This window comes from Cavia porcellus, unplaced genomic scaffold, assembly GCF_034190915.1.
Source record: "Cavia porcellus strain 051 isolate PalLab524CR breed Dunkin Hartley unplaced genomic scaffold, mCavPor4.1 scaffold_15, whole genome shotgun sequence".
Classification (NCBI taxonomy): Eukaryota; Metazoa; Chordata; class Mammalia; order Rodentia; family Caviidae; genus Cavia; species Cavia porcellus.
Genome location: NW_026947498.1, coordinates 16,323,203 through 16,395,291, shown reverse-complemented (window position 1 = coordinate 16,395,291; position 72,089 = coordinate 16,323,203).

Genomic DNA, 72,089 nt, shown 5'->3' with positions numbered 1-72,089 from the left:
AGCAATTGTGAACCTAATTTATAATCTTTGCACATTTACATATATGAGACAAAGATTTTTACTGAACACATGTTAACTTCTTAATTATAATTGAAGTTTTTCAGATACCTAATGTGGACCTGATAAGAGTATATTAAACTCCAGAGAAGGCAAACTGTAGTCTAAAAGACCATTTTCTTTCATATGGAAAGGACACTTGATCTTAATTTATAAAGATAAATTGAAAGCACTTAGTCAAAGTAAAGACGCTAGAACACTCTAAAAAGATTTCTATCCTCACATGAGCCTTTTTGGAAGAGGCTAAGTGGAAGTTCAGGGAGGGCTCTGGTTCAACAAAGGCAGACCGTAGACTTTAAAGAGGATATGGCATTTCTATTTGTTGCACCAAGATTTTTTTTAAATGCTAGAAAATAATATATGCAATGAAGATTATTCCCTTTGTGCAGCTTCAGAGGTTTCTTTTTGCCCTTCAAAAGGAAAAAGAAGAGAACCAGCTTTTTGTGAAAATACATTGCTGAATTGTAATCACTTTATAATTCTTTTTTGGCAGGATTATCTAAAGATCACATATGCTTTGAAATTACATTTTACAGGTCTGTCAGAGAGTGAGGCCCAAAAGCTACAAACAATGCTTTCTTAATTCAATTTTTCAACGTAGGTGAAATATGATTTTACAATTTCTGCACAAGCAGTTTAAAATCATAAATCTGAGTTTCTCACAACAGCTTGGATTAGGCAAGAGAGCAAGAACTCCCTTTGCAATATATGGACAAGAAATACAAAAATTAAACATGTCAGAATCAAAATACAGATTTCTAAAAAGAGATTTCCAGCACCTTAATCTATTCAGTATAAAGAGAGAAAAAGGAATCTGACTCATCCTCCAGCCTGAGTGATCAAGTCAAATGCAGTTGATTCAGAGCCAAAAAACTTGACAATGCTGAAGTACACAGTCTGAAAAAACACCTATCTAAAAGGAACGGAAAAGAAAAAGAAGAAATGGAAAGGAAAAACGAAAAATAATCACATTTTTACTACAAAAAGTTGAATGTGAACAACAGTTGAGTGTGTGGAATGTTATTAAAGCTATTATTTTATTAGATTTTCTCAGTCATTTGTTTCCATCTCTAGACTGATGAACATTTCACCGTGTTTAGGTTAACTATAGCTTAAAGTATTAGACTAACTCTATTAGCAATTTGTTTAACGCTTAGCACAAAGTTAACATTCAAAATGAAGGAAACGATTAAGGATTAAGAAAAGTTCCCCAAGTAATGGAGTGTTGGACGGATAAAAACCTGAAAATTTCTGCTAGGTTTTTGCTGATGGAGAATTTTCATTGAAATCTCAAGTCTACAAATCTTTCTGCAGAGTTTCTAGACCTTGTTGATTTATACCGCATACTATTTTTGTATATTAGATTTTAGTTAAATGTACTTAAGCCTTCCCTATCAAGTTACCTCATACTTAAATATGTGTCTGTAATACACATAGCATACAATATATCATAAAGGTAAAAATATAAGGAAATTCTCACTAAAAATGAGGATGATGTTAACTTCAAGGAGAAAGTTACTGTTTACACAAAAAGCAAATGGCAGTCTTCAGGTTCTGGCAATTTGCTTTTCATTTTATGTGCTCTTTGCTTTATAATAATTATATAAAACATGCATTTGTATTTTATGTATTTTTTATTTATAAACACTATATGATGATAGAAGTTTTTACAACAGAATTATACTCTGACTCTTAGATTATAGACAGATATAATTACATATTTTTTTAAATACTTTTGAAGATGAATGATTTTTATTTAATGGAGTTCCTAAATATGTTTACCCTTTCATAAATTCATGTCAATCAGTGTTCTGCATAGTATTCTGACAGAAATTACCTAGTCAGAATCCAGGAGTATATTTAACCAAGAAAACATTTTCTGAGACTATAAAAGGAAATTCTTATAATTACTGTGTAAATTTATTCCAAAATGAACACTTTAAAATGAAATTTCCATGAGATATAATGTTATAAGTAATATCATTTCTATGGCTGATTTTATTTTGGTATGAGTAAATTTTCCTATATACAATATCATTGCTGTTATACAGTTCATTAAAAAAACACTAAGAGGTTTGAAGGATTAATTTTAAAGTGCAAGTTCAACACATGGTCAATTTACTTTTGATCAAATTTAAGGCAATTCATCTTGAAATAAATGGGTATGTAGGAATTGTATCCAGGTATTAAAGGCTTGGGCAATGGACCTCAGTTTAACTGCTGGTTTGGAACACACTGAGGACACCTGCCTGTCTACAGCATTAGCCACAGCTGAAACTTTGCTGCTCTGGGTTCCAAGGCAAAGCATTTGTCTCTTTCCCGGGATACACAACAGTTTCTTATTTTACAGAGCAGGACTAGAGCCCCCAAAATGAAAATGAATTAAAAATATTAGATTGATTCATAAATTATTTAATAAAGTAGATTAAAAACATCTATAAAAGTGTTTTTTTTTCTATTTTTCAAGTAAACATTACATTTTCAAACATTTCCCTTGATATGTTTCTAATTATCAGAATTGAGATAAACTGATGAAACTTATATATCTTATTCTATTTGTTTTTGTAGAATTATTAGCATTTAAGAGTTTAGAAAAGATGGTTTATGAATCCATACTAATTCTAATGGTTGCATTAGAATATTGTATTGCCTTCTGGGTTTGTTTATTCCATAAAATCCTTAGCTTACAACAATACTGTACATGCACATAGAAAGAGAGTTATAAAATACTTTTGGAACAAAAAAAACTAAAATTCTATAATTTAGGCAGATTATAAATATAAATTTTATTACTAGGTTAAATATGAAAATCCAAAAAGGTTTATACCAGTAAAAAACATAAATATTGACTATTAATGTATCTTGAACTACTTCCATTGGAAATTTACTGTAGAAATAATGATACTAATTAGATGAATAATTCTAAAATTGTTTTAAAAACTTACTTTGGAATAATAAGTCTTACAACTAAAAGATGTTTTTTGAATACTTCAAATTAGAAAGTATCAGATAACATCTATAGCACTTCAATATTAGCTGATGCTATTACCAACATTGAAACATATCTTCAGTATAAAGAAAAGTAAATGATGAGTGAAAAAAGAGTATGTTTTGAGTATTTTCTTCTTATTTATAAAGCAATATGACTCTCTAAAATTAAATTTCACATGAGCCTTCAGGAATAATTATAATTCTAATTACATTTTAAAATTTTTGTTAACAAGGATTATATTTCTGACATTCCCTAACAAATACATACTTTCAATAATAATTCAATAAGCAAATATTAGTATATTTGTCTTTACATTTTAAAGCTGTTATTAAGCAGCATAATCAATAATTGTAGAAAAAGTTTGTACTTGGATGACAGTATGTATGTGCTTGGTTTATTACACATTGTTGTACTTCTATTATTATATTACATGATTTATACACTTTGGTTTTTAGAAGAGTATTTATCTAACAAAAAGTGGATCCAGCTGCTCAACAAGTTCCCAAAAATTCTGGTGTTTTGAAACTCACACCATAGAATTTTAAATTTCTGAAATGTTGTCTTTTACATTATCGTTCCTTATTGATCAAAGAACAATAAATGTATAAAATGTGTCTTCTCAGGATCCAAAAAATATTTTAATTTCTCAAAAAATCTATAGAACTTCTAATTTTTGTAAAATATCATAAGATATTCTGCACTTTCATGAAAATGGTTTGAATTGTTCTTATGTGCATTAAAGAACACATTTTTGAAAATCACTTTTAGAATATAAAAAACTAAATTTACAGAAGAATGTGATCCATAATTGTCCTACATTTTCAATAGGGAGACTTCAATGTTATTGTTTGATTTGCTATGATTTATGGGAACCCTTTGATTAATGCTGTGGTAGCAAGTTATGTCAAATTTTAAAAATGTAAAAAATTTTGAGATGTATTTGTGGTTTCTCTCCCATTACAATAACTTTCATTAAATTTTATTAACCAGTAAAATTTCATTTCAGTTATAGTCAATGGCAAATAAAAATATTATGACAAACTGTATAAATTCCTCATTTTTTGGTCATTTCTTGAGATATACTTTTGGGATTTTTGATTAACTTCAGTTTTAGCTTTTAAATGCTTCTTTTAGTAATTAAAAAACCTAACTAAAACTTAATTTTTTGTGTGTTTTTTTTCAAATTTGCTTACTTTTTGAAATTCTAGGATTCTGTGTCAAATACTTCCTTACAATTACCTAAATGTTTACATCTGCACAGACATTAATTGTTGAAATATCAGCCTCTACAGTGATGGAATTAGAAAGTGTCCTTTAGAAGGTAATTAAATCATGAGTGTGGACCACTCTAAATGGGAACCCTAAGGAGCTCTGTCATTCTTTACATGCTATATAAAGACACAACCCAGAAATAGCAACTTTCCAAAAGGGCCAGTGTCTTTACCAGAACCTAACCACATTAGCACCCTGATCTCAAACTTCTAGCCCTGGATGGCTAAGTATGGTGAACTGAGTACTGGAAAGTCAACTCTCATTCACCAGGACACTGCCATTCAGGCCACAGTATCTTGGCCTCTCCTCTTGAAGGAAAGATTTTCACCTTTGCATTTTTGAGGCAAACTGTTTCTGTTTCTTGTGAATCCATCTACTAGGCCATTAATGTAAATGCAGTCCTCTGTAATGTAGTCCTCTGTCTGCCCATGATCTAGGTAAGAAAGGCACTAAGACTGTGTCATATGTGGTAGTGTAAGTCCCTTTGCAAAACATTTAAGGACCACTCAAAAGTGATATGAAAATTACTCTTGGAGATATAGATAAAATTAAAAGACTTACTATACTTATGGGACCTAGAAGCGGCAGGCATATCACAAAAAGCAGCTTTCAGGAATCCGGTACAGCAGGTGGCAGAGAACTGACAGTGAAGATGAAAGCACATGAGAAAGTCATTCCATTGGTGTATTTAAGTGTCCCCACATTCCAGGTAATAGAGGGCCAGAAGATAAACTTGTGGCATGGGTCAGCCTTATGCCCCTTGTGCACCTGGACACTGATGATCAGATCACCTTTTCGCAGATTTTAATGAATTAGGAAAATGTAAAGTTCAAAATTTATGAGCCACAGATGCACTGTTAATGTTTCTGTCCCTTGAAAGATTTTCTTTCAAAACTCATCTCCAGGCCCACTAACTTCTGTTGTCGTAAGGCTGCCACAATTTGCTCACAGGTAGGTTAAGATATTGTACAAGGGGCTGGGGTTTTAGCTCAGCGGCATTATTGCCTGCCTTGCAAGCACATGGTTGTGAATTCGATCCCTAGTACCGGTAAAAAAAAAAAAAAAAAAAAAAAAAAAAAAAAGATATTGTGCAAAATATCTGCAAGTTTGTTCTGAATTTTTCTTGCAAATTTCATTTGCAAAAGGGAACTTCTGTTAAGGTGGTGCACATAGGTTGGGAAAGTGTTACATGTACAATAGAAGTTTGTGCCATAGGAAATAGAGGAAACGTTTCTTTGGCAAACATATTTGGGCCATCAGGAAATGCTCAAATCGAATGATAGGTTATTGTAGCTTTATTGTCACCAAGTTGGTAATAGACACCATAGTTTGCAAGTTAACTTGGTGGCATATGTGAAAACAACCAGTCTCATCTAAGGATAGACTGATGACTCTTTTAAAAAGAAAAATATTTTCATTCGAATAGTGGTATAAATTGGCCAAATTATTCTGTAATTCTCTCCTGCCATCCATACGGAGCGACCTGCCAAGGCCTCCATCAGCATGCTTAGCTCTCAGTGTTACTCAGGTTTTCTTCTGCCAAATAATATGTTCAGGAAACTGGACCAGAATGACAGCGTTATTCTGATTTGGACCAAAGTTAAAGCTAGCAACCACGAAGGTTGCTCATTCAATGAGTTGATGAGTGCTTCTTTAAAAACTGAAAGATGTTATCAGTGTTGTATTTCCTTTTCAGTTCTAGCACAGACTAGATGTGGCAACATTCATTTTATCTCAGATCGTGTACCAGATATTTTCTAGACTGTGTGATATTTCATGAGTTGTCAATTTCATAAATTTTGGTCAGTTTTATTTTCCAGCCTCCTAAAAATATGTTTCTATTCAAACTGCCAGGATTACTTGCTACATCATTTCCTTTACATTTCATTAGTACTTCTTATATACATAATGAACGAGCGTGAAGTCAACCGCCTTTATCTCACATGCCATTCACTACTCACAGAGAAACCACTGTACAGTATGCTCCAAGAAACGTACTGGCATGCGGTCCTGAATGGCCCCTATGAGCCAGATCACAGCAGAGGTGAAGAGAGAACCTGAGTTACAATCTTTAGCAGAGGACATAAATTACTACCCTGTGCAATTGAAAGCAAATGCCTTGGGTTAACCTTATTAGCAGAAATTAAGGAAAATGTTTTAAAATTTAATACTTATCCTTAAGTCAGTGATGCTTCTGTTAATTTTCTTCCAAAAATGAAAATAAAACAGTGGAACTATAACTGAAATTTATTTTCTTCTGTTTTTTTTTTTTCCAGTACATCTTGACCCTTCTTACTTTCCGTTCCCTCCTTCCCTTCTGTCTCCATACCTAGATTCTCTTTGTATTTTGTATTTAATACAATCCATAGTCAGTATGCAAGGCAATTCTCTCTTATGAGGGGTCCAAATTCTGTAAATAGTTGTCTTTGAGATGTTCGATGACCAGCAACAATTCCAGTGCTTTTTGGCGATATTAATTTCTAATGTTTTCAGAAAAGCAATGTGGAGAAAGCTCTCTGTATCCCCTCTGAAGTAAAGAGTTATTCTGGCAGTATCTTATTATATATATTCCAATTATACTTCTGGAATTGAGATGGTAAGTCTAGGTACATATTTAGCAACTCGTGGAATTTACTATGAAGTAGATTTGATTAATAATTTGATTTAATTAATAATTTGATATCTACAAGGTCCCAAGTTTCCTGAATGAATTGCTTGTTACCAATCAGAATAATTCATTTTGCCTCCAGTGTCCAGTAATATATTTGTGGTGTTTTCATTTTTCAAATTGTTTTGGTAACTGACTACACGTACCATTAAGAAGAACCAGAATTAATGCTCATAGTAACAATCTTAGGTACAGTAGTGTTCTCCCTCAGCTGGACCTAGTGTCTTCTTTGATTCAAGAGATTCTGAGTCATAGTCTTCACTCATTTGTGAGACTAGGATAGGAAACATGACTCTTGTCTGTGTTAAATTTGTTAGATTTAGGTATTTTTTTCCTACAAAAGTCATGTATACATTTACTAGCAAAAGAACTGCTTCTTTCCTGGGACATTATGATAAACTACCCATCACAAAAAATCTGTCTATATGTATTTCAATGATTTTGTATCATAGTGCTCTAGACTACCTGGCTATCCTCATCCTCTCTTTAGCAAGGAAATATTATTAATTCTCTATTATCATCACTATACTCACGACTCTCTCTGTATGCCAGTATCTCATAGTGACATTCTTAACCTAGAGAGAACATTTAGCACAAAGTACTTAAAAATGATGGTTCTCTGCTAAATGATACATTTCTAAAATTTTAATGAATTAGTGTTTTACAAAGCTACTTATTGGTAACAAACAAAAGTATATACGTCCTCTATACACATAGGACACTCTCCTCAAGATGTCTAAAAGGATACTTCTAAGTATTTGTATTGGTATCATAATTTTTTTTTCAAAAAATGGTATTTCCGCTATTGCTAGAATATTGAGTTTGTGAAATATCTCAAGTTAATAATCCTCACTGAGCAGCTAAATTAGAGACTGGCTTTGTCAGGTCTTCATATTCTTTATCGAGACTACATTTAGTCATAGTGATGTAAAGGATTTGTGCAAACATTGTGTTTTTCTTAGAAACACTGTGACTTGTGATTAATAAAGTTCTGATAGGTTTCACTGAATGTGCTTCATCACTGTTAGTTTTGTCTCATCCCTGTTACATTTAAGGGTTGTATCAAATCAATGGCCTTGGGGAACTATTTCAATACCAGAGATTTTTCTGTTTAAATAGTTTTAGTACATTTAACAGAGTCTGAATTTTTCTGTTACTTTGATAGTCAGTTACGTAAATAGATGTTTCCTTGGTCAAATAATACTGGGCCGATTATTCATATGAGAAAAATACAATGTGACATTATTAGCAATTTAAGCCTCAAAATTGGATCCATATACATATGGATTAAATTTTGTAGTTACTGTAAGAGTATATATTTGAGACAGGGTTACTACTATATTAAATTTCTCATTAACCAATAGAGGTTACTATTGACATTATCAATACTTAAAGCACTACATTCATCATTTAAGCACAATTGCAATTTAAGGTATGTGATTTAGAAGGAGTAGAAAAAAGGAAATTCAAGATTATTTTGGTAAAATGCAGTCAGCCAGGAGAAGGGAATATTTTTTGATAATGCATGTTTTTCAAGCGGTAACTTTAGTTTTTGTATGTCGACTTGGCTTTCTGTCTCTCATCATTGTGGGGGCACCAGAGTGAGTCTCTGAGGTCTTTCACAATTGAGATTTTCTGTGTCTTGCTTATTTAACTGAGTTTGCCATACTTGTACCACATTTTGTTTTAGGCAGTGTTTTATGTACCTTTCTCATTGAATGTAGCTGAAGGGAATTCAAAGAAACATCTCACGTAGCCCTATAGACAATAGATATATCTAACAACTTTGGCAATGATCTTTATCTTATGTTAACATAAGTTTCTAATTTTATCATATTGAGAATGAGACACTTCAGGCAATATATTTCTCACTTGTCATTTTTTTTAAAAAAAATTATACTATTTTTTTTTTTCAGTTTTCTTTTTTTAGTGCACATTTACCATACACGATGATTACATTCCTTGCTGGGAGTTAGTGAATCACACGACACATCCCAGTTCTCTTTTCATTGTTTTCCCCTTTCCTCTACCTCCTACCTTGTCCCTCCATTTTTGGTCTCCTTCTCATTTTCAAAAGATCAACTTTAAAATTTTTTTTCTGCAAACTCTCTTTTTCTCATTATTTGATGAGCTTTCATAATAGCCATATTTGTATATAATCATACTTGTATTTGTGTTCTATTAACATGCATAGACTGCAAATAGTATATCTAGGCATGTTAACTTGGTTTGTGAAATACAAACGTGTTAGAATTTACAAAGAATAAATTCTCAGATTGGTGACATTTACAGCAGTGCATTTGCATTTGGAGGGGTGGTCTTCTTTTCATTTTCCTGCTGAGGGAAAGTAGAAACAAGTTTGGGAAGAATTCACTGGGAAGTGCCTGTGTATCTTGTTTGCTAACTGGGTTCTCTTTTCCATTTTAAAATTTTATTAAATTGCCTAAATCCAGACACATTTCTTAGCTTTCTGTGGCTTTTCAGTTGTTTTTACAAGTCAACACAGTTTTCTTTAAAGTACTTGTATAAAAGTGATACCTTTTTTTAATTTTTCTTTCCTTGAAAAGAATGAGCTGGAGTCTCAAAATTTAAATATTCATTATTGCTAACATTCGGCAACATGGAGAAAGGAACAATATTTGTAGTCAAATGATACAATACAGATTAAGTACAGTCGCCTCAAGGAAAACGTTAGTAAAACTGGATAAACATACAATGGTTTAAGCATGGAAATGAAAAGGAATGGAGTATATAATTTTCATTGTCAGGCACCCATGTAAATATAATTAAGCTCTTATTTAGACAAGAGTAGCAATACATTTGTGTCTTCCCTCTGGGTTTTAACTGAGTGCCAATGCTGTGAACCATATGTACATATTTATAAATCGCAAACATTAACTCACTTGCTTTGCAAAAAGTATCACAATAATGTTAACTATATTTTTTATTAGTTCAGGCTAATTATCTTTACAATTTCAAAGAAAACAGAGCTTTTTATGAGACACTTTGCCTGCACCATGTTAACGTTAAAAGCTTAAATAATTGACTTATTGGTTGGCTAAAATATTTATGTTTATCTTCTTATTGATAAACATATATTGAGAAATTCCATATGCAGTGGAACATGTACTACTCCAAATGTGAGTTCTATTCTCCAAATTGAGAATTTTGTACATGAATATATAAATATGTATATTTCAAATAGCTTAAAAATGTGGAAATATGTATCTAACTAAAATGCAGATTTCCATCCATAGCTTTTTTGTGTATGATATTACACTGAAAAGTCATTCATTAAACACATACACATATCACAAAATCTCAGTTCAAAGATCTTTCTTTTTGAGAACAATTTGGTTTACAAACAGAAGTGTTTGGCAGAATATTTCTTGTCTTCCTAAACTCTGCATCTGGTGACAAATGTGACCATGGCCATCTTCCCTAGAATTGTGGAACAGATTAAGTTGTAATCCAAGGTACCACTGTACCGTGTACGCACACACCAGTGTATCTATGCTGCATAGATACGCTTTACATATTGTTATGGTTTACGTCTAGATGTCAAAGCCTTATAGGGTCATAGGTGGGGCTTCTCACAGATGGCTCTAAGTAGCTTGTGTAGCACTGGGATCAAGGGTATGTGATTACTAGATTAGTGCACTGATTGACTGGTGTCGCTCAGAGTGTGGATCACAGGAAGGCTCACGCTGAATGTGAGTGCTAAACCTGTTAAACGCATGTAGCCCAGGTAGAATATAAGGGACAGAAAGAGCTCTGCTGGCAGCACGGGCTGCTCATTGCCTCTTGTCTTCCACACCAGGAACTGTCTTTTTTAAATCTTTTGCAAAGCCCCTCTGCCCTGCCACCCTGCCTGAGAGTTAGCTGATTATGTGTTGAAACCTCTACAAACTGTGAGCCCAAATAAACCTTTTTCTCTTTTGATTTCATTTTTGGGTGTTTTGTCTCAGCAATGAGAAAAGTAACTAAGACATACGTGACAGTAAAAATGCAGGGTCCCTAAGTAATTTGTGTGCACTGATCATGTAATTGGTAACAACAAGTTAGGCATTATAAAGTGTTAAAGTTTTAGAAAACATAATGTAGGATATAAGAGAATACAATAAGAAATATCTGAAAGAAACTAACAAAAAAATGTGGGTTTCTTAATATAGGAAATGCTTATGGTAAGTTATTTATTTATTTATTTATTTATTTATTTATTTTTTAAATACCTAAGTGGTGAGGAACTAAAAAGTAGCTCCTGGTACCTGGGAATGATCTGATTTTACCTGGTAGATTTTGGTGTCATTGGAAGAATGTGGTATCCATATTAGGTTTCAGTGTCTTCAACTTGAATGCAAACAATCTCACAGAAGGCCAGCATTCTATGTTCACAGTGCCCATCACCATGACAATGGCCAGAAAGTGAAGTCCAGAGGTCCACATACAGAAATAACTCTGCCATTTGAAAAATCCAACACATCAACATTTGAGATGGATTGCATTTTGTCAAAGAAACCTTAAACCACATTTTTTTTTCTCTTCCTTCCACAGCAGATGGATTGAAATACACAACTGTAGTCTTTTTTGTTATGTCTTGAAAAACACATTCAGGAAAACTTCTTCATGAGCTCATTTCAAAATCCTCTAACATAAACCCATTTATTTATGTATTTATTCTATTATTTTTATTGATATATGTTGATGATATATAATAATTATATTTATTTTGGAGAATATATGTATATATATATATATATATATATATATATATATATATATATGTATATAGTTTTTTGCTAATCTTTACTTCCATCTCTCCACCTTCCCCTTCTCTCCCCTGTTTCTACTTCTGCAGTCTACCTCCCTGTCAATTTTCTAGACAATTTAATGAGGTTCCTCACAATTCTCTGTGGTGTATATTCTCTCTTGCAACGAGCTGCCCCACACAACTTTATCTAAAACAGGTTACTTTTTGGTGTTTTTTTAGCTGGAAGGCACTATCTCTGTCTTATTAACATTATTTCAGAGTTTAGGTTATTTTGGTCTTTGTGAATTAGAATATTATTAGCACTATCCTTAGTACTCATAAAAAGCAAAGGGATGGCACAGTGAAAAACTGGAGAATATTGAAAGAATCATGTACAAATATGAGAAAAGACAAAGGTGAACAGATAATACTGTGAGGCACACAGGAATATTAGCATCAGAAAACACTTATGCTCTCCATTCTTAAAATGCAGACAAAGTTATTTCTGGCACCTAGTGCCAATGATGCCAGCACTGTGTATCAGAAGCCCCAGAGTTCACTGACAAATACAGCCATTGTCAAACATTTTGTAATGTAAATCAGTGGCTGTCTACACTCATAAATTTTAGACAAGGCTAGTGAATATAGAAACTGAAAAGAAAAGGTAAATGGAAAACAATCTAGCACATTAGCTCTAAACAGTTTTAAAAATAGCTCCATGTTTACAACTATATAATTCTTAGAAAAGTTGCAGAATGTAGCTCAGCTGTTTTTCTCTTATAGAATCCTAGGAGTTTCCCAAGGTGATCATGTGGCTCCTTACCCCTGCTCCCACCGCAACCACCATAAAATAAATCGCAAGTACATTCATTCCAGTTAGGGAAAAGAATTTTCAAGACCAATCAGAAAGAGGATCAAAGGACTTTATTAGGCAGAATTTTAAAAGCACACACCCACAGAAGTTCAATGCAGACACTCAGACAGGAGACACTCATAATTGTGCTGGGTATATTTCTGGGAGATTAGGGGGTGGAAATCTGTAGAACTTGTGAATCTATATGTGAAAAGTGTGTTCAATTTGAAGATGAAAAGCAACTGTTCTTGCTTGTAGGGGGTATTCATAGGAAGCAACCATGGCAGGGAGCATGTCCACCCAGAGGGAAAGCCCTATTTTATTTTATTTTATTTTATTTTATTTTATTTTATTTTATTTGTTTGTCTTTTTGAGACAAGGTCTTGTTATGCAGTTTAGGCTGGCCTTGAGCTCACTTTGCAGCCTGGGCTGGCCTCTAACTCGCAAATGATTGTCCTGCCTCAGCCTCCCACATGCTGGGATTGCAGGAATGCACCATCACTGCCAGTGAAAGTCCTATTTTATAAATGAAAAGAAGTATTCTCTTCAAAGGCAAAAGAGGACATTTGAAGAAAAAAAAAGCTGAAAGGGCTGGCTGAACAGTTTTGGACATCTAATTGCAAAATAAAAATAAAGCAAAATGTTGAGATCATTTTATATAAAGCACCATCCAACAATTATTAAAAGTAAAATATTACTAATAAAATATTGTGGGGATTTTAAAATTATAAAACATAAAATATACCCATTTTTTTTTAAAGACAGGAGGATCCTTACAGTTCATTTCATTTCTGTCTTATTAGTGAGATGGAGTGTTTGGAGAATGCACATTTTTATAGATTGATGTAAAAGTTATTTTGTGTAATATTTTCATTGTTTTGATAAGAATGAAATACACATGACTGCATCAATGAGGAGCTTGTAAACCACATAATGGTTGTCATAATTATGTAACTTCATTGATTCTGCATAATGTTAAATACTTTGATATTAGTAATTAAAGATATGGCAAAGTCAAACTAATAATTGAGTTTTAGTTTCTACATTTAAAAAAATCTCAGAAATTCAGATAAATGGGTATATTTTATGTTTTATAATTTTAAAATTCTCACATTATTTTATTGGTAATATTTTATTATCTTTAATAATAGTTGGATGCTGCTTTATACAAAATGATCTCAATTTTTGAGATGCAATTTTTTGTTTTATTTTCATTTTGCAATTCAATGTTCTAAACCATTTAGGCAGCCCTTTCAACAGCTACAAAAATATAAACCATCGGACCAACTTTATTGTAACTATTACTGTCATCTTCTTTCCATGCCCATAATATGGGTATGGAAGCTTCAGTAACATTTTTATTCAGTATTAGCTAAGTCCCCACAATTGCATATCTTTCCCACATATGACTTTCTCTTTAACAAGAAAGAAAATTCAACCTCAGAATTCTCTAAATTACTAATCTCATGACTTTTGAAAGAGATTCATTTTCTAATGAAAAGGCAGACAATAGTTTGAGGGTCTGGAAACGTTAATTTCTATAAGAGGAAAATTACAGAGCAACAAAAACCAAGGGCAAATTATTTTGAGCGACTGAGCAACATGTTTCATTTCTATGAATACTCAATCATTTTCATAGACTGAAAGAGCAAGTTTCTTAGCAAGGGTATCTCTACTATTTTTCACTATGCTTTTCTTTGTGCCATTCATTAACAAATTTCCATAGACATACGTATGTAAATATATAATATGTATAACATGCATAGTATAAACTATGTATATAATGTCATTGGTTAGGGACTTAAATATTGGTAAATAAATTGAAATTTTATTTATCTACTTTTTAAAATATATATAATGTATCACTTTTGCCATTTCCTGAAACAGTTTTGGAAGTTCTTTCTTGAGTGTTTTTAAGAAGTCTGATCAGAAATCTGGTGAATGCTGCTGCCGCATGCCACCCAGCAGCAAGGTGGGCTGGAAAAACAGTAGACGACTTCCTCATCCACTCAACTCATCATCAAAATGATGAAACATTCTTGATTGATCCAGGATTTAAAGGAAGCACGACAGCACTGATAAAGTCTTCAGCAAAGGCCTTTCACTTTGGCTTCAGAAAGTGATAAGAAGATGGGATGAGTGTGTTCAAAGCAAGCACAAACCTGTTGAGGATAACTAGTAAGGGTGTGTCTTACTGTGATATGTAGCATTTATCTAAATATGCAATGTGTTTTTAAATCATATCTCAAATCGCTTTTTAGATTCACAGGACCTATATAAATATGAAACGGTACAGGGGAGTTTTTCTTCCTTTTGAATATCTTTGTCAAATTAAATATAAAATATTCTATTCTAAATTTCAAAATAATATAGAACATTCTGCTTTAAGTATGGCATACTTTACATAAGTGATAGACAAGCTATATCACTTCATATTTTATTTATTATTATTTTTAATCTCTTCATATTTCAAAGAATGGTCAGATACTGCCATCTCCTGTTTATACTAACACAAATTTATTAAGACTGAATATACACTGCTGCACTGAAAACATAAAACACGTACACACACTGTATGGGGCTCTGCGATCTCTTCACAGAAGTGAGCGGACTCCATCTGCTTCATGCAATATTTTGTCTTGAAGATTTGAAAGCTATTAAGCCTCTGGGACCACAAGGCATTGACCTAAAAGCATTCTTGATATGAAAACTTTCTGCTTAAATATAACTACAAAATAAGTAATAATGAGCTTTATCATGAGCTTACAACCTGATAATGAAAATTGATTAACTTTAATTCCAATCATTAGTCACACATAGTATCTTGATTTCTACGTTTTTGCTTTTGCCTCTCTGTCAACTTTTGTGGATATAATCAGAATTTTTCAATAAACTGTTTATCTTGTTCATCAATATGTAGCACCATTCTTCAAATGATTTCTGCCAATTCAACATCTTTGTTTCATTTCTGTCCACAAAATAACTTTCCATCCATTTTGTATGATTTAACTTACACCATTTTTCATTTATATTAATAAAAACATCACAGTGCTTCATTTTATTACTTTCCACCTAATTTCTTGCAGATTGAGTAGATTTTTGCTTTGATTATAATATATTAATTTATCAAAACTTGTTTTTACTTTCTAACTCTATACTAAATTCTGAAAAGGACTCACATGAGAATTAATAAGGACATTTCCTTTATAAATTATTCCATTTTCTTTCAGTTGTAGGTTTTCTACACATTGCTTCTTTAATTAACTAAGTCTAGTGGTACATTTTAGGTATATGGAACAATTACATTCATTGTAGCGAATTTGTACCTGTACATGATTCATCAGGATTCTTTGTCCCCCTTCCCCTACCTTCCCTTCAACCTGTCTTAACGTCATTATCTACAGAAGATTTTTTTCCTTTTTTCCTTCTTTTTATTCTTTTTTTTCCCTTCTTCACAATATCTATTATATATTTTGACACTTATTTAAGCTTTTAGTTTCTCATACCGGTGGAATAATCTAGTATTGTATGTCTGATTTATTTCACTGCAGAGTATGGTCTAAAGCTCCATCAATTTTACTACAAATGTTTTAAGTTTATCTTTCTACATGGTTGCGTAGTACATCACTGGATTAAAAAATCGTCTGTATCCATTCATTGGCGGGTGGGTATTTGGGTTGTTTCTAAAATTTACCTATTACAAATGGCACTTCTATAAATATTGTTGTATATGTATCACTGTGGTATGATATTTTTACTTCTTTTGGGAAATTAGCAAGAGAAGGAATAGCTAGGTCGAATGGAACCCCTAGTTTTAGTTTTTTGAGGAATCATCACACTGATTTCCATGGTGGTTGCAGCAGGCTACACTTCCACCAACATGAAGAAGGATTTCTTTTTCCTCTAAAGCCTCATCAGCATGTTATCAACAAGGACTTTTCTTCTATAAATTTTCCCATTTTCCTTCCTGTTGTAAATTCTTTTTACTTTTATTCTTTTATGGATTTTTACTTTTACTTACTAGTAACTTTTTTCAGTTTTCAGGTTTTGTTTTGATATGTCCTCTTTTTTATCTATCTCTATCTATCATTTATCCATTGTTTGATATTGAAGCTGAAAATTGAACATAGAGTCTTTACACTGAGCTCTGTCTGGAGCCCTTTTTGTTTCTCTTGCTGTGTTTAAAGAGTGTCTCCCAAGGTGGTAAATTCTCCAGGTTGGTTTCAAATTTCAGTCCTCCTGAGTTAGCCTCCCAGAGTGCTGAAATTACAGCCATGATGTGCCGCCACACCCAGCTATACTTACTGTTTAATCCACAACAAATTTCAATGTGTGGTAAACAAAACTTACAGATTATTGAAAGGGTTGCTGGCCCAGACTGGACACTGTAGCCAGAAAAGCCTCAGCCGGAATTAGGGAGCTCCTGTCTCCCCCGCCTCTAGAGATTTACCTGTAACCCTATAACCCCCACCCTTCAAAACCTGCCCCTGGCGCCAAACATGTGCCAATGAAATACCTGTGCGTCTCTAATGGCCTTAGGGCACTGCCCTAAGCTTAGGCTACTTATATTTCCCCACGCCACGTGTCCGCGAGAGAGATCGCCAGATTCCAGCGGCCAGCGCGCCAGTCCTCTCTCCCCATGTTCCCAGAATAAAGGCCTCTTTTGTCTTATACCCCTCAACTTTTGGAAGCATTTTTCATCCTCTGAAAATAATCCTATCAATTATGATGTTTAATTTCATATATAGAACCATTGACTTCTACCACCAATGATGAACAACCAATAAGCACCAATGAGACATCAATATAACCAGGTACAAAAATATCCTGCCTATGGCAAGACCCCAACCAAACATGCCTCCATTATCTCTTTCTTCTCTCACTTCTTGGGTAAATCTGGATTAATTTGTCCAATTAGTCTTCTGCTTTTAATTCATTTTATTCTAATATCAGAATGGAATTTCAAATAAATTTATGTTTTTATATCTCAAACCTAATACACATAGTGTTATTTTCTTTTCTTTGGTCAGTTTCCTTGCCTGCCTCCTTTCCTTCCTTTTCTCTTTCTTTCATCTCCTTCCCTCCTTTTATTTCCCTCCCTCCTACCTTCCTCCTCCTTTCCTTCCTTTCTTTTCTTCAATCTACTCACTAAATATTCCATCCACTCATTAAATACTCATTAAATATTAGATATTCATTAAGTACTCACTGAGTGACTATTTTATAACCTATTTCAGTGTCTACTTTTAATCTTACCCTAAGGATAAAAAATATGACAATGATGAAAGTATAGACTATTTCTGCTGACAGAAAGGTGAAGGCATTGAGGAGATAGATAATTAAACAACACTGTGATGATTATATGTTAATTGGACTGCAGGATATCTGGCTAAATATTATTTCTGATTGAGTTCTTAACAGAGTCTTTTTTTCAAAGCAATGTTTCTTTTCAAAGAAACATTTTATTAAATTGAAACCTATTAAAACAGATAACTGAATAACAGAAGCGAGACAAATATACCCCAACATTTGCTGTTAAGCTATTTGTTTGACTTTTGTTTCTTTTTAATAAAAACAGTCCAAACCAGACTTCAAAAGAAGCAACTATTGCTTTTATAATTTACTGCACAATTTGTTTACTGTCTATTGCTGCTGATTCAATATATATTAAAAAGGAAATTATCTTTTATTTTAATTTTTTAGTATGTTTGCAATTCAGTTTACAGTCAGTCTGAGCAATGGTTATGTGCACATATAACACATTTTTTTCATTTTCCTCCTCTGCCTCTTTTGAACCTTTTATATACTTATTGTATATAAGTGCTAGCTAATCTTTTTTTTTTTTTTTTTTTTTTTTTTTTTTTTTTTTTCCTCCTGTAAATCACCCATGTTTGCCAGACAGGCTCTGGGACCTGCTCTTTACAGAAGAAATTAACATTAAAAGCTGTAAGTAAATTTCCCTTCTCAATGTGTGTGGGCATCATCCAATTCATGGAGGGGTTTAAATATAACAGGAATACAGAGGAAGGAGGTTCTGTCTCTGTGTCTCTCTGTCTCTGTGTGTCTCTCAGTCGCTCTGTCTCTCTCTCTTTCCCTCTCTTTATCCTAGCCTCATTTTACACACACACACACACACACACACACACACACACACACACACACTATTCTATTGGTTTTGCTTCTCTAAAGAATATCTATACTAACAGAATAACACACATTTTGACAAATAGTGTGGATTATAAAGCAAATAGAGACTGATGTTTAAGCAATGAAGAAATTACTCAAGAAAAGCTAATTGTAAATATAAAATGAAAAAATACTTTTAAAAGAAATGAGGAAACATTGGCTTAGATATCAGAGTGAAACAATTTCATACAAAGAAAATCATCAAGGAAAAATCTCTCAAATAGGAGTGGAACTGGTGAAAGTCCATCGTCATAATACAAAGAGATCTATGAAGTGAGTGGCATCAGATCAAGATTCCATTAAAATAATACTAATGAATAATGATGAAAAATTGTATGAAGATAAAGGCCTGAAATTTGTGAGATCTTGCTAATAAATAATCAAATTGTGAATCTATCTTGAAATCCAATTAAAAGAAATAAATATTATATGTTTATATGGTATGTATGCATTAGACACTAGCAATATTATTAACATTTTAGAACTTGTGATGATTAACAATTCAAATATATAGTACTTAATCTTCACCTCATTTTTGGAAATTATTGAGTTTATTCTTTTATGTAGACTAAGTCATGTTAAAAACATTATGAGTAACTTGATCAAGAAGGTATTAACAGTTAAGTAGTGATATACCTTAAAACAGTATTTACTAATTAAATTAAATATATTTTAGTTTAGGACATAAAAGTGAATTATAGAAATGAAAATAATTGGTTTTTTTCCAAGTTACTATTTATTTTGTTCTGCTAACTGATAAAATTGAAGAAGTGACTCTTATTTTTGTGGTTTACACATCTGTATTCTTTATTGTTTATTCATTTAAAATAATTTCTGCTCAAAAATTTTCTCAAATAAATTATTATTTTTAGCCAGGGATATAGTTCAGTGGCACAGTGTCTGCCTGGCAAGCATGAGGTCCTGAGTTCGATTCCCAGTATCAAAAATAGATAAACATTTTTTAAAAGTGAAATTTTATTATCAGCAAAGTAGTGTGGCAAGGGATGAATTTATTGAGCTTTGATGTACACTGTCTTACCTTTCACATCAGGGTTTAAAAATAGCAATTTGAGCTATTTGTGTGAAATAATTTGAAATAATTATATTGGTCATATGCACCTGGAATAAAGAGAGAGGCTGTATGTGGTAGGATGTAAGTCACTTAACTCTTAAAAGATAAGAAGTTTTACAGATAGAACAGAACAAATAGAATTTTGTTTTTCTCTTTGTATCCAAGAAGCTTGCCCAATGGTGGAAAAAGGAATTTGCAGGCCTGTTGAACCACAATTTTTCTCCCTTCCCTATGTGTCACCCTGCACACTTGACCTCAAAGACTACTGGCTCTCAGCATCGTAGTTGCAAAGTAGATGCTGAAAGAACAACTTCTTTTGTACATTTAAGGCTGGATTTGGGTTGTACATGATGCTTTCACTCTGGTTCACATGAAGGCAGAATCTAGATCTACAAAAATACTTACACGGAAGGCTGAGACACACAGCAAGGTGCTCATGGGTCTATTAGAAAGTTAGGTAAATGTGTAAACAGGGATGCCGTGTACTGCTAGATGGTTACCAGCTCCTGTAACGATACAGAAAAGCCTAATTTCCCACTGGTAAGCAATTCTTTAATTATATTAGGTTCTAAACCCATAACTACTTTGAAGAATATATTTTCCTAGTTCTTTTATTTAGATACCACAGGAAATGGTGATAGTATTTCCTTTTTGAACATGAAAATGTACTCATGTATTATATATGCCCTAAAGCATAACTAAAAGTAGTATACATATACAATAGGTATTTTACATGGAAGGTATGTTTGTATATAAAACCATGTGTCACATAGAACTATTAAATGAAAGTTTTAGTATATATTACATATATGAAGATGAATATTTGTGTCTATAATATATATGGAACTTTCAAAATATTGTTTGAATTAAATTGCTTGTCATTAAATATTAATAATACTCTTTATTGCTGTTCTCACTAATAGAAAAATAATTAAAACTATTTACTTTATAATATGCTAAATTTCTTATAAAGTTATTTTAAAACAAATATTAATATTTTAGCATTTGAATCAACTTTTGCCTCCAAATGCCTTACACCCAACACTCAATGCTTTTATTTATACCTTTCATTTTCTATAAAAATAAACTAAATCTATCATTATCCTATTTTCATCATTAAAAGAAAATTATTTCCTGGATGTATTGCATATGGCAGTGAAAACAACGATAATTTAATAATAGACTATAGAGCTATACATTTATGAAATACTTTGAAGTTATTTATTCAAACACAGGGATGAGCTTTGAAAACAAAATGTTATGCATAATAGAAAGGAAACTAACTTTACAGTTTGAGTTTCTTGGGTCTTTTTTTTTTTTCCCTTGAATTCTTTTTTTCCAGTTAAATAAGCCAAGGTAGGTTAGTTTTAATTGACAAAAAAATAATTTTATTACAGAGAATAATGTGATACTGCTTAAAATGACTTAGTGACCTTCAAGGTAAAACTGAAATATTTGATTTTTCAAATTTCTCTTACCTCTCTTTCCCTCACTACATGCAGTGTATTAACCTCAGTGGAACTAATTGCCTAATTATAGGGGATGGAACACAATGCCTTTGTAAAGATTTAAAATTTATATTTCCTTCAGTGGAAATTCTACCTCACCAACTGACCTCCTTGGTTTGTACCCATTAAAAAAGAAAATAAGCATGAACCTAAGAACACAGTTTCAACCACCTAATAATTATAACACAATGCACAATAATTATAATTATTTTATATTCTAAGGAGTAAGTCTAGTACAATTGTGATGTCTTAGCCTTATCCATTTATCCTCTCAGATATAAAGTTCACCTTTACAATTTTAATTCTTTCTGTGGTACAACTTTAACTCATACATGAAAATGAGGAAATAGGAAAAATAGTAAAAGGAATGTAGGTCTATAACATTCCAGAGGAAATTTTCAAGTCATATATTTTGATTAATTTTATGTAAAAATCTTATCAAAAAGGATCTATTTAAATATATAAGGGTGAAATTAATATTTACCTCAATTAAACAATATATTTTAATATAGGTTTAATGTGTGCTTTGCCTTAAAGATAAATCTATAGTCTTTCGGTACCTGTAAATTCAAGGGATATATATATATTACAGTCTTGCATGAAAGAAACCTGTCTTTTCTTTTGAATTTTACTCCAGGAAATGAACACTGTCCAAGAAATGCACCTAACAGAACAGGTGACGCTGCAGTATGCATGGAAAGAAGCCACGGGGGTAAATATTATTACTTAGTGAGTCTGAGTAAACGGATCTGCAAATCAGCTTCACAAATCCTCAGTAGCACATGGGCCTCATGGTTTTCAACCAAAGCGATTTCAAATGAGTTCAAACCAGGAACTGGCTAGAACCACAGAAATGCTTGTGATTATATTTCCCATCTCAAACTATATCCATCCCTACTTCTGCACACTTGATTACCTTTCTAGAACAAACTTCAGTTTGGAAAAGGTTGGTAAACTTGGAGAAGAGACTAAAATTGTTGTACTCCCTCCTAGACTATAAATTGAATATTGAAATATAAATTGTCATTCAAATAGAAAGAAATTTATTCAGTATAAAAATGCAACATTTATTTAACAGTTTAGCAATGCAAAACTACACAAACAGTATTAAAAAGCACAATAGAAGCTGCATTGCAGAAGCGAGGAGATATCAGATTATGGAGATTAGGATTATTTCCCTAAAAAGGATTTTGAAATTTTACTATTGAAATGAAAGTAATGCTTATTGAAAGGTAATCTTATTATATTAATAGTAGAAATCTGGCAGTAAAAAGTGGATGAAGTAGAATCAGTGAAACATAGTTCATGGATTGGTAAATTTTGAGATGTAAATATTATCATCTAAAGTGACACCAGTATTAAAAATCTGAAAGGTACAGTTCTTTGTCAACAAGTAGAGCTTACCTGAAGACCAGAGAAATTAAAGACTTAATGTTTTCAGATACAATGATTGAATAGTGACCGATTTATTGAATTATAGAATCAAACAGAACTTTGTTGAGAATAAGATAATATGGTTTTTCAGTCTTGGCATTTTGTGCCACTTAGGAAACATCCACAGTTATCATTGAAAATATGGCATTGACACAAAAACAACTTTAGGATCGGAGATATAGCAGGGTAAATATGTTTATGTACTTCAAAGGACTCCAAAACTTTAAAATATTAACATGATTTGGAAAGCTTTTAACAAGTACAAACTTGTAGAAAATAGGATACAAAGATGAAGACAGAAATGGAAATTTTGAAAAAAATCACAAAATAGAGACAGAAGCTCTCTAGAATAGAGACAAAAAAACAGAAGCTTTGAAAAGAGTAAACATTCAGGCATAAACACAAAATCCAAAGACATTAGCATAACAGAAGAGATTTAAGTTATCTTTCCATGATAAACAATGCTACATTTTAATTTAAAATAAGTCAAGGAAGGTCAAAGTTGTGTGACATTTAAAAAGATATTTAATTTTGTAGCAGAATACGGTAAACACATTTTTAAACAGAAATGTGTAACAATAAAAAAAATCAACAAAATATAAATCTGCACACAGGTGTTTTTTTTTTTTTCTCCACTCATATTTTTGTGGTTATAAAGAGAATCAATCACTGTTTATCAGTTTTTTCTGTTATATCAATAATATTTTATTTGCAATGTCTGGTTTTTATTTTGTCTTCTTTGTTTTAAATGAATAATTTCTGCAAATAATATAATAGTATAAGTATATATAATACTATATATGTTGTATACATTTATTTAACTTGCATTATTTTTGGAGTTCCAACCAAAGTATTTAAAGAAATGTTTTCAAAAACAAAATTAGAAACAAAAAATGTTAAATCAATATTTTAAATTAATTTGGTATGCAAGGAGTGATTAAAAGACATGGCAAACTTGTCTGTTCAAAGCAAAGAGGGAGTATTTTGAGATTTGGGAGGGGATTTAATGACAATGTGTCTTTTAATATCCATATGTGTATATATACATATATACCATATATGTAAATATATATTTAAATTTATAAATTCCTCAGATAGTTTCATTACTCATCATTGATGAAACATATAAGGAAAATCCTGTAAAATAAAAACATTATGGTTGGTCTTCCTCATTATTCACCAAAACTAGCCCTTTGAGACTTCTTGCCCTTCCCCAGAGTGAGACTGTCAATGAAATGTAAACAGATTTAGCCAGTTCAGGACATGGAGGCAGCTAAGTTAGGGCAACTTAAGACATTCACAAAAGAGAACTTCCAAAACTGTTTCATAGAGTAGGAAAAATGAGGAAATAAGTGTGTTTGAGAGGAACTGAGGAGTATTCTGAAGGAGATTAATGACAGTGTGTCTTTTATTATAATAATTTTTAAAAATTTCATTATACATTGTAATTTTTTAGTAAGTGTTATAAATCATGGTTTCTTTAGATTTTCTTATTATTCTGTATATTTTTCTTAGAAGAACAAGACCCAAATTTTGTGGACAACTCACTCCAAGGAGCAAAACTTTATAAAGTTATAAAAATGTTATTCTACTTTTGAGTAAAATTAATTAACTTACACAGTGACCCCAGTTGTCAAATGATTTTATCATGTGTGTGACAAATGCTGCTGTCACATCAGCTAATAGATGATTAGTAATTCTTCCTCTTAGGACATGTGTACAGTTTGATGGTATCTGCTTGGCTGTAGATAAGAGTGAGACGCCTTCCTGCTTTTGCAGTTATGGAGTTAACTTTGTATGGTGTGTTATATTCTAGCTCAGTACTTATTCAGTAGAAAAATTGTCATATTTAACTTCATCTTTCTCAAGAAGTTTTCTGTGTTAAGAGATTTTCCAATGATACTTAGCAAACACTGTGCATCATGTAACACACATTCCGTACTTACATATGTAACTTCCTTGCCCTGATGCTGTAGTTGATGAACTGAAATTGCACAGTTATAATCTGAGGAAAGAACAGAAGATAGAGGAAGGGGCTAAAACATCAAAAATTGTCTGAAACAGTCAGCATTTTTTTTACTTTATACTGTGTTACAATGTAGTTGTATTGTGGTTATTAAATGCCCTTGAGACATAGGGCATGTCTAATGAATCTAATTAAATTATTAAATACGATTAAGAAGCGTTCATGTATTTTATATATCTGTTCCACTTATGTTCCTCTCTTTCACTTTCTGTGTGTAGTTTACGGTTTCCAGCATTCAGTAAGTGTTATAATTTTCATTGGTGCCAAAATTTTAATGTTAGAAAAATCTTTTTGTAGTCTTTAATAGCTTTATTGCTAATCACACACAGACACACATGTTCATACATTAACGCACACAATTTTTAGTTCTTCCTAAGTGCTTAACGTACTATTTTGATTTTTTTTTTGTTTCTAATGCAGTGTTTATTATGGTTGTTATAATTTTGGAGTTATCAGAGAATCCCCACAAAAAGAGGCATAGAAAATCATATTACAATTAGGCATGTTTAGTGCAAGAGTTCAATATCTGATGCTGCTACCTGAAACTTACTACAAAGAACAGCTCAGCAATCCTTAGACTTTTATGATGCCTACATGTATCTATTTCCTTATGTTGACACACTCAATTATTTAATTTCTAAATCCCACTGAATAAACACAAAATTAATATATGTATTAGTTAATTTTATAAATATAAACAAATTACTCAAACTTTCCCTCATACCTGCTGCTGTGTTTACCTAGCACAAAGATAAACACTTCATGTATTTTATTTAGAAAAAAATTTGTGCAGCCTTCACTGCTTAATGAACAATGTGTGGCTGAGCTTTTTTGGAAACATTAGCAATGTTTTCAGGGAATCTGATATCATGCAAGACCAATAACTTCCATGACCTGCCTACAAAATCTACACTCTTGACCATTATATTTTTTAAAAAAAGTCTTTGTGAATTAATGTCATTGCTTGAGATAAAGCACTTCCAACATTTCATGTGAGGGAACGCAAATTGGAGTGAATGATCCTTTAATTTATTTCAGTAAAGTTGTCATCACACAGCAGAATATGTCAATGTGACTAGAACACAAACATCCAATGAACTGATAAACCTCTGTTGGTACCTGGAGATGACTGCTGCCTGTACTGCAACCTGAAGAAAAAAGATGCACCCTGAATGGGGGTGACACCAGCCATCAGTCTTGTGGCCTTAATGTAATAAAAAGGAAAGAATAAGTTTTTCATCTTTTCTTTGGAAAAGCTCTGATCTTCACAATTCCTTTGGAAATTTGTCTCCTGTTTCTTTAAGCTTCAGTCGTAGACACTTCAGCCTTCCAATGAAGACTCTTTGGCATTCTCACACAGAAATTAATCTGGAAACAGAAGAGACCTAGAATAGCAAAGGCAATTCTGGACAACAAAGGCAAGGCAGGAGGAATTACAATTCCCAACTTGAAATTATAATACAAAGCTACTGTAATAAAATCAGCCTGACACTGGAATAAAAACAGACCTGAAGATCAACAGAATAGATTCGAAAACACAGCAACAACTACAGGCACACTTAGCCATCTCATGTTCAACAAAGGGCCCAAAGATGTTCACTGGAAGAAATACAGTCTCTTTAATAATTAGTGCTGGAAAAACTGGCTTTCCATATGCCAAAAATAAAACTAGACTCATGTCTATCACCAGGCACTAAACTAATGTCAAAATGGATCAAGATCTAAATATTAAAACAGAAACACTAAATCTTCTGAAAGACAAAGTAGGTAGAAATATTGAAGACATAGGGGTAGGCAAAAAATTCATGAGCAAAAATCAAACTGCTCAGGAAATACTTCTCAGAACCCAGAATCAACAAAGGGGATCTCATCTTATTAAAAAGTTCTTGCATGTCAAAAAAATCTCCAACAGAGTGGAAAGAAAACCCAAGAATTGGGAAAATATCTTATCCAACTGTTTAAAGGACAAAGGACAAAGGACTTCAATCTAGAACATATAAAGAATTTAAAAATCTGTAGTGAGCTTCGAAGCCTTTGTCTTACACTGTTATTGGCTCTTCTGGTCTCTGCTGTGCAGCCATTTTGAATTCTTCTGGCTCTGATGCCCAAATAGCAATTGGGAATTGGGTCTTTACCTTCTTATTTTTTGAGTTTATCTACGGTTTTGTATATATAATGTTCCTGTCATGAACCCTTTATACAAAGACAGTCCAAAAATGAAGGAGCAGAAAGCCATTTACTCAGTTATCAGTGACAGGTGATACCACTGGAAAATTATTATAAAAAATAGCATACTAGGGAAATAGCATCTGTGATATTGTGAGAAATAAAACAGAAAAGGAAGAAAAACAAATTGCTTTTGTTACATGAGAGACATTTTAATAAACACAAAAAAAGAATAATGAAATAATTTGGACTGGGAGTTCCTTTAGTCTTATGGTTGAGATATTGATACAAAAAGTATAAATAAGTGTACCTGTTTGCTTCCCTAATTATCATTCAAATAACCACTCCATCACTTATGTATTGTATAAAATTTTAAACCATATGCTGGCTATAAAAATGTAGCTAAAAATCTGTTCACGAATGCATAGACATTCCTAACTCAAAATTATAATCCTTTCCAACACTGAACCTCTGGCAACCAACAAATTACTCTAATTTGCATTACTCTAATTTGCATAATAGATACTCTTAAATATATTGATAGTTCCAGTCATGCTCAAAGGAGATAATAACAAAATGGTGATATACTCAAATTTTCAATAGCAAAAATTTACTTAAAATTGATTTTGTAGGATAAACAAAATTTCACTAGGAAAACATAGGTAAAATGATGTACCAGAATGAACTTGAAATATTCCTACAATCCACTGAAGCCAGCAATCATAACCATAGGATATTGCATAATCTGTACCTATAGAAATATTGAACGCAAATAAATCTGCTATGCTGCCAGTCAGTAAAACATGCAGCATATATACTTGTGTAAAGTACATGATATAAATAATAATAAACTGTGTTACTGGTTTATGCTTTTAGTGTAAATATATCTTTTATTGTTGTTGTATAGTGTACTCCTTCCATGTACAAAAAGTATGACTGTAAAATAATGTCATGCTTTTCCAAAATTCATACAAACACTGTTTTACCTGTATTTGATTGCATTGTATTCTCTTGATTTTATCTCAAATTATATATTTATTTATCTCAAATTATATATTATGACTATAGAAGCAGTAGGCTATGCCATAGATAGATACATGCATACATACATATATATCAAGACAATGTACATTTTACTGAACCACATGTTTTGAGATACTACATGTTTATATGTTCATGTTTAATGTGCTAGGTCTGATGTTTGTATCCCTATTAGAGAAGAAATGTATCCCAGTAAGACTAATTATTTTACTCTTTTTGCATTTCTTTACCCATGTATGCAATAATGAACTCCCAGAGGACTAAGTTTCACATAAAATTCGGGTGTAAATTAAAATATTCATAGCCTTAAAATACATACTGTTAGATTAAGACTGAGGTACTTTCCTTAGATGGATCATTGCCCTGGTTAGTACTTAAAGGGAAAATTCTAAAAGAAAACTTTGTTTTTGCTTTTGTGTTTTTTTCTACATTGCTCTCTTCACTGTTACACCTCAACATTTAACATCCATGATGCTTCCAACGCCAAGCGATATCTTTTCAAAAGAGGAAATCTCTGCAGCTCCAGGCTGTCTCCCTTCCCGCTCCACACCACTACTACCGGTACCATCACGGAGTACGATCTCATCAAGATATAAGCAGGAAGGGTTGGAGATGGTTCCTTTATTGGCATTCATTGCTTGGTGCCCAGTAGGTTTTAACTGATTTTCTGTTTCATGTTATTTATTTGGTTTAATGTTGTTTTGGTTTCTTTTAGATAATTCAAAAAAGAATGTCTCTCTCTTTCTCTTACATCTGTTAATACACATGGCCAAATATATATTGGTTATGACTTTAACTGGAATTACAGAAAAAACAATCTATTGGAGTAAATGAAATTATAAATTTCTGTGTTCTAATGCATGTATCTGGTATAGTTCCATATTTATTTAGGTCTTCAATAATTTTATCACTGCAATGCTTTGTTTTTTCAAAGTGGAACTCATATTATTAGTGAAAGAGTTTTGGCCCAGACAGGACACTATAGCTGGTGAAGCCTTAGAGGCAGAACCAAGGAGCTCCTATCTCTCCCACCCCTAGGAATTTACCTGTGACTCCTATCTCCCCCACCCCTAGGAATTCACCTATGGCACCAAAGACCAATGGGCTACCTGTGCATCACTAATGCCCCCTCAGGCTCCACCCCAAACCTAGGCTACTTATATCCCTCCATTCAACATGTTGCATGGAGAGATCCTGACCCCAGGGGAAGATGCCACACCCCAGATGATCAGGGTGTCTCTCCCCACATTCTCAAAATAAAGGTCATTCATATTTCATACTTCTTAACTTTTCAGCCGCCGCTGGTCCTCCACAGTTCTATCAATTATTAGATGCTTCAGTGTAGGGTAGGGTCAAGTTTTGCCTTCCAAAAGAATGCTTTGTGGAGTCCTCTTGTGGCAGAAAGACAAAAAGCCATGATTAATTTCATCTAACCTTCAGCGATAATCCCATTCAGGGAGCCTCCATTCCCATGGAGCAATAACCTCCTAAAGCTCCACCTTCAGCACCACCACATTGGGAATCTTGTTGTAACATAGGAATTTCCTTTAGGCCTTTTCAGATCATAGTGCATATTTTATATCTTTAACACAGTTGTACTATCTTATTTATGTTGGCTTGTTTGTTTGCTTATGCCAGGGAGTTGCACCCGGAACCTTCTCACTGAGTGGCATCTGCAGCCCTCTTTTTTCAAATTTATTTATTTATTTATTTTTCAGACTATTCTTACTGAGTTGCTGATTTGCTGAGACTGGGTTTGAATTTGTGGTCCTCTCACTTCAGTCTCTCAGCATGCTGGTGTTACAGGTATGCACTACCACATCTAGATTAGCAACTGATATTTTAAAAAATACCTTCTCATTGCTTATTATTGTTGACTAAATATTATAAATATTGAATGATTTATCTGAGACTGTGTAATGTTGTCAATTCTATTAGCAGTTAAGTATTTTTAAGATCATATATAGATATGTGAATGTTTATTTTAGCTTCAATTTTGTCAGCATTTGTACCATATTTCTTTAGCTCTTTGTCACTTTTCTCACTAAGATTTATAATAAACTTTTTAACAATAAACTCTGAAAATAGATATTTATGTTTTTCTTTCATAGAAAGATATTTAAAAAGAAAAGATAATATTTAATTTGAACATAATCTAAGATATATGGCATTGTATGTGGTCCTTTTAATAGAAAGAGAATTTTCAGCTCTGCTGTGAGTTGAATCATGTCTCCCCAAATTGTTATCTCCTAAACTGTATTACCGCATACTGTGGCTTTACTTGAAAATAATGTGATGAAGGTTGATATTAGGATTAGGTGTGGCTGTACAGGACTACTGTGTGCTCTTCATTAAAATGTAGCTGAAACTTGGACAGAAACAGGGAACACGAATACGGAGAAGACCATGTGAAGACGGGAGATTTTCTGCCATAATACAAACCAACAACCCGAATTTAGGTGAAGGACCTAAATCACACCGTTAGCTAATGTCTTCACATGAGGGGCAGCCCTGCTGTGCCTTGTGTTGAGAATGTGGACCTGAAAACCAATGTGACACTGATTTGTCATGTTTTCAGCCCCCAGTATGTGACATTTTGTTACGGTAGCCTTAGAAACTAAAATGACTTCTATTCCAACGTTTGTGAGTTATTTTAATCATTAACGGCTACATATTTTTTCACTTTTCTGTTTCAAGTAAAGTAATCATTTGATTTTTCATTTTTATAATTTCTGTGTAAAACATTATTTTTAATTTGAAAATGATTCTAGTTAGTTAAATAAAATTCACAAGACCGTGATGTATTACTGTTTTCGTACATTCCTAAATTTAATACCTTAATATTTAAAGATTTTTGTATTTATATTCAAGTCTGATAATATTTGAATTTAGTTTGGTAATAACTTTGTCTGATTTTATAGTTTATTCTTTTTTGGTTCATAAAAGAATTTGAGAGTTATTATCTCTTTATTGATTTCCTGACATCATGTACTACTTTATTATTTCTGCTTGCAGTGTTTGAAAACTCAGCAGTAAAGACTGCTTATTTCTTTGAAGAAAGGTTGTTTGAAATAATAAATTTATTTTCTATTCCTCAGACACACTAAAAATGGTATTTCTTCCTGTGTTAGTATAAATAACACATCATAAAACTTTCTTCATATAGATAATTTGGTAACAATTTAAGAATATCATTATATTTAGACTATTTTTGTCAGTTGTATACCTTTAACATACCTATGTTTTTCTTAGTATTAAAAATATTTTTGGTTTTCTTTTTTTTTTATTTTTTTGAGCTGATTTTCTGGTAGGAAAGGGGTCTGGTTAGAGGCTGGTCCCATGGGGTGACCTGGAAGAGAGAATCTTGTTCCTGGCTGTTCTCTTGCTTCTCCTTATCCTTCACATTGTGAGCGGCTTTCACTGCCCAGGGCATTCCGCCAGCCAACAGTAATGTTGTTTCTCTGTGCTCAGTATCAGTGAGTAACAAAATAAAAGGAAACAGACCAAGCAAAATGGTGGTTCTCTCAGCTCTGTTACGTTGCAGCAAATTTGTGATCGGTAAAGGCTTTGTTCACCTCAGCAATATTTCCTTTGTCTTCTTTCCTGACAAGAAACTTATATGGGCTTCTTATACACACTTAGTAATTCTTTCTTAGGACATGAATGGTGCAAAGATGGGGAGGGGTATTGATGTTACATTCTTTTGCCCCTATGGAGACCTAGAAACTAAAGTCTGGAATATTCTCCTGTTTTTCTCTTCTAAGACAGTTTGTTTTCTCTCTATCACATTCCTAGAGATGAAAACAATCATTGGTCCATTCTTTCTTAAGAAGGAGCTTATATGATATATCTTAACAATATGTACATATCTCTTAATTTAATTATATATTAAAACAGTGCTTCTATAGCAGAAAAATATATAAATGTTAATTCACAGAATACTAAATTGTCTACTCACTACCAATGACTGCTTACAATATATCTAAATTGCAACATGTGCTACTGTAGTGAAAAACTAAAGTGAATTTTCAATATGAAGAAATAGGAAAATAAGAAAATTATTATAATATCTTCAATGCATTTAATCTTTCAATATTCTACAGTGTTATACAGTATACTGTTTTTGGTGCCTCTCCACCTAAGTTACATATGTATGTATATTTAAGTGAAATAACTTATTGTGAACAAATTTACATAAAACACCACCTTGAAAATCTTGGAAATACTCTCTTAAATTGTTGATTCTTGTATCTGTACAAAGTGGTGGAGTAATTTGGGATTATTGATGCATACTTGCATATCTCTGAACTTTGCTCATTTTAATTTCTCTGTTGTGTGTACTACACCATCCTTGTTTCCCATGGTTATCCTTCTCTTCAGACTTTTAAAAATTATGCAGTATGTGCATTTTTGTGACATTCTAAGCAGATATTGGCCTACAGGAAATATTTATCTAACTTAATGTGATTGATTAAAATCATGTATTGTAAACATATGCTTATTTTGTAAATCATGATATCATTCAGAAAATACTCCCTTTATTTTCACTGAAATAATGGAAAACTGATATAACAACATTTATATCTAAATGCTAAGAATGATTCTTTTGTCAGTGTTTAGTAAAGAAAATTTTATGTCTAGGGGAAACTCAGGAGAGATGAACTAAAATGGCTCACCAAACAGTAAATCAAGTTCTCTCATGACTGACTTAATATTTGTAGTCATGTGACCCATTCCTGATCTATTACAAGTTATTTTAAGAGAAAAGAAGGAGAGACAGAGATAATGAAACATTTTCATTTAAATTGTCAAGGATGTCATGAAAAATTCATAAATTTTAGTCATGGAATAGCCTATTATTTTTCTTTCTTTTATTTAAAGAGAGAAGAAAAAAGAAAGGACATAAAAAATGCAGTAAAAGGGTACAAATAATACAGTATTTCTAGAAAAAATATATACAGTACAAAATCCCCAGTTAATAGGTTATATATTATCTTCCCAGAAACAGTTGTCAATATCACTAAATTAAAGCATATAAAGTGAACATTCATACAGTGAAATTGGAGACAGTTCCATTCAATGATCCAACAAAAGCTCAGTTATATGGTTTTCCATCCTACACACTCGAACATATCTGCGGTTATATCCCTTAGACCACCTTACTTTCCTCTCTTTTTTACAGTAACAATTAGCATTTTAGGGTTTTATTACTCACACAGTTCTTATTACTTTTTTGAAGAGAATAAAACCAAATGTGACTAAGCAAAACAGAGTCAGTTAGAACAGAAGGGCGGGGATAGCACATGATGCAAAAATAGAATACCAGGTGATCAAAAGTGGTTACCATTGTGCCTCTTGCTATTTTTAAATTGAGTTGTCTATATCATCAGGTATAATAGAATTGATCAAAACAGTACAGAACAAAACTAATAAAACCTACACCGAGGACCTTACAGGACTTCAAAGAAAAAAAAAAAAAAAGGATAATAGTCAATCCATATTGGGCATCATAGTATATCTTATTGCCTTTGAAGTTATTGCCTATACCCTCAAACTTGATACTATCAAACAAAATAGAATATATAATAATCAGACAGAACAATATGGGGAGAGCAATACTGGGGTTCAAGTCAGGTTAACGGGACAACAAAAAAGTTACTATAATATATCCCGTTATTTTTAAATTTAGTTTTCCCTTAATAAAAAAAATAGAGAAAATAGATTAATTTAAACATAGGGGGGAGATTGAAATAAGAGAGGACATTGTAATAGAATAACACAGGGCAGAACCGAGCAATTCAAGCATCATTGTGTTTCACCACCAGATAATCTAACATAATAGTAGTCGCCATAGTGCCTCTTTCCTTAAATTATTTGAGTGTAACTTCGCATGCTATAATATCAAGCATATCTAGACAGTGGGAAGCCTTTCAAGAGAATGCAAGAATTACAGGGTATTTAGAACCTGCTAATAGAAAACAAACAATGGTTTCTATTTTATCTATTTGCCTATAAAGAATATTGTTTATATTATAGCATATAGTGAAAAATAGTAAGATACAACATGTTAAAACCAGGGGAAACAGATGTACTACAGCTTGATGGAACTTCAAAACAAGACGATATTAAATCAGCACTAGCTTTTATGTTGTGTTGCTTTCTTCAAAATAGCTATTCGTGCTATCATAGATACTAAAATTGAACAACCCAAATTAAAACCATTGCAGTTAATGAGTGAAAACATATGGCTTCAAACCAATATGATTGGGAATCATGATTACCACTTACTTCTACGTATTCTTATCATTTCTTACACTAGGGAAACTATTCGGTATTTATAAATGTGAGTTTGATTTATTTCACTTATGAGTATGGTCTCAAGCTGCGTCCATTTATTTATAAATGTCTCAATGTGGTCATTCTTTATAGCTGAGTAGTACTCCACTGTATAATAATCCCACAACTTTTTTATCCATTCTTCAGTCAATGGACACTTAGGTTGTTTCCAAGATATGGCTATCACAAACTGTGCTGCTATAAACATGGGTGCACATATATCACTGTGGTGTGATGCTTTCAGTTCTTCTGGGAATATGCTTAGAAGCGGTATAGCTGGGTCATATGGGGCTTCCAGTCCTAGTTTTCTGAGATATCTGCAGACTGACCTCCATAATGGTTGCACTAGTCTACACTCCCACCAAGAGTGCAGGAGAGCCTCTACAGCAATTGTTATTGTTGGTTTTCTTGATCTTGGCCATTCTTTCAGGAGTGAGATGAAATCTCAGGGTGGTTTTAATTTGCATTTCTCTAATGACCAATGATGATGAACATTTTTTCATATATTTATTTGCCATTTGTATTTCTTCATCTGAGAATTGTTTATTCATCTCAGATGCCCATTTTTGGATTGGGTCTTTGAATTTTGGGGGTCTGATTTTTTTTTTAATTCTTTATATGTTTTAGAGATAAGTCCTTTATCTGAGGGGCAGTTCACTAAGATTTTTCCCAGTTTTTGGGTTTTCTTATCATGCTGGAGACTTCTTTTGACATGCAGAAACTTTTAAATAAGAGGTTATCCCAGTGATTGATTCTGGGAAGTATTTGCCATGTGGTTTGAGTCCTGTTCATGAATTCTCTACCTACTACTATATCTTCAAGGTTTTTACCCAATTTGTCTTCCAATAGATTTACTGTTTCTGTTTTAATATTTAGATCTTTGATCCATTTAGATTTTATTTTAGTACATGGTGATAGGCATGGGTCTAGTTTTAGTTTTTGGCATATGGAGAGCCAGTTTTTCCAGCACCATTTATTAAAGAGACTGTCGTTCTCCCAGTGAACATGTTTGGCCCCTTTATCGAAGATAAGGTTGTTGAGTGTATTTGCAGTTGTGGTTGTATCTTCTAATCAATTCCACTGATCTTCAGCTCTGTTTTGGTTCCAGTACCATGTTGATTTTACTACGGTTGCTTTGTAGAATAATTTCAAGTCAGGATTGTGATACCTCCGGCCTTGCCTTTGCTGCTTAGAACTGTACTTGCTATTCCTAGGTCTCTTCTCACTCCAGATGAATTTTAAGAGTGATTTCTTGAGTTCTATGAGGTATGTTGATGGTATTTTTATCAGGATTGCATTGAATCTGTAGAAAAGTTTTGGGAGAATGGCCATTTTCACACAATTTATTCTTCCTATCCATGAGCAAGGAATGTCTTTCCATTTTCTGAGATCATCTTCAATTTCATTTTTCAGTGTAATATAACTTTCCCTGTACAGGAATTTCACTTCTTTCGTGAGAGTAATTCCTAGATATTTCATTTTTTGGGTTGCTAGTGTGAAGGGTGTGGCTTCTCTTATTTCTCTTTCTGTGACTTTTTGTTAGTACATAGGAATGCTATTGATGTTTGAGTATTGATTTTATAGCCAGCTACATTACTTAATTTATTTATTATATCTAGCAGTCTTTCAAGGAGTTTTGGGATCTTCTATATAGAGTATCATGTCATCTGCAAACAATGATAGCTTAAATTCTTCTTTTCCCACCTTTACACCTTTTATTTCTCTCTCTTGTCTAATTGCTGTCACTAGTATTTCCAGTACTATATTAAATAGGAGCGGTGATAAGGGATATCCTTGTCTTGTGCCTGATTTTAAAGTAAAGGCCTTCAATTTTTGGCCATTTAGTATGATATTGGCTGTGGTTTGTCATAGATGGCCTTTATTATATTGATGTAAAGACCATCTATTCCAATTTTCTGCAGGGTTCTTATCATGAATGAATGTTGGACCTTATCAAAAGCTTTTTCTGCATCTATAGAAATGATCATGTGGTTCTTACTTTTGGCTTTATTGATATGGTATATTACATTTATTGATTTACATATATTGAACCATCCCTGCATGCCTGGGATGAATCCCACTTGGTTATGGTGTATGATCTTCTTGATGATTAGCTGCATCCTGTTTGCCAATATTTTATTGAGGATTTTTGCATCTGTGTTCATTAGGAAGATTGGTCTGTAGTTCTCTTTTTGAGTTGGGTCTTTCTCAGGATTTGGTACTAGAGTAATATTTGCTTCCAGGAATGACTTAGGAAGGGTTGCTTCCCTTTCAGTTTCATTGAAGAGTTTGAGGATTGTTTGCATTAGGTTTTTTTTGTATTTCTTGTAGAATTCTGCAGTGAATCCGCCTGGTCCTGGGCTCTTCTTTGTAGGTAAGGATTTAATTATGTTTCCAATTTCATTAATAGAAATTGGGTTATTCAGTAGTTTTACATCTTCATGACATAGCTTTGGTGCTTCCTGTGCTTCTAGGAATCTGTCTATTTCCTCTGTGTTATCAAACCTTTGAGAGTAGAGGTTTTTGAAATAGGTGTTGATGATTTTCTCTATTTCTATTGGGTCCGTAGTGATTTCTCCTCTTTCATTCTTTATTGCATGAATTTGAGCTTTTTCTTCCCTTTTTTAATAAGGTTGACTAAGGGCTTATCAATTTTATTTATTATTTCAAAGAACCAACTCTTTGATTCATTGATTTTTTGATTGGTTTTTTAGTCTCTATTGCATTGATTTCTGCTATGATTTTTATAATTTCTTCTTTTCTTTTGGCTTTGGGCTTTGCTTGATCTTCTTTTTCTAGTTTTTGCAGGTGTAACATCAGATTATTTATTTGTATTCATTCTGTTTTCCTGATGTGTGAACTCAGTGCTATAAATTTTCCTCTGAGGATGGCTTTCATTGTATCCCATAGATTCTGGTAAGTTGTATTTGTGTTTTCATTTTCTTGTAGGTAGTGTTTAATTCTTCTTTGATTTCCTCTGTGACCCACTGATTATTTAAGAGTGTGTTATTCAGTTTTCATGTGTTTGTAGGAATTTTGTAGTATCTTTTATCATTAATTTCTAATTTCATAGTGCTATGGTCTGATAGCATGCAAGGGATGATTTCAACCCTTTTGCATTTATTTAGATAGTTTTGTGAATTAATATATGGTCTACTTTAGAAAATGACCCATGTACTGCTGAGAAGAATGTGAATTCTGTTGTTGTTGGGTGGTATGCTCTGTATATGTCCATTTTTTCACAGGTGTGATTCACTTCTTTTATTTCTTTGCTGATTTTCTGTCTGGTTGATCTGTCCTTTGGTGTCAGTGGTGTGTTAAGATCTCCTGTTAGAATTGTGTCACTGTTAACTTGGTTTTTCATTTCTCTTAGTACTTGTTTTATATAACTGGGTGCTCTGGAATTTGGTGCATATATATTTAAGATAGTTATCTCTTCCTCTTGGAGTTTTCCTCTAACCAGTATGTAGTGACCTTCTTTATCCCTTCTGATCATTATTGGCTTGAGGTTCACTTTGTCTGCAAACAGAATAGCACCCCCACTTATTTTAGGGTTCCTGTTGCATGAAGTATTGTTTTCCATTCTTTGACTTTCAGTCTGTGGGTATCCTTATGGGTTAGATGGGTTTCTTGTAGACAACATATGGTTTGATTTTGTTTCTTGATCCATTCTGCCAGTCTGTTTCTTTTAATTGGTGCATTGAGACCATTTACATTAATGGTTATAACTGTTATATATTGGTTTATTGTTGACATGTTATATTTCTGCTGTTACATCTTTGTCTTTTGGTTCTGTTTAATTATCTGCTTTGTTTAGTGGTTTTTTCCTAGATGCATCTATGCTGTCTTTCTGTATTCTTTTCAGGGTTGGCTTGGTGATCATATAGTTTTTCAGCTGTTCTTTGTCATGGAAGTATCTTATTTCTCCATCCATTTTGAAGGACAGTTTTGCAGGATACATCAGCCTAGGTTGGAAATCATTTTCCTTTAGGATCTGAAATACTTTGCTCCATGCTCTTCTTGACTTTATTGTTTGTGCTGAGAAGTCTGCTGTGATTCTGATAGGTTTTCTTTTATAGTTGATCTGTCTTTTCTCTCTTACAGTTCTAATATTCTATTCTTTTGTTCGATTTCTGGGACGGCCATTACTATGTGTCTGGGTGTAGTTTTATTTTGGTTATGGCTATTTGGAGTTCTATATGCTTCACTGATCTTGATATTGGTTTCTAGTCTCATGTTTGGGAAATTTTCAGCTATTACTTATCTAAATATCCTCTTGACATCCTTTATGTGGTTCCCTTCTTTTTCATTTATCCCTATTAACCTTATGTTGTTCCTTTTTGTGTCATCTTGCAGGTGTTGACTTGTTATTTCCTGATTTCTTGTTATTTTTAAAAGATCTTTCCTTTCCTGTTCACTGGCTGCAATCTTGTCTTCAAGGTCTGAAATTCTATCTTCACATTCATTGAGGTGGTTTTTACAACTTTCGATGGAGTTTTTGATTTCCTGTATGTCTCTTTGCATCTGCTTTATATATTCTGTTTGTTTCTTATATTGTTCATCCAGGGATTCTATCTTTTTGTTTATCTCCTCAAGTTTTTTAACTGTGTCTTCTTTAGATATGTTCAGCATCTCCTTCATTTCTTTTATCATTTCTTCTTTTACCTGAGAGATTATTTCTAGTTTGATTTCCTTTAAGGCTTCCGAGAGTCACTTCCTTATTTCAGTTACTATTATTTCAGGTATTTCAGGTATGTGGCATATATTTTCTTCTATGCACATGGCTCCTAGGCTTTCTTGGGATGGGCTGGATGTTTGAGACTGCATTTTGGTCTTTTGTTTTGTCATTTTCCTATATTTTTGAACTTCAAGTTTTGTTACAAGTGAGGGAGAGAGGTCAGCCAGGCTGGGACATAATTCCCTGCTCCCTCCTTACTCACTGATTTGGAATAGAAGCTGGATCTTGGGCGCCAGGTGAAGAAAACAGTTCGCCAGGCTGGGGCGGAGTTCCCTGCCTCTGCTGGACTTACTCCACCGACAGGAACCCAAAGCCTAACCCCCATGCGAAGAAGAGAGTTCCATGCCCCAAGTGGACTTACTCAACCCACAGGAAGCTGGATCCTGGGCCCCAGGGAAAGAAAATAGTTCACTGGTCTAAGGCGGGCTTCTTACTGGACCAACAGGGAGCCAGAACCTGGCCCTCAGGTGAAGAAGAGAGTTCCACATCTCTGCTGGACTTATGTGACACACAGGAAGCCGGATCTTGGGCCCCAGGTAAAGAAAACAGTTTGCTGACCTAGGGTGGGGTTCCCTACCTCCACTGGTCTTACTGGACCAACTGGGAATAGCCTATTCTTCAGTAGAAATTTATTGTAGTTTACTCCTACTTTACAGATAAAAAGCTTGAGACTTAAAAATTAATTACTTGCTTCCCAAACAAAAAAATACATGAAATGGTATTAAATAAATTGCTAATCATAAACCTTTTTTTAAAAAAATATTTTATTTAAAAGGAAAAAGAGGGAAAAAAGCAGGACAAAACAAAACAGTGTAAGGGTACAAGTAATTCAGAACTACAGAAAAGCAAAAAAAAAAAAAAAAAAAAAAAAAAAAAACAAAAAACAGTATGCTATCACCAGTTAATAGATTGATTACTTGCTATCATCTTAGAAACGGTGTTTCAGGTCACAGGATCAAAGCACACAAAGCGAAAATTCAAACAGTGAGACTGCAAGCAGTTCTGTTCAGTAATCCAATCCAAACTATTAATATTGTCTTCTATGCCACACACCCAAATCCATTATTAAATTACATAATTCAGCTTTTATTTTCCTTTATGATTTCTATGGAGTATAATTTCTAACAAATTTATAGAGAAAGAAATACTTTTCAGTACTGATGAATGACATAAGGCGTATTTTTCATCTCATTTCCTGTGTATTTGGCCATGAGTTTCTAATAGTGTCAGCACTTTTAGCACTAAGACAAATTACAAGGAATAAGAATGAATTCTTGGGAAGAATGATCAGATGCCTTTGAAACAGGCCTTAAAGAGCTTGGGGAAGCTTTAAATGAATGAAGGCTATAAGAAGACTGTCAGAGATGGAAGGTAAACTATAAGACAATGGAAAGTTCAGCAATCAGGAAAGAGAATTCGAGAGACTTCAAGTGCCAGTCTTTGCTGAGAGTCAGGGACATTCTTGAAGAAATGGTGAGGTTGTTTTGCACTCGGGATCACGATGCCTGGCAATGGTTTGTTTGTTTATTCATTGTCACTGAGAGAGCACGTATTTTAGGTAAAAGGGTTTACAATGATAATCCAAGCATTTTTTTAATTGAATAGTCTAGTGTTAGGTAAATGAAAATCTCAGGTTTGCTCCTCATACATTTAGTAAATGAATCATAGTCACTTATTGAGTATGTATTACACGTAAAACTCCAGTGGAGGAAAGTGACACAGGACAATCAGGTCTCAAGATGCCCTGGTTCATCACAATTTCTGCATTTGGGAATGGTACACAATTAGGAAGACTATGATTTTACATTGATACAAACTTAATAGATGACTTACGTTTTAAACTAAATTGCAGGAAAAAAGTCAATGATCTAGAAATAGAAAAACTTATTTTTCACATATCTAGAATTTTTAGTCATATTTTTCTTTGGATAAAGTGGTACATGTGTGTAATCCTAGAACTGTAGGAACCTAAGGAAGAAGAAGCAAATATTTAAGCCCAGTCTGGGAAACTAAGCAATTTAGCTGGGCCCTACCTCAAAATAAAAGAAACAAAAAATACAAAAGGGCTGAGATGGTGGTTCAGTGCAAAGGTCATTCATCCCTCAGTGATGAAACAAATGACTATAATAATTTTACTGGGAGATAGCTCATCAAAAGGTCTCCTTCAAAATAATATGTTTGGCTGACAAAATTTTTGGACAAATAACTCTGTTTTGTATTTTATAAATAACTAAGTACGTAAGTATGTGGATAAAACATTCAGCACTTGGGGCTGGGGATTTAGTTCAGCGGCATAAGCACCTGTCTTGCAAGCAGCAGTCATGAGTTTGATCTCTGGTACCAAAAAAAAAAAAAAAAAAAAAAACACTGGAAATTTGCCTCTAAGCTTTTAGTAACTTTATTAACTATAGCTCTGTTACAAACTATTTTCTGTAGCATAAATTTTGGGGAATGCATCTTAGAAACGACATCATTCTAAAGTGATGTGGTATGTGAAAGTCATTGCTAATAGTCAAAACAGCATTTACTGTAAGAACTGTGTATCTTAAAAACAATTATTTTCCTAAACAATTTAAACATTATTTCATATTACAATTGTTGATGTTGTTTATAAATACAGCATGATCAGATAATTTGTCAAAAATAGGATTGCAACTCTTAACAAAATTCCATTATTTTATTTTTCATTTTGGAAATGGAAACTGAACTCAAGACCTCACACTTGCCAGACATGCTCTGTGCTACCGAGCTATACCTCCAGCCCAACAAAATTTTATTTTAAAAGAAATAATGAACCTCAAAATGAGGAAACAAATTATCAGGTGATACAATGTTGGGAGCTGTTGAAACTGGAAAGTGAACCCTCCTGCAGGACTGCTGTATGGCCAGGGCAAGATAAGGTCACAGCTGAGGACACCTGTCTCCAACTCCAGTTAACTAAATAAAGACTGTAGCTATAGACACTTCACTCTTGTAGTGAAATGCAACATGGTGATGTTCTAAGATATGTCTCCTAAATTAGACATAATTTGTTTCTTGGCACGGTCCTTGAATCACTCCCAAGGTCTATTCTATTTCCTGTGTTTTCCACTCTAACTCCCTAAATAAATATGGCCTGCCCAGAAACATTCTCTGTCTTAGCTCCCAGAGTCTCAAACTCGGTAGATCCTCCTGGAGCCCCAACACCATGTATCCCATTTATTTTAAGCCTTCACCATACACTTGTTTGGAAGATTGGGGATCTAGGCCAGTTCCACGATAATACAATATTTATGTATATCCATGGATATACAATTACATAAATTGTAATTGTAAACCCATGGATTTAAATTGTAAAACTGACCCCTTAAAATATTGTATGAAAACTATGGTATAATTTTGACCTTTAATCTCTATATACATTGAATATGCCTATTTTGCCTTTCTTAAAAGTATGGCTTGGAGACCATTCTGGAATCTTATTGTAAAATAGTATTTTGATGTTTTCAATACTGTATTACATAAATATGTTGACAAACGATTTTGGATTTTTGCATTAAAATCTGAGAGAATGTTTATTTGCATAGTAGTTTTGTGAAAATTTTGTGTGCTCCCAATCCGTATCACAGAAAAAACTAGCTATCATAAGCATGTGTTATATGGGGTTTTGGCATTACAGAGAATAAGCACTGGAAACATCAGTTTTACAGTTTAAATAAGTCAGTTTACTAATATATATATTTCCCCTGCCACTCAAGAAAATGAATGAGATTCTATGATTGTAAACAAATCTCTTCTGAGGATAAATGGAGAAGATTTCTCACTTTGTTACCACTTAGAATATAAACCGATGGCTTAAGAGAGATAAAATTATAAATCTCTAAAGAGAAATAATAATCAACTTTTGTGTAATAAGCCCTTTAATTCTGGCTGTAAATAATTTCCAGTTATAAAGACTAGGCTATGAGGAAGTGGAAAATATTCATGTCATATTACCTACTGCATTGGTTTTATGCACAAGAGTCATATGGATTTCAATTCCCCATTCAAAACTGAACAACTAGAAAAACAGAAAAAATACAAGAAACATTAATTTTTGACACTGAGCACCAAATGCAGAGAATTATGTTCTAAACCATGTGATAGCAGCCATCAGGCAGACTCTTGGACCTTTTGTAATATATGACTCGTATTTAGAAAGGAAGAAAACCACAATGGGCCTAACATGACCTACTCAGTGAAACAAAGAGCAGAGTTCAAATGACTAAGGCAGCTGTAATTTGGTGGCCCTGATTCCAGTCCCAGCACATTGAAGAACTGAAGTTGAAGGTTTGAAACTTCACATCCAGCTTGTGCAGCTTAGTGAGACTCTCTCCTAAAAAGAGAGAGAAAAATTAGAAAGGAAAGAACAGCTGGGACAGGGGGAAAGAGAAAAGAGAGAAAGGAAAAGATTATATATATGTGTGTATACATTTATATGCATGTATGTAAATATACACAAAATAGATAACTAGACTACTAATCTGTTAGTTCATCAAAAATAAGTGTTTTTAATGTCTGATTGCTTGACATTGTTTCATGTCTAAATCTTATAATCTGCACTACTTTTAATATAGCAATATACAATATATTAATTAGTGTTAATGTCTTATTTTTTTAAAATTCTGTATCATCTTTATCCTTTTTTGTTTTGCTTTTAAAATAAAAAAGATACAGAGAAAGAGATGCGTATGTAGCTCAGTATGAAGATTCTAGTTATAATGCTTAGTACAACCAAATAAATAAATAATAATAAATAAACAAACACAATCGTTCTATCCCTTGCTGACCAAAGGGCCATTGCACCCGTGGGTCATAATACTCTCATCTATAAATTGGGAATCATATTTTTACAGTCAATTCTCATTGAAGAAGAAACACAAGCTTGGACTGTAGTGAGCAAACTAAAGATTAATTACTAAAGAAAGTAGCCTTTGAAAGAACAACCAATCACTGCTATGGATCTGTACTATCCAGATCCCTAGGGATGTAAGAACTGGCCCATTTAACAAATTAAGGGACAAAGATTATCATTGTATGATGTAAAATATTAGAAATTCATTCAACAAAAGTAAATCAATCCTCATGCCCCAGAAGAAAAAGGTAAATGTTGGAATTTTATAGGAAACAGGAAGTCAGATCTTTTGAAACTGGGACGTTGGCATACACATATCCAATAATGAATATAGTCATGCAATCATGATTCAATATGAGAATATACTAAATTTTAAAAAATAAAACCACAACTGATAAATAAAAAGAGTAGAGTTCTTTTGATGATATGATACAAAGAAAAGGAATTCCAGACCCCACAGAAGTTCCTCAGCTGAACATCTACTTTAGCATGCATAGGCTGAAATGTGATGGGGTATACAAAGAGAGTCTTCCTGGGAAAGAACAATTTTCAGAGAGCTACACGTTAAAAACTTTCAAGAGCTCACACAAACATTCAGTATTGAAAGAAGATTTTAAATGTGCAAGGCATTTGTCAGAAAGACACTTCTTGCATACCTGAGAAGTGTGATTAATTAGCCCAACACAAAACAAAACAAAACAAACAAAAACTACTCTATATCAGACAAGATAATGTATGCATAATCCCAGTTCTCTGGGAGAATGAAGTAGAACTTTGAGCCAAGAACTGGTTTTAATGACCAATGCCATATAAACAATACAAAGTAACAACATAGGAACAAACCTACATTAGTCCAGTATTAAGGGCACTTAAAAACTAAAAGTATTTATCTTTCATAAAAAAAAAAAATTTGGTACTTTTTAAATTAATGTAACAGAATCTAATATTAAATATTGTAGGACTCCTAATGAATGATAGCCAAAAAAAGAGTTAAACAGAATCATTCGATAAAAAAAAATCAGTGAAGACAAAACAGGAATGATGAAGAAATCAACCGACAAATATATTAGCAAGTATTATATGTATATCACAACATAGTTAATATTCAAAATAAAGTATAACAGCTATTTTGGAGAAAACGACATCTTAATAGGTAATACTGATTTAGTATCATCTTGTTTTGAAGTCTCATCTAGCTTTTGTCCTTCTGTCTCCAATGGTCTAAATAGGTTGTATCTTACTGGATTTTATTATGTACGATAGTATAAGCAAAAACCTTTTAAAGACAAGGAGATTATACAGAAACCATTATTCATTTTCTGTTAGTCGATTCTAAATACTCTGTAATGCTGTCATTCTCTTAAATGGTTTTACATTGTTTTGATATACTTAATGCTACAGTATACGAAGTTGTACTCAAGGATTTCAAGGAAAGAGACAATATGGTAACTACTTTTAGGTCAGGATTATCTGGTGGTGAAACACTATTCTGCTTAAATGGTTATGTTTTGATCTGTGCTGTTTCGTTGTTATGCCCTCTTTTATCTCAATCTCCACTCCATTATTTACTTTTTTAATACTTTTTTAAAAAAAATTTTATCCTTTTAATTAAAGGAAAAAAATAACAGGATATATTATAGTAACCCACTTTGACTTTCCATTACCTCGATTTAAAGCCCTGTATTACTCTCACCATCTGGTTTTTAACTGATGTTCCCCTATTCTGTTTTGCTGGATAGTATCAGGTTCGAAAATTTAGGCATCAGCTGTGAAGATAATGAGATTCATTATAACGCCCATTCTCGTTGACTTTTATCTACTTTTGAAGACCTACAATGTCTCCAATGGTTTGGTTTTGTCGGTTTTGTTCTTTACTGTTTTGTTCAATTGTATTATAACTAATGGTATAGGCAATTCTATTAGAGATAGTGGGAGGCATTATGGTAACCATTGTTGATCACCTTGTATTATGTTTTCACATTATCTATTATGTCCACCCTTTTGACTTGACCGATTCTATTCTGTTATGTCACATTTGGTTTTACTCTCTTCCAAAAAAGTAATAAGAACCGTGAGAGCAATGAAACCCAAAATGTGTAATAGTCATTGTACAAAAGAGAGGAAAAGAAAGTGCTCTAAACTATATAACTGCATGTATATTTAAGTGTATAAGACAGAATATGATATCACAGAGTTTTATTGAATCATTGTACAGAACTGTTTGCAGTATCATTGATGGAATGTCCACTTTACAAGCTTTAATTTTGTGACTTGAACAATTATTTCTAAGATGACAATATGTAATCCATTAACTAGTAATTTCCTACTGTTCATTTTTTTCCTGCAAATCTGTATAACTTGTACCCTTTCTCTGCTTTTTTTTTCTTTTCTCCTTAAATAAAATTAAAAAAAAATAAAGTATGAATATGATGAAAAAATGAGAAATGTAAAATATAACCAAATAGCACATCTAAAAATAAAAACTGTGCCTAAATTTTATGATTTTAATCATGAATAAAAATTTAAATGAACAGAATATAAACATTAGAAAATACCCAAAATGGAGTTAGAAAATGAGACACCATATGGATCAGACCTTCACTGATGCACAGAACAATATCTTACAATCAATCATACATAACGCTCAACTATTTTAAAGGAAAAGCGGTACAAAAAAGAGTGAAGCAAGAGTTACTGAAAAATTTTAAACTTGGTGAAAATTCTAAGCACACAAACCTGAGATTTTTGTTCAAATCAAATTGAGCATGTAGAACAGCACATTAAAGGACAGAAAATAAAACTGCTGAAGGTCAGCAGCAAAAGGAAAATAATAATAAGATATCTTGAAGTAAAAGACATTTATCAAATGGATAAACATAAAAATGAAAATTTTTCTTGTGTGAAATGATATCGGTCAAAAGAGATGCGATGACACTGTTACAATAGCCAAAGAAAACCACTGTCAATTTCAACTCCATATCTAGACAAAAATCTTTCAGAAATATAATCAATAAAAGCCTAATAACTCTGACAATATGTAGACAAGGAAAATATGTTGACACAAAATGTAATTAATAATTAATCATGAGTTGCTGGTCACATAAGCTTGAATACTGAGGGTCAGCATGGATTTCTTTTCTCGTTAAAATTGTGGTTAGTGTTTCATTACAAGAAAGCAAGCAAATAAGAGAACTGCAAAGAGACTATAAAGGGTGAAACAAAAACATGATTGTATCAGATAATGGAATCACCTGCAGTTAGATATCTAACAAATTTACACGAAAGTTGTCTCATACTTGAGTATTATATTTTGCAAAATACTTCAGCCAATAAACCAAATTTGAGGTTTATGTAAATGGATAGAAATTTTAAATATTTAAAACATACAACATTCATTATACCAACCAAAAAATAAACTATTTAGAATCAAATTTAAGAGGCTATTTCAACAAATATATAAAAATTAATAAATTTATGAAGACACACTAAAAATGAAAAAATAAAATTAGAGATATACTATGTTCATCAATTAAAAAATTCATTGCTTTGAAATCTATGAATTTAATATATATGTATACTTTAAATATTGATATATATTATTATGAAATTATTTGAAAATAAATGAATATAAGGTAATATGTACACATATGTCAAATATTATAAATTCAGGTTTTAAACAGTTGTGTGTTCTACTATAAGTTGTAATGGGCAACATTTTTCTGTCTGTTCTATGTCCTTTTCACTACTTTTTATATCTATCACCTTGAGCTATGTCCTTCTTCCCATAACTTTCAAGGAGTCTACATAAAAATTTTTAAAAATTCTTTCTACACCAACCCTGAGCTATGTGCTTCTTTTTATAAGTACTAGGTAGACTACAGAAAATTTTATAATTAGTAAACATTGATCTTAAATTAAAAATTAGATTTTATATTCATGAGCTCATAGGAATTCCTTAATGAACTTATTAAAAGGTGTTTACTAGATAGAACTTAATTTAAACTTTAGATTTTTGGTTTGCTTTGCTGTGTTGACAAAACCTTAATTTTCTGGATAATTAGAAATAAAAATTAGGACTGATTTTATTGAAAATGATACCAAGAATTTATTTTTTGTAAAAAATAAGTTAGTATGTATAACAATTAGATTTCCTGTTGGAAATCTTTCCGCATTCCTATATTCACTCAAATAAGATTCTTGTTCCATATTTTATGATATCAGGTAATTTGGGGCAAATTCCTATACTATGTGGGATGTATAAACAGTGATCAACTTGTAACATCCAGCTGAACTGAATCAATTTGGTGCTGGGTGTGGAAGGCCTACCCAAGAATTGTTGCCACAGTGTAAACCTGGAACCAGGAGGGAACATGTTGTGCTGTTGATTCTTCTAGAAGAGCTTCTCATACAGGTGTTCCTGATATGAATGTAGCTGTTTTGATCCTTAGAGGAGCTCATGTCCCAGCTATCACTGCAGATGCCTGCAGCATTCTTTGTGGGGGAGCCCTGGTCATTACATTGAGTGTCACATCCTGGCTCCAGGGCAGATCCTTCATTCAGCCTGCTGGTGCAGACTTTCTAGTTTCCACCATTGACCTGTAGACATTCCCAGTGCAGATCCTCAGTACAGATTGGCTTCAGACATTGTCATGGGCTCTAGGCCTCAAGCTGGATCCGGGGAGGACACTGCCAACCCTAGAAGTCTTCAGCTAGACTCACGCAAGAGACTGCCATGGGACCCTGGACCACATCTGGATTCTTTGTGTTTGTAGTACCTGGACAAACCTTCCACACTTTATGCATTTGACTCTTTGAATATTATAAAATAATCCTATGAATTATGTGTCTTGTATTAAATCTATTCCCTTGTAAACCCAGACTTCAAAAGTATGAAATTTCCATAATCAGTCATTTCTACTCACTGATCCATGAGGTCTTTCAGCATCTGCATAAATTAACAAAATTATCAGAAAAACTTTGTCTTTAATGCTACAGAAATGTAATTTTGTTTAGTAATTTGTTTTTAATTCTTAAGTTAAATACATAAAATGAGAGTATGTACTTGTACATAAACAGGAATCTACAGGGAATAAGACATAGGCTAGAGATTTTCTTAAGCATTGACCTTATATTGTATTATTTTGACTTGACTTTTAAATGAATAGTATATTGTATCTAAAATATTGTCCTATAAATTTTCATGTGAGTTAATATAGAAATACATTTTATGTGAATTTATCTTTTGTATGATTTACAATTAAATATTTTAAAAATTTTTGTATATAGTGACATTCCAAAAAATTTTACTCTCATGAATAACATGATAAATATTTTATGTAAATTGTTGTACATTGTCATATTTTTTGTAATACATTTCTAAGTCTAATGTTCAATTTTCATGTCAATGGTTTGCTTTTTCAAATATACTTTAACATAAAACAGTGTCTTTTTGGAGTTTTTTTAATCAACTTAGACTCTATGTAATAGCATGTGAGAAATTCCTGTGTCCTTATAGCACTTCATAGAAAAATTATCTTATTTGATAGATAAATCTAGCAATAAGAAAAGGTATTAATTTCAAGAACATACTGAGAATTTTGAATGGCAATATCTTTCAATTAAGAAAAATATCTACAATAAGTCATTCCTATTCATGCTTTTTTTCATGGAAACATTATTTTCATAAAAGCTAAATATCTAAGATAAAGCTGGACCTAAGTATCTTATGATAAAAGTTGGATTTTTTTTATAAATTAAGATTCTTTTTGTGTCTACATGAGGTAAATCATAAAATTCAGAACAATAAAAATCATTCTCTTTCCAAACTAAAAAACAAACATAAAATAGAATACTATACAGAAAACATGCTAAGAAAAATCCCCAAGTTAAAAAGGTACTAATGTAAACATAAAGACTTTTTACACTTGCTTTCACAAATATAAAGTTAATCGTTCTATCCAACTATGTAAAAGAGTAAAGTAAATTTGACTACATTTTGTAAAATAAGAAAGGATATACTACCATCTAGTGGTTTATTTTATTGGTCAAGAGTAATATTTTTATCTTAGACACTGGAAGCTAAATTAGGGAGACTGAGAGGAGAATGTTTTACAATTTATTTAAAAATCAAGAAATATTTACCAATATTTATTTCATTGCTGAGAATGATGTTTACAATTTTATCTTATCACTTCAAATTTATAAGTTCAGATGTTTTTATACCAAGAATATGGATGCTGGAATTTGTAGATATAAGTACTTTACCTCAGATATTAATGAAGATGAAAATGAAAATAAATGCTTTTGCAAAATTGTAGTGTTTAATTTTTGGAGAATACAACATTTACAGATATTATGTTTATATCATGTATTATTTAGAGTAAATTAGAGATTGTATATTTTTTATAATATACTACATGTAATAGAAATCAGAAATAACTATATGGATAATAATGGTGAAAAACTGGAACTAGCTATATGAATAGTAATGACTAATGAAATTGAATATTTAAATAAATTAAATATGTCAAAATAAAATATTTTAAAGTGTCTTGAACAGACAATATTTGATAATGACAGGAAACAAGAAATATTTATGAATTAATTTTTATTATGTTTTTACTAAATTATGACTCTTTTGTGTCTCCTCTCTTTGGTTTCTTGTGAGACCATATATGGTTGTGTGTACGTGCTCATTCTGGCTTTTTATACAGTAACAGACACAATGTTATACATAGTATACCTTTTTTTTCAAATTAGCCATACATTTAAGTACTTATGTAAAGTATTTATGCTGTTTAAAAGCAAATAATCTCTAGATTTTAATTATTTAAATAAAATTTAATCACATAAGCAAGAACTTTATTCAGTATCCCATGATTATTAAATTTGAACCCTACTATATACAAACAAAATCAAGCAATAGTTTTTGTAAAGAATTTCTTAATACAAAAAAATCATTTTTATTAAAAAATCATCCTGCTAAAAAGTACAAGAAAAAAGATTTTTATTCTTCTTAGTAAACTACAGATTTTAAACAAGTGCTAACATAAGCAAAATAGACATCAAATATATATTAATATATTAATATTTGATATTAATATATCAAATATATATATATTAATTTGTTTATTCACTGATTTTCTGAAGTACATAATGAATATATTTTAGGGACATAAAACTAGGAGCTAGGCATCACAAACTAATAAAGTTTCTGTTCATCTGGATGAGTTTTATTGAAAGTAAGAGTCACATAACAAGAAAGCAATATAAACATAGAAATACTTGCATATGGGATTAGAGAAAATCCTGAATTATCCAAGGGACAGTATCCTAGCCATAAGGAAAACTTGCAGACTTCCAAGCAAAGGGCTTTCCATACATCAGATACCATTAAGAGAGGCCACCTAAGAGTGAACAAATGGATTTAGGGTGCTGAGTAAGAAATCAACACACCTGCCTTCCAGGTAAGCAGCCATGGCACTGGCGAGTTGCGGGGGATGAAGGAAGAAAACCAGTCAGCATCTCCAGTGAGCCTATCCTTGTGCGGGCTGAGAATCAAACCGCCACCCTCCCTCAGGAAGTCTGAACATATCTTGGTGGCGTGACCCTATGCAATATAGGGATTTCCTTCTAGCTTCACTTTGAAGGCAAATATTGTTTCACTGTTTTGCTTTGCTGTGATTGTTTTGCTCTATTCAATATTCTGTTTTGATACGTTTTATGATGTTTTATTTTTGGTTTGATTTTGCTATGCCTGATTGAATTGACAACTTTTGTGAAGATAACGACATGTACTATGTTACCTATTACTGCTATCCTGGTATCCTGCTGTGAAGTTCTATACCAATTTCACTGATTATTCTTGATTAGCTTTGTTCTGTCTTTTTCTGTTGTAGTTTACTACCTTCAAAATAAAAAGAAAATTAAAAGAGAGTGAACAAATGACAAAATGTAGAATGTTAATGAGAAGGAACCAAAAGCCAAACTATTCAGGACCACACAGGCCAGACATGAAGTTGATTTGTTTTTAGAAAGATAGAGCTGTAGCTTGTGCCTAGATGTCCCCCCAAAGCCTTATGTGGTCAGAGATGGGGCATCCTTTATAGATGGCTGCATCTAGAACAGGTGATGCTGGGATTAAATGTGTAATGTTGGGATTAATAATACAATAGTAGGATTAACAGTGCTCCAGCCTGCTCCAAGGGCATAAACCAGGTAGGAACACAAGAGGGCTGCTGTCACTGTCACTTGCCACTTATTGCTTGCTATTTCACTGCTGGATGCCTTCTGCCTGCCCTGTTTGCCATGGACTGCTTTTCCTCTTTGATGCCCTCTGCCATGTCATCTCTCCTTGGAGTGAGCTATGTATGGACTGAAATCTCTACAAAGTGTAAACTGAAATAAAACTTTTCTTAATATTGCGTGTTGCGTATTTTGTCTCTACAGAGACAAAAGTAACTAAAACAGATGGTTTCCAAAGCTCTGCTTACATTAAAAATGGTAAAAACAAAATACAATTCTGAAAAGAAAATTGAATATAAAGGGTTACTGAATGGACAAAAGGAAGAAGACAAATTCAATTTAGATAAGTAGAGGTTAAAAATATCTCTAAGAAGTGACAGTTGAAAAGGATAATAGGTGATTTCACTTTAGTGACTGAAGTGTTAACAAAAAGATATGCTGTCCCTTGTCTTCACCTTGTGGGTAAGTCCACAGAGACCCTAAAAGGGGAGTGGGGATCAGAAGAGACAACAGACATGAAGAATGGGGACAAGACAGTGCTCTGATCAAGTCTCATTTATTCAAAGAAAGAGTAACAAATATATAGTGTATTGGAGAAGGGACTGGTTTCTGACACATCAGCAGGTAACTTAGCAACAGTTACAGTTACAGGAAGTTTTAGTGAGACCAGAGGTTATAGGGTAATTTGAGTCACCTGTGCATAGGCCCATTAGGCAGGCTAATTACCATAATTGCTGTATATGCTGAACCACAGGGACACGTGACAGGCTAAGTGAGGAGAAATAGAAACTTAACTACTAAATGGAAACTTAACAGTAAGATGCCTGTTTTCTTATTAACATTAAGATGCAGGCCAATTGCAAGGTTTCCCACAGTCCCTTACAATATCACTCTGATGAGTACTTAGAAGTTACATATGACATAAGGACATTACCTTTAGCATCACTTGGTGGACAACATGCTAATGTTAAAATATATGAAAGAACCATTATACTAGAGATATGACAGTTCCAACATAATGAATGCAACTTGCCATCACTAACAGTGAGACAAGCTCATATGAGATACTTTCTCATACCAGACAAAAATATACACATATATAATATTCTCAAAGTCTCATATGACCTCAAAATTAGTTATGTTTAGAAAAGTCAGAGTTACAGACTTTTCCACTGAGAAACTATCTTGAACATGTCACAAGAATCTTTAAATCAAAGAATCAAAGAAACAATATGGTAGATTTGTGATAAGGTTTGTTCTGATTTTAAAGAAATCAAAGATAAATAAACATCAAGTATAATATAGGAATTTTAATGAATATTAAATTACAACCCAAGGAACAATGTAACATTGGCATAATATGAAAAATATAGACAGGAGATAAATATCTGTTGATATTTTGAATTAGCAGAAAATATTTCAAATTATTTTTTGCTAATTATTTATTGAAAATGTAATTCATAATAAGTTGGAAGTGCATAATGTAGACTTCAATGTATAAATATAGTATCTTGGTGCAATTAAAACAGGAAAGATACTGAGAATTTTATTTGTGGGAAAATCATGTAAATGTTCTTTTGCTTTTTTTTTCAGGCAAAACAATTGAAACTCTAAGCATCACTCTTTGTGCTTCCTCATTGATCACTGTGGTTCTGTTTATTTTTTTTAAATGCCTTTTCTTTGTTTCTCATGTAGTTATCCATTGCTGTGCTTTTAAGTGCATTAACCTTTCCTTTAGTTCAACCTCATTACCATTAGTGGAAAACACAACAGGTGCAATAGGCCATCACAAAGGTTCTGCATGCGGCATTTCAATGCATACTGAGTTTTACAAGATAACTATACCAACTTATTGGCAAGCTACAGAGTACCCACTATTACTATACAACTTAGTATTTTTCACTGTCATATTTTAATGTATTTTTAATTGCTCTTGTTTTGTAAAATTTGATATTATGTTAGTATGATTTTATTTGTATTCATCTTTTGAACAAAATATTTCAGTGCTTGTTATATATTTCTAAATTTTCTGTGTATTTCTTGTGAAATACTTATTCAAGTCTTTGGACTATTTTTATTTGATTGAGTTTTTTTATTATTATGAAGCAAGGATATATGTCAAAGTATATATTTTACTTATGTGTAAAAAGCATTTCTGATGCAAAGCTGGCTGCCATCGCCTTTATCAGAATTACTTTTGATAAAGCTCATTCATTTCAACTAATTATGTAAATATAAAAATGAATTTTATTTTTCTTTTTATTTGCACCTTACAAACTTTTTTACGAGGAAATATTGTCCATTTGATAAATAAAATTAATGTAATATATATTTCCTTGCCAGATTTCTATGCTACATGATTTTACATGATATTTAGAGTATTATTACCACCTTAGATTGTTCGACTTTGTGGTTATATTAGAATTTATAACTCATTTTACCATAGGACATAGCATTTATTTCCAAATTTCCATAACTGTAAATGTTCTTAATATATCTGCTGTCTTTATGTCACTACATTTTTCTTTTGATGATATTTTTCTGTATCAAATATGTGTATCTTACATATGTGTTAAAATATATTTTGGTTTGTGTTAGACATTTCCTTGTCCTATGAGTTTCTTTTTGCTATTGGTTTATCCTTGCTAGAGTGTTCAGAGAAGGTGGCAGTGAAAATGTCCTTGTAATTACACTAGATATTTTAATAAATTATGTCATTTGGTATTTTATAATCCCACTTTAATTTTCCTTCTTTTTTAGTGTTCTCTTTGAATTCCTATTGATATTTGCAATTCTATCTAAAATTTATAATCTGTTGAAATTCACAATCAGAATATACTGAGGTACTGGTTAGGACTAATTGAATATGAAACAATCTTGGTAGAAAATATATGTTTTAGAGTACTGAGTTAATAATGCATGAAAATTTTTATGTCAGATTTGCTGAAAATACTGATTATTTGTATTATATTGAAATTTACCATATAAAATTCATATTTATTTTTTTTTCATTTTAAAGAAATTTTTCATTTTTATTTTCAGTTAAAAATGAAAAAAATGATATTTGTTTTAGCTATCTTTTACTCATCACTGAGACAAAATACCTGAAGCCCAAAGTTGGGAAAGGAAAGGTTTATTTCTTACAGTTTTGGGAGATTTCAGTGCATATTCAGTTGGCACTACGATAGGCTGTCATGGCGGGGCCACAGTTCATGGCAGCTCTAAACAGCAAGGCCAAAACTGGCAAAAGAGCAAGACACATTTTCTTCCTGCCATTACATTACACCCTGATTCCACCCTTATGTGGGTGTAGCACTGACACCATCAATCAAGCACTAGACAATGAACCCATCACAAATGCAAATTCATAAGGCCTGGGGGCCACAGACATAAGCCATGACATTCCCCCTTGGGGCCCCCAGAACTCATGCACATCCTTTATAAAAATGACATTTAGTCCACCACCAAGACTTGCCAATTTCTTAACATTTTCAGGATTACTAAACAGCCCAAGTCCCAACTCTCCTCTATGATCTGTGGTAAACTTTTAACTGCAACCTGATGTACAAATGAAACAAGGTTAAACATTTCTGAAATGCAAAGGCACAAGATAAACATTACCATTCCAAAAGCTACAAACAGTGGAAAATAAAGCACTGGAAACAAAGCAAGTCCAATATCCAGCAGGACAAACATTAAGTCCTAGTGTTCCATGCTCAGCATCTGAAGCAATCTGGTTACAAGCTCCAAAAGGCTTGGGTGGTTTCACCCCCATGGCACTTCTAGGGATTTCAACTCCCACAGCTTTTCTCTTAAATCCTCTCTGCTTGTTTTTTGTTGCTTTCCTTGGATCATCCACATTGCTGGCTTTTCCAAACTTCTAGGGTCTCCATTGCACTTTTGGCTTCACCCTTACATCTTCACAAATTGCCCTCTTAGGAGCACGCTGCTTGGCCTCCCAGTCCCTTTGCAATCGAGTTGGAAGTCATCTTACCCTCAGAACGTGTACATTTTCCTTGCCTTTGTAATCAGCACCTTGTGGATGCTGCCAATGTTTGCTGCTAGCTGGAGCAATAGCCAGGCTTTTATCTCTCCTGGCTGTAGGGACCAATTGCCTGGATCCTTGTTCTCTGTGTTGCTGCCATTTTGGAAACTCATGTGGCCACTGTTGCCATTCAGAACATCATGTGATTTCCATCATCATTCTGGAGCACCACTCTGGACCATTTTGGAGCATTGTGGAGCACTCTGCAGCTTTTTCCTCTGAGCAATTTCTTTTATCTTTCTGTTTTTCCTCAGCAATCAAAGTTGCAACTCTGTCTTTATAATCCATAGCATTCCTGGAATTTTCTTTCTGGTCAAACTCACAGTATTGCAAATTATCCTGCTGGGCTCTTTGCTCTTGATTTGCAACATAAAGCTGACTAAAGACCCCCAACAATAGCCATGTCACAACTTCAATATTCGATTGCTTTGAAATTTCCTTTTTTAGATTAATCAGTCCACTGCCCTTTGTTTCAGTCTCAGACAAAGTCTCTGATCATGAACAAAACACAGACAAACTATCTGCCAAGCCATAACACACATCATGGGGAGTCCAACAACCATTGCAGTCCTTCCCAGAAGAAACCTCCCAAGCGTGGTTTTTAACATCAGGGTTTCTAACAGCCTTCTGGTCTCCTGAGCTCTGACCAGAATCTCTTCTATAAAACCGCCTAACCTGCTCCAACTCTATGCATCCAGGCAACATGTTGGAACCTTTCCAAATTCTGCCCACAAGCCATTTCTAAAGCCTCTCAAAAAACATGGTCAGGTATAGTCACAGCAAATGACCCCACTCCTGGTACCAAATTCTGTCTTACTGACTTTTTACTCATGGCTGAGACAAAATGCCTGAAGCCCAAAGTTGGGAAAGGAAAGGTTTATTTCTTATAGTTTTTGGAGGTGTCAGTCCATACTCTGTAGGCTCCAAGGGAGGCTGGCATGGCGGAGCCACAGTTCATGGCAGTTGCAAACAGCTAGGCCAAAACTGGCAGAAGAGCAAGACACACCTTCTTCCTGCCATTACATTACATTCTGGCTCCACCTTTATGGGGTGTAGCACTGACACCATCAATCCAAGCACTAGACAATGAACCAATCACAAATGCACAATGCAAACTCATGTGGCCTGGAGGCCACAGACATAAACCATGACAATATTATAGAGTATTATTTTGTAAATATTTTCTAGTATTTTATTACTAAAATATGAAAAAAAAATTAAATAAATAGATAATTGTCCAATATTTTAAAGGTTTACCTTAATAATAATTTCAATGTGGTTGTTATTTTACATATAAAATGATATCATATAACAATAAAGGTTCCATTCATTGTTTTCTGTTCTTTTAGCTCTTAGGATTTTCTACTTTAGTAACTAGCATTTCTAATTTGCATAAGGACACACATACAAAAGCAAATAAATGTAGAGTCCGTAAGGAATAAAGTCAAGGAATCTACATAGATTTATGTAAATATATAGCAAAAATTTGTCTGACCAAATTAAATCATGATTATACTGTTATCTTCTATCATTTTCTCAGAAACCATTTATATATGAAACTATTTCAAAAACAATGTTGAACTTTTTTTGATTATTTTTTGATTCATTGCAGTACATTGTGATTATTTTGTCAGAGTATGTAGTACAAATTTGTTCTAAATAAAGTAGGTATATACTGAGAAGGGGTAAGTGACACAGCAATGACATATAAATAATTTTGGAGGCCGGGTGTAGCTCTGGTGCAGGGTGTCTGCCTGGCAAACGTGAGGTCCTGAGTTCAACTCCTGGTTCCAAAAAGAAGACTATTTTGGGGTGTGGTTATGTACATGTAAACCAATAGATTAAAATAGCAATGAGTCAAGAAGTAGACACACATATGCCCAGGTGCCTAATTATGACAAAGCTATCAGGTATTCCTTTACAATAGAAAAGGGCATTATTTTCAGTAGATGTTTCTTGGAGGATTACATATTTACAAGTATGTTGCTTAAAATTTATGTCATATTTTAAGTGAAATTCAATTCAGTAAAATTAATAATTTTGTCAATTTCAAAAAAGTAAATACTAAACAAACTTACCAACTCATAATACTATAGATTAATAATCCTTGTCTAGCATACAAAATGTTTCTCATACAGAAAATAAAAAGATTACAAAGCATGCCACATTGAACTTAAGAGAAAAAGAAATATGCTCCTGAGAATACAACCTTAGTAAAGTGAAATGCATGCATATGAAAAATATGTATATAACACACAAAGGAAATTACCTGTGTTGAATGACATATTTTTGAAAACAAAAATTATTTACATAGTATTTTGTAAAAATGAATAGCTAATAAATAGTAAGTATATTAAAAACGTTACTCAACTCCTTGATCCTTTGGTATGCCACGTCAGGAAATATTTATCAGAAATACAATGCTAATTGACAGCTAAATTATCAAGCAACTGGAATCTTCATCCACTGTAAATGGGAGTATACACTGTTACAACATAGAAAAACTTTGTTGTAGTGTCTACTTAGTATTATAGGCTATGACAGAAATTTTACTTCCAGGTATATTCTCAGCACAAAATGAAAATGTATGTGTTCTGTAAAACACATTTGCCACATATCTGAGGAAGCACTATTCATAAATTTACAAAAGTTATACACAAGGAAACTCATTGTTCTATAAGTATATGGTTTCATAAAATCACTATATATGCAATAAAATACTAAAAAAATTAGAATAAATGATACATACTAGTATCCAATGTGAATGAACAGCATGAAACATTATTATTTATAAGATCAAGTGCAAGAGATACACACTCATTATTTTTGTGAATTCCAATGATATACAAGCGTAACTAGTTAGAAATCAAATCATGGTGTGGTAGTGACAAATGGAATGAGATAATTACTCTTGTGGTATGCTAATGTTAATGTTTGGTCTAAGTTTTCAACACCTAATATTTCTTACTTCCTTGAAATGTATGAACCTGTACAAATTACTGTAGGTGCATATTTTGCTATGGAAAAATGGATATTTCTCTTCAGTAATTTTATTTAAAATTAACAGAATAGTTTAAAATTAAATCTTGTTAACATGAATCATTAAATAAGATATTTTAGTTACAGTCATATTTTAATTAAATGAATATTTTTACAAATTTATTTAAGGATTACTTTTCCTAACATTTTTTATTTTCTATTACTCATTGCTCTTTTATATTTCTTTCATCATGTTTTCTTTTGTTGTACGTATTTTAAAATTTAATTCCTGACTCGTACAAGTCCCTCTCTCTTTTGTATGATAACATTTAGAGAAACAGGAGTCCATGAATTTGAATCCAAACTGCAGTGGATAAGATGGATTCTCTTAAAAATCAGATTCCCAACAGTCATCAATTTATCTGGACAAATCCATAATTATAAAAGCACTAAGGAAAAGCAAATTTAAAATGTTATAATAACACTTGAATGCATTTTCTTCAGTTTTTGAGGCAGAGAGAGAAGGAAAAACATTATCACTATTAGTACCACTAGGAAACATTCCAAGGAAGTCGCATTTCAGTGTCGGGGTGAAGACCTAAGCTTCCCAGAATCTTGGCGAAGACTCCTCCTCGCTGCCTCCCAGCACAGAAGTATCCAAGCCTCCTTACCCAGTGCAGTAAGCTGTGACTTAATCTTCTCCCTGTTGGCCTTCATTATTCCTCTGCCTCATTTTCCCATATTCTATTGAGGCTCCCTGGATTCCCGTCCCAAATAAACTGCACTTCGTGTGTCAGTTTCTATCAAATGCTACTCTTGAACCAAACCCAATGGGACTGTAATAGTAAAAGTGGAATGCATCTCACAAAAGAGCTTTCTTAAAAAAAGAATGAAATGTTCCCAAAAACACCATAAGTCTACTCAGGGGTTAGTTGTTCTATCCCATTCCTTTCCAAAACTACAAAATCAAAAAAAGGCAAAAAGCAATGTCTATACTTTTACCTTTTTCACTAAAGTTGTTTGATTAAGATACATAGAAAGCAAATTTTATTTTATATACAAAACATAATTATTTATTGAATGATTCTTTTCTTAAGGGCAAATTTTTTCTCTCATCTTTAGTTTAGTTTAGTTTAATTTACCTACAACAAACCTTTTGGTTTTATAATGATTGTGTTGTATTACATGAGTGTCCTCCAAAGAGAAACAACATAAGCATGTTACAACACTGCAAATAAGAACATAAACAGTATCACATTCCACGATTTTGCTAGCAATTAGTTTTTGTCAAGGAGCCAGAATGTCACCCACTCTTTAACTCTGCCAGTGGATGATGTACACTGATGATTCCTCAAGCAAAGTTTTCGAACAATATTTATGTTTCCTTGGGAGGAGAAATACACAGGATTTTGCCATCAGCCACTCAACAGCTTGAAGGAAAGGGTCAGAGCACAGATAGGAGCAACACTTTGAATATATCTGAAGGAAATTTGCTACAAAAACGTGATTGCTTTCGTAAGGAACCTGGGATGACTTATAGGTAGCATGCTTCAGTTTTTGATAATTATACTGCACTCTTAACCATAACACTTACTCCTAATAGTAAGAAATAAAATTTAAAAAGACAGCTAAATATTTGCACATGGTGATACTATGGCAAAAAAGAAAAAGAAAAAAGAAACATTGCCAATCACTGCATATGCTGCTATTCCTTCACTCTCTCCTCACACACACGTTCATGACAAGAGAACATACTTATGACCGTAGCTTCAGAGATCTTATTGCACTTTTCTGATTTATTTATTCTGTGTTAGTAGGAGATGTGCTAATTTGAATATTTCATTAGTACAGAACTAAACTATTATATGCAATTTAGAAAGGAATGTTCTATACTAGTTTAGGGTCATTATCAACAATATTAATTTGGTAAAGGTGTGTGTCATAGTACCAGAAAATATTGACTGAAATTTTCTTGGTTACTTTTATTTTCTCTTGTTTTTGAGACAAAATACCTGACACTCAAAAGAAGGAAAGGTTAACATTTTACTGTTTTTGGAGGTTTCAGTCCATAATCAGCTGGCTCCAAGGAAGGATGGCATGGCACTGGGGCATCCTTTCAAGGCAGCAGCCAGAACAAATGGAGAAAACAAACCTCTCCACCTCTCTTATATTGTACACAGGCCATCCTTGTCCCCTTCAGGGCAAGTGTAGCTCTCACAAAATGTCCCTGCCCTCCTTTGCACAGGCTGAGGATATTTACCAAGTAAGAAACTTGGTTCCCTGCTGACGCTCTCTGTCAAACTTCCAAACTGCTCAAGTTGACACAATGTATCAAATGTAACAAATATTAATCTCTCTTCTCCTATTAATTACAAGATGAGCCAGTCTCACTAGTGCCTGCAAGATGCTGAGCTACATGTAATTTATGTGGGTTTTTTTAATTTCTAGTCAAAATATAAATCTTGAAAGATCTAGTTTGAACAGAGAGACAATTAGAAGTGACATGGAAGAAGTTTCTAAAAGCTTATAAGAGAAGTTGTAAAAGAAACTTATTTCATTTTCAGGATTTGTTATATTCAACTACAACCATATGGTAATGGAATTCTGAAAAAGATCTAGGAAAACAGCATCTGCTAATAGGCCTTTAATAACCCAAAGTCACCTAAAGTCTGTTAGACAGAACTGTGTCTAACTGGAATCCTATGACATTAAAATAACATTTTCTCAATGTCGACAAATGATTATGTGAGGTTATCTTGGCTGTGCTCCAAGAATTTACCATTCGAACTTATTTAGTCTCCATGGAGCATCTAGATATGACAGACCTTTGCTAAGTCAAAGATTCAGAATGACAGAGGGGATTACAAAGGAGAGCTCAAAGCTCTAAAAGTCAAATGTACCTTCACATCTCAAATAAGCTGCTGTGGGGTTATCCCATGGATCCTTGTAATCCATGTCTTTCCAGAATGATGTCAATAGGAACAAAACAATACTCTCTGTTATATTCAGAAGTCTAAAACTCTTGTGACATGATCTAAGCTGCTGTCACATGCTTGCAGCAATACATGTTTAGTCCTGCAAAGCTGCTTTCAGTTGCTACACTGAAGAAGAAGAGATGCTCAGGATCATCTTCTGAATATCTCACACTGGTGGCTAAAGTGATTAGATCCTGTTAGAAAACATTCCTTCTTCTTCTTTTCCTCCTCCTCTTCCTCCTCCTCCTCCTCCTGCTCCTTCTCCTCCTCCTTCTTCTCCTTCTTCTTCTTCTTCTTGATGTTAGTATTGAGGCTGAACTATTAATACACACACACACACACACACACACACACACACACACACACACACACACGCACACATATCACACACAGAAGTGAGGGAAGGACCTGATGCTATTTGGTTTATTCTTTAGTTGATGAGTAGGAATTTCAATGTTTTTAATAAAAGCTAATCTTTTAAAATAGTAATGACCTAATTCCAAGTCTATGTATTACAAAATAAGTATGAAGATGTATATTTTTGTCAAAAAATGAGATTATTCCTGGACACTTACCTGATTTTCTGTATGTTATTCAATTTCAACAGTCTGGGCCTTTACAGTTTGTGTTTAGAGGTAATTTTTATTTTTTCCCAAAGCTCAGTCATAATGCTTTCCTTAAGCTACACTTATAGAGGTAAAATCCCCAAGGTTGGAAATTGGGAGAAATGGAAAAATGATCTGATTTTATACTTAGAATAACACGACACAGGTGCAATATTTTGTGGAACCTTGCAGAACACTGAAAATTAGCACTGACTCAAGATGTTAGCTGACACTGTAAGTAATGACTCATAAACCAAATCCAGACCTAGCTTATTTTGGAAATAAACTTTTACTGGAAGTAGTCATTTACCAATGGCCCATGGTTGGTTTTATACTCCAATGGCAAAACTGAACAACTATTAATCAGCAATGGCATAAATATTCACCATCTATCCAGTAAAGAAAAATGTTAGGAAAAGATCCATACTGCATGTAGGTTCAATACTATTTATCTTGCCAGGAATAGATGATCTTCTTTTAAAGTTCACAGACTGTTACTGTTTCTATTAGCTTAATATCTAACTGCCTATTTATTACACTTAACAATGGATTTTAATGACATATGATAACATTTTACAAGTTTTTCTTGTCCTGTGAGACTTCTGGTGAAAACCACTCCTAAATTCACTGTGGAATATTCTGACCTAAGATTTCTGTGAAATTTTATTAATTTTTTCATAAGAGATCCAGTAAACATTTTGGAACTCTGAGAAAGCCAGGGAAGACTACTTCCAAATAACTACTAAATAAAATTTTTCCTTGGTTGAGTATAATAATCATAATTATGTCCACTCAGATTAGGCCATTAAGTCCTCTCAAGTAGCATTTATAAACCTACAACATTCCTAGGACCACTGAATTCAGAACGTTTGTTCCATTATGTCTCCTCCAACTCGGGCTATCTCAGATGCTCATTTCATCAAACTGATAGACAGCTACACAGGTCTATCAGTCAGGAAAATACAAGACTTTGCATATGTTATAGGATCTGTGTGTGTGTGTATGTGTGTGTGTGTGTGTGTGTGTGTGTGTGTGTGTGTGTGTATGCATTTATGCCTGTGTATGAAAAATCACAGATACCCATTTCTAAGTTCAGGTAATTTTCATGGCCAACACCTACTTACTTTCCCAGTAGTACTATACATTTATTCAGAGCAATAAACACTGCCCAGTTTCCTGGTCTTCCAGTTTCTAATATCTAAGTTCCTAACATCTCCCAATATTTATGCAGTCTAGGTACTTCTATCAAATCAAGATTCCACCACTCTAAGTAATTATCACTTCTTCTTTCCAAAGTAACACAACTGTTTCACTCTTATTCATACACCTGTGTAATACACAGATATAACCAAAATCTCCCCTCCCTAATAAATGATAATTTTACTTGTTTGTGTATAATTGTTATATATATATATATTCCATTTGTTCCTGGTGTGACTTTCAAACTGTTTAAAATTTAGTTAATATACTTCAAATTTAGTTATTTTTATATCATTGTCTAACTTATATCCTTTCACTAAATCATAAATCATGCTCTCTTAGCCAAAAATTATAGACTTAATATTTCATTTTTCTGCAACATTTCTCTCATGTTTTCCTTGTATCATATTCATTTGAATTACTCACTTCTTAAGCCATGCTAAAAACACATCTGCAGTAATCTGTGGTAATGTTAGTCATATTGGAAATGCCCAATTTAGTGGGTAGAAGTTCTAGGAGAAACGAGAACTTGCTTGTCCATTAGATCCTATATAATTAGCTTCATAATTAGCGTCAATAGATATTTGTTCAGAACATTGTATTTTCCCCAATGTCTTTTCACATTGTTTTACATCCAATTATTATAGCTCTGAGGTTGCATTTATTATAAACATGACATATAAAAATTTAAGTACTCCCTAGTGAACTACAAGATTAAGAACAGAAATCCAATATCTTTATAATGCATTAATCAACTTTTTATAGGCTCTATTTACTAAGTGTTTGAAAAACGTTGCATTTCCAACACTTCTGTGATAAGTTAGTTGATGTTAAATAATTCTTTATATTAGAAATACAATCCCGGGTTCACACAACTTAGAGCTACCTGGATCTGCAACTTGAACAGGTGTATGCAGACATGTTAAAGTTCTTCCACAGAATTTCTGAAACCAGGCTTGTGAAATGCAAATAAGAACACAAAATAAAGCTAACATCACAAACCCTGTGAATCTCATTTATTCTTCTCTAACCAAGTATTCAGATTATTAGTTTCCCTTGAAAGATGTGGTCCTACAGGCAAACTAAGATTATGACAGAAAACAGAAATCACTACAGAATTTCATAATACAGCAACTATGCATTATGTTTTCAATAGTCATTCTGTACAGTTATAACACAATGTAGGCTTTGGTTACCAAATTCCCAGCGTGTACTGAGACTTCCACAGTTCAATAAAAAATGTTACTTAACAATTTAAAATATCATATGCGCAACTCTTAAGATGTTTTATGAATAACATTTTTGAGTACATTGTATTATTCTATTTGCCATTGCAAATTAATTATTTGCTGTAGTCCCACAAATCATGGTAGCAGGGAAATGTGCCTTGAAAACTATTTAGCCATGTTGTGACAGATTAATCTATACTTAGACAACAGAGTTTACTAATTGACCTTTTCCTGATTGCAGTTTAAAAGTTGCAATTTTTGGTAATTTTTGGTATAGATATGTACTCAAAGATAATAATTCCTACATGTTACAAACAGTAAGTTTGTGATCTCAGAAATTCATATGGTTACACTCTACTCTTGAGTATGGTCATACTGGTAGGTGGAAGCTTTGGAAGTTATAGGTTAATGTGAAGTTATAAGAGTGGTGCCAAACAGTGAGAGTGCTGTCCTCGTAGGAGGAGGAGAGATCATAGCTCCTTCCTCCCCCATGTAAAGACACAGAAAGTTCTGTAAGCCAGAGTAAAGCCTCACCAGAATCAATCAGTATTTTGACACCAGAATCCCCAACATATGGAACAGTGAGGAACTGTCTCTTATGTACCTTGCCTAAAAATTGTTTGATATGATAGCCCAGATTAAAATATTTCATATAAATTTTAAAGGAAATTGTGAAGAAAAAAATAAAGGGAAAGAGCGCATATAAAGAACAATGTGCCTGCTAGGCTTGGTGGTATAGACCTGTAATCCTAGCACTCAGGGGGCTTTGGCAGGAGAGTGTCTGGGAATTTGAGGCCAGCCTGTGCTACAAAGTGAGTTCAAGGACATCCTGAACTGCATAGTGGGATCCTGTCTCGTAAACAATCCAACAAAAATCAAAAACAAACTAAAAAGAACAAAATGCATTTTTATACTTAAAGTTGAATAAAAATCCAACTAATTTATATTAATCTTTGAGAAGAAAAGATAGGCAGCCAAACATATCCAATTCTTTCATCTTGCTTAGAGGCATTAACTTTTACATATGATCCAACCTGGGAAGAGAAGTGAATCTGCAAAGGTGGTAACAGATGAAACACAGTATGTTTTGGGAGAATTTAAATGCAGGAATAATATTGTGACATAAATAGTGCACATGAAAAACAAAGTCTAACATGCCTTTTATAAAGCAGTTGTTAAAGACTTGTGTGGTATAGACTGACAACTGGAAATTTTATGGAAAATTTGGTTTACATTATCATTTAAGGTAAGTAAAATGCCATCAATAATAACTTTATTTCACACACAGGTATGATCACAATGTAGCAGCTTGGTTGGAAGCATGGATGTGCTACTTAAGTAGTAGTTTTCATGACTAAAATTTTCTCTATAATAAATATTTCAGCTCTTCCCAAATTACCCTTTCCAGATTACTACAAATTCTTTTTCTTGGGGACAACCCAATGGCACTGTCAGATATTTTATCATGACCATCCACTCCTGTTTCACATGTAGGTTTTCTACATTTTTAAATCTGGCTTGAGAGAGTTATTCCACAAAAAGTCTTCAGACTCATTTTCCTTTAGTTTACAACCTAAGAATTCAAGCTTTCAGGAGGGATATGTAGTTCAAGCTAGAAACTTGCCTTGAGGATGTTTTTTCTCCATTAAAGTAGGAAAAATGGTAATATATATATAAAACTTCTTTCATGGTTTCTGCTTTAGGCCATAGACTCGTTTTGATCCTGGGAAGAATATATGATAATTTTCATAGTGGCTGCAGATTTTGACACTCCTATTTTAGACATAAAGGAATCGAATTGAAAATGAATAAATTATTTAAACATATACTGGTTTTTAATTATAAATGTTTTGCTGAAAGTTACATAAAAAGTAACTGAAATTTATTCTTATCATTGAGATAAAAGGGTATCTGTCAGAGGTTAAAGATTATATAAAGGTTCTAAAATAATTATGTTCAAAACATTTGCCATGTATTGAAAAAATTTGTTTAATATGCTTAATTAATTAATATGTTTATTAAGCTTAATTAACATGCTTAATTCACAAAGAGTGAATTATTTATTGCGGTATTTTTTTCTTTTGAGAATCAATATTTTACAATCACTCCATATCTAGTGAGTATTCTTCCAAACCACAGCTAATACAATTACATCTCTCAATTACATAAAATGTTCAAAGCTTGTATCTTAATTTGCTTATCTTGCTTTAGTATCTTAATTTGCTATCTTGCTTTAGTATTTGATCTTTAATTTAAATACTGTTATATTTTCCTCAAAATACCATGTTTCTTTCATGAACCCTGTATGTGATAGACAAAAACTTTTGTTGGCAGAAATTTGAATGAAAAATTATGATCTCATTAAAATGCAAAGTCTTCAGAGATTCTATTAATCACACTCCTGTTGACTTTCTGTTTGTGCAAGTGAGTGTAATGTCTTTCATCATCCTAGAATTCAGTAGCAATTCATTGTCCCTGTATGTAAAATGTACAAATTTAGAAGATAGGTCACATTTAATGCCACCTTGTGGTCATAAAAATAATTGCCTGGCAGTTTCCTTTTAGGATTCTTTTATGTAAAATTTTATAGACTTATGGGTTTTCAATCTAAATAACATTTAGACTTTAAATATGACTTACTGCTTTTTGAACAGCTCCAGATTCAGATCTGTAAATGGTGAGATATAGCTTTATAAATCATTATTTTTCTATGCTTGAGAAGTAGTAAGTACCAGTCAGTCTAAATCATTTTGTTAGTCCTTGATCCAGTACAGAATCTCTACCAAAAATTTCTATGATATATTTTCTACATTAATAAATTTAGATCAGTGGAATATTGTCACCAAATAAATACAAATCTAAGAGTTTAAGTACTACAAATAACAGTTTCAACTATGCAGCAAGTTACAGTAAATAGTCACAACCAAATGTATCTGACATACATATAAGTGAACTCTTATATCATCATTCTTGAAAACTGGGTATTTTTATAACCTTTTTCTTATTGTTATCTTTGCATTATCATTAAAACAAAGGAGACTAGAGGTGAACCATTTGGACAGATTCCCCTGTTTCCTGCAGAATGATATGAGCAATTTAAACTTCTGAGAGCTAAGTTCCTCTGAATTGTGTCAGATAATCAAAGAGACACTTCTTAAATTTAGAATGTACTGATTTTTTACAGAACACTGATTGAAATGCTTTAGTCACTCACTAATTCCTTCTTCCCAGATCTTTTTCTGGAAAAACTCTAATTCATATGCACCAAATAACAAATTTCAAAACTCTGAAAAACTATAGAATCATAGGGTACCATGGAATCATAGGGCACTATGTTAGTGTGTACATTTACATATTAAAAGAAAGTGAAATGAAGAAAGTTATTCCTTAAAATGTATGTAGTTTTATCTTTGATGCAACAACATATTTACTTTCATTGATTTCTATTTTGTCATATTATAAAATGCATTTAACTATTTTTGAATGGTGCACATAATTAAACCTAGGACCTTGCACATGCTAGAAAAGTGCTCTAAAGTTGGTCTGTAGGTTCATCCCTTAGATATATTCGTACATTTATTATAAATATTAATCTACTTATACTTGTCACTATAATTACCTCACGCACTACATTTCAACATACATTTTTTGCTATGATGGCATCATATTTTTCTGGAACAAACATCTCTCTTGTGAAATTTATTAAATTGGAATCATTGAAGAGAAAGAAATGAATATTAGGCTTACAGGAATATATAAGTCATTGACTAATGAAAAATATATGTAAAAATAGACAAAAGTTCCTAAAATCCAAAACAATGTAACTTGATTTAGTAAATTGTCTTATATATTTTGTATGATTTTAGCCTACTATTTTTTTATCCATATGTATGATAAGTAACTTTATAAAGCCTCATACTGTAATTAAATGAATCTAATGCAGACCATAACAAATGAGCAAGTGGAGAGGAAGGGGAAAAATAATTGAGATGTGTTAAGTAATGTATATCTATTCTGACACTGAATGTGATCATTTTGTACTGCAAATATATAATAAAATTTTTTAAAGAAGAAAATAATTTTGATAAATGATATGACATTCACTTTGAGCTTACCTTTGTAAACTAGAACAATACAGTAGCATATGTGTTAAAATGCTATGTTTTGTACTAGTACAAAATATATGTACAGCAAAGCAACATATTTCATTTTTTTTTATTGGAGCTTATACAGTCACCAGTGATTGGAATGGTAAAAGCAGTCAATTACAGATCAAGTGCAATCAGTCAACAATTCACTTGATATTTCAGATGTTTTGTTCTCAGAATACTGTTAAAAAACATGATAGTGCTATCTAAATATTGTATTATTGTACCAAAGGAAAACACACACAAAATCCAAGATTTGCTACATAGTACTCTGAATTCCTATCATAGTAGCTATTTTGTGAGTTTAAAAAGATAAAATTTGAACAACTATTTATAAATGAGAGCAAACATTTTTGGTTAGAATAAGTCAAGGTAAAATGGTATTTACTTAAACAATTTTTATCATTCCTTTTTAAAACAATGAACTGTCTCTTATGCATGATATATCCTAAAAGTAACCATTTTCTAATACAAGTTAATCTTGCTGAGAATATTAAAGAACAAGATTAAAATATTGTTTTGGTTAGAAGCAGATATCATTTGCAATGAAGTACTGTTTTATAACTAATAATTTCTGATGAATTATTCGCCTGCACACATCTTCGAAATTCCAGAGTGCAAAGAATATATGAAATAACATTAAATATCTTTCCATTTTGGTAGATTAAGTTGATTTAATTAAGCCAACTCCAAATATATTTATTTATTTATTTATTTATTTATTTATTATATAATTGTACTATGCACTGTGACTAGAGCTAGAGATTTAGATGCTATTAAATGTTCTCAAATAATTTATTACCTAATAGTGGAGACAAATTTATAAGCAAATTATTATTGAATTAAATTAGAACTACACAGAAGGGTGAAGTTTATGAATCTTCCCTATTGTCTGCAAAAAGAGACAAAATATCATTGAAAAAGATGTGATTATGAAGCAAGCAAACGTTAAGGCCTGGGTGTCCTTGATTATTTTAATTTCCTTTTTGTAAGCTGTGTTCAGATAGAAGATTTTATAATTCATTCAATTACATGTCAGTAGTTGAAAAAAATAAGTCTAGAGTTCAGAGGGAATGTGTGAAACGTAGAGCTTTGATGGGAAAGAGAACAATAATAAGAGCCCTTGCTCACCACTTGTTAGTTTTGTGAGTTTACATGTCGTTGACTTAGTTGATGCTCAATTTTCAAAATAAAAAAATAGTTGAAAAAATTAAATGAAATAAAATGAAAAAATTGTGATGTCAATGGGAGACTAAAACACATTAATGAAATCTCACAGTGAAGAAAGGAGAATTACTTCTAGCATCTGGGATCCGGCTGTTCTTGGGGCAACAGAGTGCAGTGGGAAGAATGTCACATCAAGGCCATAACTAGAGTGTGGGGTGCAATCTTCTCTTGGCAGCCCTTAGCCCCTACGTATAGAGCCTGACTGCATGAGTATTTAGGTTAAACTGTCCCTTCCCAGAGCTTCTGAGGACACCTGGAGATGCACTGGGGCGCAGTCCACGTTTCTGCCATTGCACCCATCTACTCTCAGATTGAAGGTAATAATGCCTATTACATCCTACTGATGAGACCAGGTCCCTGCTGAATACCAACTAGTCAGCTTCAGCTGAAGCAAAAGATTTGCTCAGCCGATACACTTGTGCCAACAGAACAAAACTCGTTTTAACTGATATGTTCCTGTGCATTGGGGGATTCTTGTCACACGAATAGATAATTGGAAAAAAAAATGGAAAACAAAAGCACCTAGTTTTGTTAGAGATGAGAAAATCATGTGGAACACTTCCCACCATGTTAGAATCTCTATTGAGTTGAAGGCTGATACTGTAGCTATTAATTCTCTATATTAGAGAAAGCGGAGAGTACTACATGGAGCTCTGATTTTACCGCTGCATACACAAAAGCAGTACCAGGAAAAAGATGAGAAAATGTAAAAGAAAGGAAAGGGAAAGGAACCAAAGGGAGAGGAGGGCATGGGGGTGGAAACAGAGGAAATAAACAAGGCAAGGACATCTGGCGTCATCGAAGCAGAGAAGGAACACAATTACATAGGCAGAGCTGCATGTATTTCCCAGTACTATTGAGGAGCTTTGGCAGTGAATGTACAGTAAATAGGAAGCAATGATGGACACAGAGTGTGGTCTACACTCAAGTGTAGATGAAAAAAGGAAAACAAAGATAAATTGCTGTATGCAAGGACAAATCTCTTTCTTTGGTGGTAATATTAATTGGTTGACCTTGACAAGGTTGACAAAATGTGAAATGATGGAGTAGTTTAATGTATATTTTCAACAAATCTTGGGACCTAGCACCCACAGCTTTGGCTCAGTTTCAACTCTATTTGTTCCTATAGCCACATCCTAGTGACTTTTCTCATGCCTGACACACAATACCCTACATCCAAAGTTAGAGGAGGAAAGGTTTACTTGGCCTATAGTTTGCAGAAGTTTCAGTTCATAGTTGACTGGCTTTGAAGCAGGGTGGCGTGGCACAGGGCATCACAGAGAGAAACAGACCAGGGCAAAACAGGAGCAGGCAGAAGGCAGTAAGCTGCGAGAAACCAACAAGAGATGGCTCTAGCCCACTTTCTTATATTTTATCTAGGCTACCAGCTCTTAGCCTACTTACCCTTAGAGAGGGTAGCACTCAATCCAGGTTGGGACACCCTTAATCCCGTCCACAAGTATGA